At 41.5% G+C, this 72,089-nt stretch overlaps 3 protein-coding genes across 3 annotated transcripts; all 3 read left to right on the plus strand.

Moving 5' to 3' along the window:
- The first annotated feature begins 4,602 nt into the window (after window positions 1-4,602).
- Window positions 4,603-14,576, plus strand: RPL11 (ribosomal protein L11). Its single transcript, XM_063455785.1, has 6 exons — window positions 4,603-4,687; window positions 7,407-7,554; window positions 7,726-7,832; window positions 10,141-10,272; window positions 11,414-11,524; window positions 14,500-14,576. The coding sequence occupies exons 1-6, from the start codon at window positions 4,682-4,684 to the stop codon at window positions 14,527-14,529; spliced, it is 534 nt and encodes a 177-aa protein (XP_063311855.1). The 5' UTR covers window positions 4,603-4,681; the 3' UTR covers window positions 14,530-14,576.
- A 1,468-nt stretch (window positions 14,577-16,044) lies between these two features.
- ELOA (elongin A) lies at window positions 16,045-41,535 on the plus strand. Its single transcript, XM_063455554.1, has 11 exons — window positions 16,045-16,116; window positions 24,064-24,120; window positions 24,570-24,682; window positions 25,237-26,230; window positions 27,561-27,669; window positions 27,776-27,931; window positions 29,907-30,004; window positions 30,832-31,012; window positions 33,462-33,573; window positions 33,940-34,112; window positions 39,230-41,535. The coding sequence occupies exons 1-11, from the start codon at window positions 16,045-16,047 to the stop codon at window positions 39,289-39,291; spliced, it is 2,127 nt and encodes a 708-aa protein (XP_063311624.1). The 3' UTR covers window positions 39,292-41,535.
- Window positions 41,536-41,771: 236 nt separating this feature from the next.
- Window positions 41,772-57,936, plus strand: PITHD1 (PITH domain containing 1). The gene is made up of 6 exons (XM_063444525.1): window positions 41,772-41,994; window positions 47,895-47,938; window positions 48,088-48,165; window positions 52,765-52,869; window positions 54,255-54,363; window positions 57,708-57,936. Exons 1-6 carry the CDS (start codon window positions 41,803-41,805, stop codon window positions 57,807-57,809), a joined length of 630 nt encoding a protein of 209 aa, XP_063300595.1. The 5' UTR covers window positions 41,772-41,802; the 3' UTR covers window positions 57,810-57,936.
- Window positions 57,937-72,089: the final 14,153 nt, after the last annotated feature.

The raw sequence follows: 72,089 nt of genomic DNA on the forward strand, positions 1-72,089 counted from the left end.
GTGGATTACTAGCACGAGACAAAAGTGCCTGTAGTGCCAAAGCCATCTGATCCATCCTATGCTCCATGGCGTCAAACCTGGGATCCGAAGAACCAAGCTGACTGTTTGTACCTGCAGGATCCATTGGCCCTGTCGTAATGTCAGGATCGGGACAGGGATCCAACACGCAGAGTACAAAGAGTGGAAAGGTACGTATACCGGGCCTTAGAATGGCCGGACTAACGTACCGAGAGTAATAGAGAATAGTCAGAGACAAGCCGAGGTCGAGGGAACGAGAAGACAGATAAGCGAGAGACAAGCCGGGTCAAGGGATAACAGAGAAGCAGGGTAGTACAACGAGCCGAGTCAAAACCAATAGAGCAAACTAGAATACCAGAGCACTGAGTGACTAGACAAGCTAGAACCACGACAGGGCAATGAGCTGAAGTGAGAAGTAAGCTTAAATACCCTGGCTCTGGATGGTAATCACGCCTCTGACAAGTACCGATTGGATATCGGACACTTGAGTGACAGGTCGCTCGTGATAGCGTCATGACGTCACGTATTGAGCGTCCTGCTAGAAAAGGACGTGGATTCCTCGCGGCCGGTGTTTAAGTGACTGGATGAACCGCGAGGAACGGAGGAAACAGCTCGCCTGGACGGATAAACCACCAAGTCTCTACCTCCCTTAGAGGTAGAGGCCTCAGGTACCCTGACAGCTTCCACTGAACGTCCATAGGAAAGCATTGAGTAATGCTTTCCTATGGGCGGTTTGAATGCGTGCGCGGCAAGAGCATTCGGAGCTGAGAGGCGGAGGGATCCCCAGCGCCAAGGGAGTCCGGCGCTGGAGAAAGGTAAGTGCAGAAGACACACACACACACACTCTCACAAACAGATGCATACACACCAGCTAACAGACACACACCTTTACTGACAGACACACTCAGTGACAGACATACATACGCACTCACTTACAAAACATACACTCACTGACAAACACACACTCACTAACAGACATCAAACAGACTCACACAGTAACACACTCACTGACACTCACTAGCACCCCATGACACAGACAGACACACACACACACACACCATGAGACAGACATACACACACACAATGACAGACAGACACACACACAGACACACACACACACACACACCATGACAGACAGACACACACACATCATGACAGTCAGAAACATACACACCATGACAGACACACACACCATGACACAGACAGACACACACTCCATGACACAGACAGACACACACCCCATGACAGACAGACACACACACCATGACGGACAGACACACACACACACACACCATGACGGACAGACAGACACACCATGACAGACACACACACATACCCACACCATGACAGACAGACACACACACCATACAGACACACACACCATACAGACACACACACATACCATGAAAGGCAGACACACACCATAACACAGACAGACAGACACACCATGACACAGACAGACAAACTCACACTGACACACATTACTACTACCTGCCAGGGGGTCGTGCAATGCTGCTGGCCGCTGGGGGACTTGGTCTGGCGGCCGCTGGGGGAGCTGCACTGGTTCTGCTCTCCCGCCCTCGTGCGCTGCTGAATGAGGCCGCAGCCACAATATGACATCATATGCTGGCTGCGGTCTCATTAAGCTGCGCGCTGGGGAGCAGAGCCAGTGCAGCTCCCCCAGCGGCCGCCAGACCAAGTCCCCCAGCGGCTGCCAGACCAAGTTCCTCAGCACACCCAGCTGTTTGCCCGGCCCCTGGTGCCGACGGCCCACCGGGAAATTTCCCGGTATCCCGGTGGGCCAGTCCGGCCCTGTGCATCCAATTATGTTAGTGGGGTTGCTTGCTACACCACTTGCTTTGCATTAAGGGAACAGGTATATTGCAGCCAGACCACTTCAATGAGACGAAGTCTTGATGCCTATAGTGTCACAATAGGGCATTTTACCCCTTAAGGACTGAGCCAAATGAACAAGTTGTGAACAGAACAAAACGTAAACAAAACCTGGCATTTGCGCTATATGTCTGTCCAACCGTAATTCACCTCTTTCCTTTTATATATCATTTATATATCATTTTATTCAGGGGAAACAGGGCTTTCATTTAATATCAAATATTTAGCTATGAAACATAATTTGATATGAAAAAAATGGGAGAAAATAAGAAATGTTGTTATTTTTTTAGTTCTACATGACATTTTAACTGTCAATGTCATAATACTGTTTGCTTTTACTGCAATAAAATACACATATTTGTATTCAGCAAAGTCTCACGTGTAAAACAGTGCCCCCTATGTACAGGTTTTATGGTGTTTTGGGAAGTTACAGGGTCAAATATAGCGTGTTACATTTGAAATTGAAATTCGCCAGATTGGTTACGTTGCCTTTGAGACTGTATAGTAGCCCAGGAAATAAATTTACACCCATAATGGCATACCATTTGCAATAGTAGACAACCCAGGGTATGGCAAATGGGATATGTCCAGTCTTTTTTAGTAGCCATTTGGTCACAAACACTGCCCAAAGTTAGCGTTAGTATTTGTTTGTGTGTGAAAAATGCAAAAAACCGCCTATTTTGGCCAGTGTTTGTGACTAAGTGGCTACTAAAAAAGACTGGACATACCCCATTTGCAATACCTTGGGTTGTCTACTATTGCAAATGGTATGCCATCATAGGGTTAATTTTCATTCTTGGGCTACCATAGGGTCACAAAGGCAACGTAAGCAATCTGGCAAATTTTAATGTGAAAAAAATGAAACACAAGCCTTATATTTGACGCTGTAACTTTTGAAAACACCATAAAACCTGTACATGAGGGGTACTGTTGTACTCGGGAGACTTCGCTGAACACAAATATTTGTGTTTCAAGACAGTAAAAAGTATCACAGCAATAATATCGTCCGTGTAAGTGCTGTTTGTGCGTGAAAAAATGCAAAAAACTTCACTTTTACTGGCGATATCATCGTTGTTATACATTTTACTGTTTTGAAACACTAATATTTGTGTTCAGTGAAGTCTCCCGAGTACAACAGTACCCCCCCATGTACAGGTTTTATGGTGTCTTGGAAAGTTATAGGGTTAAATATAGTGCTAGCAAATTAAATTCCCTATACTTTCGGCATGGGTTGTCAGGCAGGTCCCGCTAATTGTAATTAATTAAGATACCTAATTATGTAAAAATATTACATAAATATATGTGTAGAATTAATATATGTATATATATATACGTATGTTTATATATATATATATATAATTTTTTACAAATATTTTTATTTATATATAGGTATATATATAGTGATATATACGTGTATATTTATGTATATAGATATATATATTATTTCGTTCTACGTGTATTTTGATATTAATATATATATATATTAATAGTAAAATACACCTAGACAGTGTATGTGTGTGTTTGTATATGTGTATATATATAATTAGATCATATATATATGATATATATATATGATCTAAGTATATAATTATTATTTTTTACACTGATTAATTTATTTTATTTCCAGCCAGCAGGGAGACTAACTGTCATTACAGTTAGTCCCCCTGCTGGCAATGCCTCAGCCAGCTAACCCGGCCATGTGATTGTGAGGTCCTTGCAAGGACCTCACTCTCACATGGCCAGGGCCCCCAGGACTTCGGATGTGCCGCGGGGGGCACCCTGGGAGTCCCCCCAACCGCGATCACTGGCGTGGGATCGCCGGCGACCGGGTAAGTAAGAAAAGACCGGAGGGCGTACAATTACGCCCGGCGGCGTTTAGAGCCGCTTAAAATAGGGCGTAATTGTACGCCCTCCGGTTTTAAAGGGTTAAATAGAGCCCTCTCTAAAAATGGGTTGAAGTAACCCTTTAACCCCTTAAGGACCAAACTTCTGGAATAAAAGGGAATCTTGACATGTCAGACATGTCATGTGTCCTTAAGGGGTTAAAGGGATACTACAGTGTCAGAAATACATAACTGTATTCCTGGCATCATAGCTCCCTCTGCCATCCACCCGGGTCAATTAAGGGTTAAAAACACTTTATTTACTCACCTTTTCCCAGCGCCGATGTCCCTGGTCGCTGGGTCCTGGCTCCGCACCCTCCAACGGCACGTGACGAGCAGATGCTGCACACATTAGACCTCTCCATAGGAGAGCACTAAATCAATGCTTTCCTATAATGAAAAATCTGACGGTGGAGGTCCTCATGCAGAACGCGAGGACGTCCAACGTCAGATACCGGACCAAAGGTCTGTTTAAATCCAGGAAGCCCTCTAGTGGGTGTCTGATAGACAGCCACTGTGGGCAGACTTAGAGCTGCAATGTAAACATATATATATGTTGAGAATTCGTTTACTTGTAGCAAAATTAAATCAAGTAGGCAAACTGTGAGCTAAAATAGACAAATTATGACTATAGCTATGATTTATTATTATTTTTCAGTTTAGCTATATTTGCCCAAGTGTTGCCATTTCCATTGGCTACAAGTGGCAGCGGACTGGACACATTCCCACGGAGTTCTATTAGCCATGCGCGCCCTGCGTTCCAGCACACTCGGGGTTAAACCGAAGTCGTGCGCGAGATCCCACGTCTTCTCGCGGTGACATCATCTCACCTCTCGCACTATAAAAGGCGATCTCTGAGATCTCGCGATCTCTTCCCTACTCCCAACATGGCGGTGAGTATCTGTGGGAGACAGCGGCTCTGTTCGCTACAATCCACTGCCATCCTCCTTTCTCTGCTAAACACGCTTTGCTCTGCCCTCTGACCCTGCTAGACGCATGTCCTGCGTGTCCGTTGGCCCCGGTATTATGTGTCTCCGAGCTTTCCCCGGGGTGGAAGGCAGCTTGTCTGGACTAGTGCCTCTCAACGGGTGCTCCGCCTGGGTGTCCATAGCTGGGAGTACTGGGAGCGGGCAGCCTGCTCTATACACGTATTGAGTGCTGTAAGGGGGGCTGTCAGTGTGCTCACTGTACGGCGTATACGGGGTCGGTGTACTCAGTGCTCGCACTGTATAGGAGGCGGTCTGTCCGGTTTCCTGTCTCTGTACAGCGCTGTCTGGGTGACCGTTGGGCCCAGTCAGTGCTGGAGCAATGTGTGCTTTAATAACAAGGCCCATTCCTTGGCCTGACGCTAATATATGTTAACCATGTCCGTGTGGGCTATTCACTGTCCCAAGTCTTGTCTCTTTGTATAGAGACCTTGTTTGTTAGCAGTCCCCTATGGCTTTTAGAGTCACTGTAAGAATTGCGTTTTTTTTTTTTTCTTCTTTGTTCATTTAAACTGCATGCTGGTTTTCTGAAAAATATCAGCTGGAGCATATTTTAACCCCTCTCGAAAGCCCATGGTATACTGGCTGATTTTGCTCTTGATAAGCTAATTGTTAATTAACTAGATTTGGTTGAACGTTATAACACTTAGAACAAGGTACTGACTTAACATTCTACTAATACAAAGTTTGCTAGAGGTTGTGCCTGTTAAGCTGACTTTAGTTAAAGGATCACTATAGTGTCAGGGAAAACTAGTTTTCCAGACACTTTATAACCCCTGGGTGCCCTCCTCCCTTGGTGCTGAAGGAGTTAAAATCTCCTCCGTTACTATAATCCAGCGCCGGGCCCCCTTGGCGCTTGTGATCTCGCCTGCCTGCCGGGTGGTGCATAATGCGCATGCACGGCAGCAGCCGTGCGCATTCAAACAGTCCATAGGAAAGCATCTCTCAATGCTTTCCTATGGACGCTCTGAATGCGATTGTCGCGGAAGCACCTCTAGCGGCTGTCAGAAAGACAGCTGCTAAAGGCTGGATTAACCCTGCAATGTAAACATAGCAGTATCTCTGAAGGGTTAAAACCTGGGGGACGTGGCACCCAGACCACTTGATTGCGCCGAAGTGGTCTGGGTGTCTATAGTGTCACTCTTAACTACATTACTAACCAAACTGGTTAGTAACTAACCAAGTCTGTTCACACTTGGAGAGCTAGGCTAAATGTAAAGCATGAATGCCACTGTTATCCATTGTGGTTCCACATTTGCTCCAATAAAGTTTTAGTCCCATTAATCAGCTGGACATATACACTGCAATTCACTCTTATTTACAAATCAAAAAGTACTACTTGGACAACGAAACCATGCCAGTGTGATGGCTCAGTGGGTTAATGCATTATCAGTAGAACCTGTACAACGCTTGTCAGGTTTATTTAGTGGCAGGATTGACTCAGCACTTCATCCTTCCATGGTAGATAAAATGAGTATCATTAAATTGGTTATGGTAACATACCAAGGACGCACTTGGAAAGCAGGGTAATCTGAATGTACTTCTGGTTAAATAGGTTATACTTTAAAGCATTCTTGCAGCAAACCCATGCTCTAACTCATTTGGGTCATGTACTGATAAAGACTTCCATCCCGTCCTGGTTCTAAGATTTGTATGTTGACTGTAAACCAGCACGACTGCAAATTCATCAGCAGTGTCCTCTTTACATAAACAATCTTCTTGTACCTGCTAATGTAAAGAGGGCACTAGTCACTAGAATAACTACAGCTTAATGTAGGGGTTCTAGTGTCTATAGCCTGTCCCTGCAAACATTTTAATGTAAACACTGTCTTTTCAGAGAAAAGGTCGGGTTTACATTGCTGCCTACTAAGGACTTGTAAAATGGGTTGTAAATCTCTGTTGTGAAATCGGGTATGTGTATTTGAGGTTGCTTCTAGATCATTCTTTGGCCACTAGAGATGCATCCTTGGTCGTTGCATCCCTGATCAGGTTCTTCATGCTCTGCATGGTGGTGCTGAACGTTCCCATAGAACTACATTGATTCAATACAGATCTGAGATGCTGATTGGCATGGGGTTTTGCTGTGCATGCGCAAGAGTGTCACAATGTCTTCCTATGGGAAAGTATTAGATTGGCAGAGCTTGATCTCAGCCAAGGGGGGCAGAGCCAGCTGCCATGGGATAGCAGAGCACCTGAAAAAGTGAGTAAAATCGCTTAACTTTTCACAGGTGATGTAAACTGTTATTTTAGAACTATATTGTCAGTGATACATGTTTGTATTCTTTTAATGAATAGCTTAAGTAAATACTGCATACATTAACATTCCAGTCTGACACTGCATGCTGTTATAGGTAACTTGCACCTGAAATGTCACTCTAAGTGCATAATTATGTGCTTTTGATGGTGGCAAAGCTGGGAAGTTCTGATACCAGTTGTCTTCAAAAACACATTGGCTTGCAGTAAACTACAATAATACATAAACTACATAATACAAAAGGTGCCTGTTGTGCTTTTGAACACTTCATTCAGTGACTGCCACATTACATGTGAAGACTTGACATGAAATTGAACATGAATCTCTCTAACATGCAAATTGCTAGTTACATTGTCTTTATATTTTCTATAGGAAAAATCAGAGAAAGAAAACCCAATGCGCGAGCTGAGGATCCGCAAGCTCTGCCTGAACATCTGTGTTGGTGAGAGTGGTGACAGACTGACCCGGGCAGCCAAAGTGCTGGAGCAGCTCACCGGTCAGACTCCTGTTTTCTCCAAAGGTGAGTTGCCATTTTTATGTAACAAGTGTAACAACCGTTTCTGAAGGCTTACAAGACACACAATCGAAATGTGCACCATAGTTGTCAGCTTGTATGGACATGCTCAAAGCTGTACTCTGCTGCTATTGTATGTAGTGATGTGGGTGACAAACATTTAATAACTTTTTACAGCGCGTTACACTGTCAGATCCTTTGGTATCAGGAGGAATGAAAAGATTGCTGTTCATTGCACAGTGCGTGGAGCCAAAGCTGAGGAGATCCTGGAGAAAGGACTAAAGGTATGGACATAAGTTTGCTTTGCACAAGCATGATGTAGGCAAAATGCCCAATATGTAAACATAATGAAATTATTAGAGTACAAATATAGTAATGAATAGGAATTAAAAAAGGCATTATCAAAATGTTTATTCCTATGGAGGGTGAAAAGCCTGTATCCCCAAAGCTTCAGCTAATGGTCTTTCTCAAATACCGTTTGAATGTTTACATTTTTTTTTTAACTGCAATAATTCATCACTACAGAAATGTTTCTTTCCTCCCTCAGTTCATAACCCCAGAGCTCACTGAATATTGTCTTTGAATAAGTGCATTGATGCAGGACTCAAAATATCATCTTGCCCATAGACTTGGCAAGTGAAAGTTTAGCCCTGTCAAACAATTTCCACTGTAATCCATACTATACACTCCAGGAGGAATCCAACTTTTTAAGGCCTGGCTAGTAGCCTAGGACTAATTTGAAGCCCTGTTTAGTAGTTGTGGTCTGTCCATGTTCCTCTACTTCCTGCAAGGCTTCAGTGACTGTAGCACTCTATCTCCTGATTACCCAAACATCAGTAGAGACTTTATAAAGGTTACAAAGCTGGTTTTATGAAGCCTGGTTATATACATGACCCCTAGCATGGGGTCCCTATTCCTGACACTGTATACCTGCCCAGGCATCTGTCTTGGACTCTGCCTTTGCTTAAACCAGTTATTTCCTGGACACACTGCATATGTGTAAACATACTGAAAACCAGTCACAGCCCCCACATGTATCCCCGGATATCCCTGATCTGAGCACCCAAGTTGTCCAAATAGTGTTCAGATCTATGCTGTGTAGCCAGATCACTACAAGGGCAATATTTTGACCGACCACACACGGGCAATGCCAAAAATAGTTCCACAGGAATTTTACTTGTCTGTCAATTGTCAGGAGCTCCTGTGTCTAGGAGAAATATAGCTTATTTGAGCAAAGTGTAAAAGTTAACTTGGGAATGTTGTTCATAGCAGCTATGTCAGTCTTCTGGCACTCTATTTGGCATTGCATCGAATGTAAAGGCACCCCCTCCCAATGGTACTGAAAGGGCTTACTCTGGTCACTTATCCAAGTCCAGTGCCAATGTCCCCGTTGCTTGCTCTAGTTCCGCCTCCACTTCTTCCCGGCTGGTATTGGAGACCTAATACTCATGAAGTGCAATGGTCGTGCTTGCGTATGCTTTCCAAGACGCTAGATGTATGCATGATGTCCAGCATCAAGTGAACAAATGTCACATAACGACCCAGAAGTCCCTCTAGTGTCTAGTAGATAACCCCTTGAGGTGGAGTTAACCCTCAAAGGTAATTATTGCAGTTTTATACTTAAGGAATTACCTCTGTAAGGTTAAGGTCACCTGGGACTATGCGCCCAGACCACTTCAATGAGCTGACATGTTCTGGATGCCTTGTGTTCCCATTAAAAGCAGATGATTCCTATGCATTGGCATATACCCTCTGTATCCTCTCAGCCAACTAATGGTGTCAAAAGTTTGTATGCTAAAGTTATTAACATTTCGTGGACTGAAAGGACCATGGTTCATGTCGGAGGTTGGTGTGAAACCATTTATAAAATGCTTATTGTAGAATTATGCCAAACTACTGGTGCTATATATGGGGGTTTGTAAACTGCCATTATGCCTTACTTGGAAACCTATTCATCTTTAAGCAAAATGTTCTTTCCAAAATTTCACCCTAGTATCAGAAAGTGTAGTTATGGTAAAATGTGACTGGTCTTGCAGTCTTATGGAGTACATTGCGCCATTGATAAAGCTGCCTTTGCATCCTAGAAGTCTTCTAAACATTACTGTTGCCTATTTAAACAGAGCTTTAGGATACTATCCCTGCTTTCTTACTAAATTTATTTTTAAGGAAGTAAGCCTGGACAGTAGCAGAGCACCTTAAGTATTTCAGTGCGCTGAAGTGGTTACTGCATTCCTTGACCCCCTGTCTTGTCTAGACCTAATCATGAAGTTGAAAACAAATTAACTCCCTTCCCTCTACTAAAGGGCTTGGGTGTAACTTGGCAGACCCAAATTGTGTGCTTTAAAGATTCAATGTGAACCCCAGTAGGCGGATACTTGTTCATTACAGTGCCCGTGCTACAGATGCATTTGTATTAGCCATCCTTAATGTGTGGCCACATTATGTGAAGTCCTTCATTCCCTAAAAGTCAACAGAGTACATTGAATGAACACTTAAGAATGTTAAAACAAATCTCACCCCTGACTTAAACTAATAGCTTTATTTCTCTAAATGTTAACTGCAATGAAAATAACACGACATTACCATTATCAGGTCAGAGAATACGAATTGAGGAAGAATAACTTCTCTGACACCGGAAACTTTGGGTTTGGAATCCAGGAACACATTGATCTGGGAATTAAATATGACCCAAGCATTGGAATCTATGGACTGGATTTCTATGTGGTATGTTGCATTGTTTATCAAACCTTTCAGCATTTTTCTAGTCTCAATAAACAGATTGGTGTGCACTGGTAACACTTCTATAGTTTTAAATGGTTACTCTAAGCATTTCTGTTTAACACACAGAATAACTGCTAGTAAGCATGTGAGTAACATGCTTTGCATTCTGGTGACATCAAATGTCTTGATCTGGAAGGCAAATTGTGTTTTTTTTTTTTTTGTCAGATTTGTTTACTGAATGACATGGCACAGGCTAGGTCAGACTTTAACAGCAGGTTTCTCTCCTAAACTGCTCCATTGTTAACAATAGCCTGCTCAAACTAATAGTGCAGTAGCCACTACATTGAGCTATAGGTTTATGGTGCCTATTGGGGAGGGGGGAGAGAAGGGGGGGGGGGGAGGGGGGAGAGAAGGGGGGGGCTAGATCCCCCTTTTAACAAATATTTTTTCTAAAATGGAATTTTAGTATGCCATATTGCTGTATCTGGCACTAATTGGAAACATATCTAGTTTTTTTTATGCAATGATTTGACTGCACAACTAAACTGTGCGGTTATTCATTAAATTCTTAATATACACTTAAAATAACAGATCAGGACATGGCACTTATAAGGGTTTACGTTAAACCTGAAGCCTATTGTATATTTAAGCATTAAATTGTCATAAATGTAATTAAAGTAAACTTGCTTGGTGAATCTGTTTGCAGCTGCAGTCAGACCACTCACACTAGGACAAAGCTACATTAAAGGCATATCATCTGGTCTGAAGACTGATCCTATTGTCCTGCTGACCAGGAGATTATGGAGTATTGACTTAATACTTATGCAATCATAGGATTGCAACTACACTACACAACATAACTATACTATGGCTGCCATCCGATTAAAAACAGCCTAGTGAACTGTGCTTTTTTTTTTTTTTAACTGGTACACTAAATGGGGGGCAACAGATGTTTCTGAAAGTTAGTCCTTGTGGGACTTTTTTGACAAATTCACCCAGGAATTGGTGCTCAGTGATGCACTGTTAGTTTTCTGAAGTTTTCAGTATCTTGTTCAATGTGAGATGTAAATGTTTGTCTGGGATTTTTTTTTTCAACATTAAATATCTGGAAAGGTCATTATTTACATCTTATACCTACTTACAGGTCTTGGGCCGGCCTGGTTTCAGCATTGCTGATAAGAAGCGAAAAACTGGTGTCATTGGCGCAAAGCACAGAATTGGCAAAGAGGAGGCAATGCGTTGGTTTCAGCAAAAGGTAAACATTTTTCCATAGAAAAGTGTGCATTTACAACTTGTGGAGTAAGATTTTTGCAGTACTCTTAAAGAACACTTGGTCCAAAACTAGTGGACTTAGTCCAAATTTAAAAAAAGTTAATGGATATACCCATTAGAAACATGCAGACTTTTTTCTTGTTTGGGGTATAGTGTAAAATGGCTTGCAAAACTGCATATCTCTTGTTTGCAGTATTTGCAAGACCACCAGTCTTTCAGACTAGTCACTATTTCAGCAAGTGCATGGGCACTGCTGATTGTCTGAGCAGTCAGCTGACAAATCTTGTACATATCTTTTCAAGCTAGTTTTGTGAATGGTAAGTCACTGGCTGAGGGTGGCAGCTGACTGCTCTCAGCTAATGAGTGGTTCCCTTGCTCGGCAGCATACCTGAGACTTCAAAAAACCGGATGCTGTTATAGTTGAGATCAGCATTGGAGGCTCACTTTGTGGCTAAACCATACTAAAACGTATAACTGTTGAAAATAAAAGCACCCAGTGGCCTCCTGGCACCATATAAACTTCTTTTTAGATGACGTTATGGTGATCAGTGTTTCTTTAAGATGGCATAGAAAATGTAAGGAAGTTGCACACTATCTATGCTAATGCACTCCATAAAGAATCCTACAATGGAGTGACGAAGATTAAATTAAATGTTCCAGCATTCATTATGAGTCTAGTAAGATGAGCCTAATGTGGAGTCATGAGGGTGCATTGAATGTGAAATCTGGGATACTTGCCAGTGGATGAAGTGGACTGTGCAGTTCTCTCATTTGATCAAAATTTAACATGTTGCTCTTTAGGCACCCTTCAGACATCATTAACAGACTAAAGTTTTGTATTGAAGGGCACTTTTCTAGTACCCGATTTTGCATATTGCATGGACATTGTTGAAAAGGTGGACTTTGCTTGGTGGAATACCAACAAAGTCATGTTGTTCATGTAGAATCCCCTAAGGAATGTGCATAGGTGTAAAGTGATCTTATTGCCAATACTATGTGTAGATTAAGTTATTTTACCTTAAACTTGCTGAATTGGTGCAGATATAAACGTAGGTTTTTTTACTACTTTGACAATATAATTGCCATGTTGCTAATAGTGGTAGGGTAATAGTCAGAAAACCGGGTAAGACATTCCCTGTTGTAGGGGACTACTGCATTATTTGAAATGATGGTTTTACATGTAATTTTACTAGACTTCTTAGAAATTATCTAGGACCACTTACATAACTCTTGTTTGTATGGCACATGCATGTTAATGGAAACAGTATTGTTTCCTGACCTAATAGACTGAATTTGTGTGCCAAATATTCTTCTTTAGAAGAATTACATTAACTGCCACTTCACTTGTGGCATGTATGTGTTTTCAGGATCAGGCACAGAATATAATTCTCTAACTATACAGACCTAAGTGAATATACTGTAAGCTACAGGTTAGCCTTCTAGTCAGATTTGACAGGCGTGAATGCCAAATGTAAATTTGGTTTAATGGCCTCTAACTGGGGGAAAACCAAGCTTTCAGTGATGGTGGGTGTGTTCTGATATTACAATTGTTGCTAGAATCATGGGGTGGCCATGGCTGACCCTGCAAATCCATTGTTGGTTCACTACCTGCTAGAATAAAGAGTGGAGTGCAGCAAATAAGTTGTATGTACTGGAGTTTGTATTCTTGCTAGCTAAAGAATGTATTGAAGCAGTCTCTGTAGTTCTGCCACAGTTTGGCACTTTACTAGCAAACAAATATTAAGGGTTTTTTGATCAGCCAAAATTACTTTTTGGTTTCCTACTAATATAGATCTGTAGTACACTGGCATTTGCTACAATCTGCTTCATTTTACATGTACTAGTCAGTGTTGGAATACTTGGCTTCTTACTACTCATAGTACACAAAGGTGGAAAATCCTGTGCAGACTGCAATAATGGTAGTTTGCTTTTTCAGTACCTTTCCACTCAGAGCAGACCATGAGGAATTGTCACAATGCAATGGCTAACTATTAAGCTAAACCATTTTGAAGATGGTAGTGGCAATGTTTGCTGCGCAGGTAAATGTTTCCACTGCCCTAATATCCCTTAGTGTTCCTTCACAAGAACTCACTGCATCAAAATTTGTAGGAGTGCTAGACTGGAATCCTTCTCCGCAATCCTAATGAGGGCCAGAGGACTAAAGTCCATCAAGGAGATGTGTATTTAAACGGTTACTACTAGGCATCATGGCTACCACTTGCTGTAAAGGTTATGATGCCAGGGCTAAGAGTACCCTGGCACCATTTCCTGGTAACAGGGCAAAAAGACTACTTTGCCCTCTTACCAGAGTCTCCACCAGGTGCCCTCTATGACTGACAAATAAAATGTTACTTTAAAAAAAATCTGGCTTTTGCAGACCTGCAGATACCATTCATTGGGTGAGCATTAGTTGACAGTCGTCAACAAATGCTACTCTGCATAGACATGCACAAAATAAACTGTTAGTCTGGTTAACACCCATTGAAGCTGCCACAGGCAACTGCTGGCAACAGAGGTTTAACTCTAGAACTGTGCAGTTTCCCTATAAAATGGCACTCAAACCATGACCACTTGAAATAACTTGAGTGGTCTTGGTGTTTGAAGTAACCCTTAACCCCTTAAGGACCAAACTTCTGGAATAAAAGGGAATCTTGACATGTCACACATGTCATGTGTCCTTAAGGGGTTAAAGCACCAAAATATTGGTTACAAATTCTACTTTGCAATATATTGTGGAGGGGGTTTACACCGCATGCATACTCTTAAAGTCCTGTCTTTCTGTATGTATGAGCTGACAAATGAGGATACAGAAATGCAGCTGCTGATGACAGTATAAGTTTTATTTAAGTTGTCTTGAAACACCATTCAATCTAAAAAAAATGTATACACTATATAAGCTACAGTTCAATGTTTTTCATTAAAGTGTGTTAATTCTGATTTCTCTTTTCTTTCTCACAGTACGATGGAATCATACTCCCTGGAAAGTGAGCTGCTTCTGTCTTCAAAACTCAATAAAAATTTCTGATAAAACTTTACTGCATCTTGACTTTTATTTGCAACTTAAAATTTGTAAACCTGTATTTGCCAAAGTTACTATGCTGTCTTGACCTTGTCACATGTATCTAGACAAAGCTGCACACGTATGTTCACTACTGGGTATAGCTTTATAGCAAAGATGAGCTATAGGGGTACTAAATTCAGTAGTATGGCTTACTGACCTGTTCAACCAACTCTTAACCTATGAAGATGAATGACTACTGTACTGTATTGGAAAGTTAGGCAACCTTTGGCACTCCTATGTAGTGGACATCTCCTCTGATGCTTTTCCAGCATTATGGGAGATGTAGTTCAACACAGCTGGAGTGCCAAAGGTTGTGTAACTCTGGTATAGGAAATCAAATGCAATGTATTTTGTGTATATGCACTGCATCACTGACTGATTGTGGAGATGAAAAAGTATAGCTGGACAGATCTATTCTGTAATCACTGATACAACTTATTCAACGATGTTGACATCATATTGCTGAAATAAAGCATCTTGATTTAAGATACTCCATACAAGACTCCAAAACAACTACTAAATATAGGTTAGTGAAGAATAATTATAGTGTGCATGACATGGTAACACACCCTGCTCAGATGGTCGGTCCTTGGTGAGACGTAATTGTTTTGGCTGTTCCCTATAGCCTTTTCTTTATTCTTCCCCCTGTGAATACAGTAGTTTCTGAGCTTAACCAATATACCACTACCGTTCTTGGAAGATTGAATGAGATCATGGTGTTATCAACGGGCTGCTGCACACAATTATTATTGCCATTTATATAGTGCCAACAGATTCCGTAGCGCTTTAAAGGGTACCGTATAAATGTGCCTTGCCCTAAAATAACTATAATCAGATAGCACTGCACTGGTGTAGTAACCTGCAAGCTGAAACTGCTCAGTCACCGACATGTATGGTGATATCGGCACCCTGAGCTCTTAATTAAGTAACTTTAACCCCTTAAGGACACGTGACAAATGATTCACTTTTATTCCAGAAGTTTGGTCCTTAAGGGGTTAAATGTGCACCTCTTCTCCTAGAAAGGAGTCTCTTAGTTTCAGCGTCTCAGTCCTTGTTCAGAATCCTTGCCTCAATCTGTTGCTGCTGGACTGTGCCCCAAAAAATGGACTGCTGACTTTCCAGTAATGACAACTGAACTATGCTGTCGTCTGTTACGAGGTGCTCGGGCTCAGCGGAGAGACAAGTTCGCAGCCCTGGATATAACTAGTGGTAGAGGTGTACGCAGGGACTAGTTAACGCGCATGTCAACCGACGTCGTGACGGGAGGGGTCACGTGATGACTTGCCAGCAACAAACATGGCGGCCTCTGGTAAACTCCATACCTCACAGTACACGCAAGAAGCATACACATCCGGTTGCGCGCTCCCGGAAAAAACATGGTGGCCTGCGCTGCAGCAAAAGTGCAATATGAGAGCTTCCGGTTTCAGGTGCCAGTTGTAAAGATGGCGGACTCCGTGCTAGAAGTTGTAGGGAAGCTGCAATCGCGGCTCTCTCTCAATGCAGAGCCCAAAAAGGTAAATATGTACATGATGATATCGCTAAGCGTGCTTTTACACGGTGCGTTATGGGCAGGGGAGGTATGTTTGGGGGGTTACAATGGAAATGATACCCCGAGCCGCAATGTGTTGGGTAGATAGTGAGGGTACGTGGAGCCTGGCAGCATGTCTTACTATGGTATCAAGAGGTTATGTATAGCGGCTGACACCAGGGGAAGTGGATCTGCTATAAGAGTATCTGTGTATTGCAGCAATATGGGACTTCGTGTGTATGGAACTTTAATTCATACACGTTCTGTTCTAGATGTATCGAGGAATACACTGCATTCTAGAATGCAATACTTTCATATGCACCTACCGATCTGTGGCTGCAGTCCAAATACTACTTTAGAAATTCTGCCCCAACTCCCATCAGGTGGAAGTTTTGTCTGATCCCATCGAGTACTATCGTATCGATCACTCTGCTTTTGGGTAAAACTGTCTGTTTTGCAGTTTTGGCCTGTGATATGTAGATCATTGTAATTCAGCTTATCGAACTATACTGGAACAAACTTCTAAAACCTTGTTCCAATGGTGCAATTGTGTCTATTGGCAATCGAGTTTAGCGCTCATCTTGGTTGCTAGAGAGAGAAAATAATCCATTTAAAGTTTATAGTTCACAATAACGATCTGTTAAACCAATCAACAAATATGGGATACAATGTGACACCCAAGTGTTACATGAATTCTTAAGATAGTGTTTTCCAGGTCACCTAATAATGTTGAAGGGACACTCCTGGCATGCTTCCAGTTTGGTGAGATGCTTGCAGTTTATGTTCATTTGGAATGAGTTTCATTTCATTAATATCGGTTTTATGAGGGGGGGAATCACGCAGGTGTATGCTTTCCATATTCAGATAAACCCATGGTGGGTTCCATGAGAACTGTTAGTTTCATTGGAACTAGTTTATATCTTCACCTTGGAAACATGGAATTTTGTGAAAAGGTATTTAAATGCACATGCATTTTTTGCAAGAGAAAAATAATGCAAACCATGTCATTAAGTGACTGTTTTAGCATGTTAAACAGAACCTTATCTATTATAATTGTTCAATGATGTGTGGAAAATTAGCATTTGCCAGAGTTATCTTCCAATCTAGACAAAATAAATTGAGCCTTGTTATTGATATGCTAAAAATGCATTCTTGGTGTTGGAGAAATTGGGCCTGTATATCCCTGTCCCCTTAAAGTGCAAACATTTGCATGTTCCTTAGTATTGAAAGGCAAATGTATGCTTTTATTATGTAGAGATTAAACACAGATTACTGTGCATTTACGTTTGTTTTCTATGCTGTAGTCAAAAATATTGCACAATCTCTTGGTAGATTGAAAGCCATAAAACTTTCCTGTGCTTACATCCATGCTAAGCTCCCTGTAATGTCTGTCTTTTGTATATTTTCATGATGTCTCTGAAGATATCTCTGTTGTGAACCTATTCAGTTTAAAGGGACACTGTAGTCAACTAAACAACTTTAGCTCAATGAAGTGGCCTGGGTGCCAGGTCCATCAAGGGTTAACACTGCAGCTGTAAACTGATCAGTTTCAGAGAAACTGCTATGTTTACAATAGGGTTAATCCAGCCTCTAGTGGCTGTCTCATTGACTGCTGCTAGAGGCGCTTCTCACAGTGAGAAGACGCTGAGAATGCTTTCCTATGGACTGATTGAATGCACGCACGGTACTTGCCGAGCATGAGCATTTAGCGCTGATGTCGGAAGAGGGAGATTTCCCCGGCGCTGGAGAATGTGTGAGGATTTATTTTTTTAAAAGTTACACTGCTATGCTCACACAATATTAAATCAACCTGTCAGAGTATACTGCGACTCAACTTTCTGGCATAGTTTGCAGTTACACAGGCTTATTCACAAACGTCCAAATGGTCCCAAACTGAATGTGGCAAAACCATCCTGCCTCATTTGGAGCCATTTAGACTGCAAAAACCAGACCAGAATAGTACTAAATTCAATCTGGATTTTTGCTAAGCCGCCAACTCTGCCGGACAGCTGAAATGCAGACTGAATTAATTTAACCCGGGCTGGAGGCTTCATCTGAGCCTGGATTTAAAAAAATAAAATAAAAAAATTTAAACTGCCTGTTGGCAGCACTAGCAGTAAGTGATTAACCCCCTTCCTCCCGGCAGGAGTGGGTCCCTGAGGATGAGGGGACCTAAAGACCCTATAGTGCCAGGAAAATTAGTTTTCCTGGCACTATAGTGGTCATTTAATGAAGCTGTTTTAGTGTATAGGTCATGCTTCTCAGGTTTCAGTGCTCAATTCACTGCCATTTAGGAGTTAAATCACTTTGTTTCCTTTTATACAGCCCTTGTCACACCTCCCTTGACTCTGACACAGCCTTCATGGAAAAAAAACTGGTTTCACTTTCAATCAGATGTAATTTACCATAAAAAAATTGTTTCTCTTTCTCTGTAAATTGAATTTTAATCGCATACAGGAGGCTCTTGCAGAGTCTAGCAAGCTATTTACATAGCAGGGGATAAGAAAATCTGAATTAAACAGAACTTGCAATAAAGGAAGGATAAAATTTAGATGGCTCTTTATAGGAAGTGTTTAGGAAGGCTATGCAAGTCACATGCAGGGAGGTGTGACTAGGGTTCATAAACAAAGTGGCAAATAATTGAGCAGTGAAACTGCAGGGATATGATCTATACCAGGGCTGGACAAATTTGCTTTTAATCAAGGAGCCAGCTAAAAAAATTAGGAGCCAGTTTTTTTTCAGCGTCAAAAATACAATTCTTAAGGGGACCCTCTAGTCACCAGAAACACTACGGCTTAGTTTAGTGACTCTGGTGTCTATAACCTGTCCCTGTAGGTTTTTCCTATGTAAGCTCTGCTTTTTCAGAGAAAAGTCAGAGTTTACCTTATTGCCTAGTAACACCACTAGTGGCAGTCATTCCACCAGCCACTAAAGTGTCTCCTATCTCAGTGCTGCACAATATGCAGCACCTACATTCAGCATGGAGGCAGCGCTGAATGTTCCCCATAGAGATGCATTGCTTTAATGCTTCACTATGAGGAGTTGTTGATTGGTAATTGATAATCTCAGTTATGGAGGCTGGCTAGCTGCAGCGAGACTGTCACAGCGTTGGAAAACAGGTGAGTAAAAATACCATTCCCATGTGACCTAAACATACACATTTACTGACAGACTAACAGACACACACACACACACACACAGAGATACAGATAGACAGACACACACACACACACAAATAGAGACAGACAGACACACAGACACCCCGATAGAGACAGACACACACACACAGACAGACACAAGACGATTTTGGCAAGTGTCTTGCTAGCTTTGCCAGGTGCCTTGCTGTGCAGCCTCCGCGCTGGGAGAAAGTAAGTACAGCTCACTTACTCCCAGTACAGCGGCGCACAGAGCGCTACACAGGGATTGAGATAGGAGGGAACGGGCTGAACAATCCCAGGAGCCAGGGCAACATTCAAAGTCGACCTGGCGCCTGGGATTTGTTGAGCCCTGATCTTTACACCAAAACTGCTTTGTTAAGCTAAAGTTGTTTTGGTGACTATAGTGTCCCTTTAAAATGAAAAACATTATTCAACAATAACCTACTCAGAGAATACATTGATATGTTTGTAGTGTTTTTATAAATGTGAGGTATGCTGTGTTTTAGTTTGCAGAGGGGCTTCTATTTCCAGATTAAGCAATGCTTACACATTCTAATTATGGGATATTTAATGATTAAACGCTAATTGTATGATACCTTGACAAATCAGCAGATAACTTAAAAAGAAAATGGCGCTGGATATCTTAATTGATATTATTTACATTTATATAGCGCTAAAATATTCAGCAGCGTTATACGGTTATAGAATGGGATATTTGACAATGATTAATTGACATGCAAAATATTAACACAGACAAGAGATGAAGGCCCTGCTCAAATAAGCTTAGACATTCAAGAAAGTAAAAAACAAAACCTGAAATATTACCAGGTGTGTATTTATCATTGGAAAATACTAAATTATTTTTTAAAATTTCTGTCCAACAAAAAAAAAAAGTTAAAACACAGCTGGCTTTTGACCATCTTTCCAATTGAATAAATATGGCCTAAAATTTTAAAATAACCCTGTATATTGAAGGATAGATGTTTCTTGAGATAAATTACTACCAACCCTATTATCAGTATATTTAAAGGGCAGGGCAGTGGGAGACACAATTCTTAATGAAGGGCCCACCTAATGGTAAAACGTAACTTATTCTTTACACTTAATACTCACTTCAGGCTGTTCCACCCAAAAGCTTAGTTCAGGGATTTTCTATTTTCTTCTTTTTATTTATTATTCTTTTTTTTTCAGAGCGTGTGAAGAATTGTATATAAAATACATTATTAAAGAGCCATAATATTTCTGTAGATTTGTTTGGTAAAGTGAGATTTTACATCCCTAAAGTGAGACCAGGAATTCAAAGTCATTTTTTTTTTTTAATTCTTTATTTTTGAGTGCAGAAGGAGAAAACAGTTACAGAAGCGTGTGCCATGCCCCAATAGCATGTACACCTGGTATAACAATAAACGACATTGTATTAAGGCATGGCATGGTAACAAATTGCACATTTTTTATAAGGTAGTGAATTGCAAGAAATAAGTATACTAGCCGGTCTGCATTTCGCGCATACCACTCATGTTTAAGTGAAGCATTGTGGGAGACCTGTGAGTCCAAGCTATCTGGGCAGTGAGACGCAGTGCGCAACCATATGCGAGATTAGCTTACTAGGGTGAACTGTATTTCTATAATTTTGAGCAGTAGGTGCAGTTAACGTTTGTATGTAGGTCCATGGGTTGTCTCTAATAAGCATGAAGGAAATCAGGTTATGCAAGCTGATGGTATGACAATTAAAGTAGGGTCAGTGAAGGGAGTATGTTAGCTACGCGTCTGATTTCTGCCATTTTGACAGGTATTCATTTCTAGATAAAGCTTAAACATAAAGACAGGTCTGTCTTGGGTATTGTAAAATGTAGCTGGCTAGACAGTGGTTTAACTGTGAGTTAATTATACTTGACATGCTGCTTATATCTAAACAGACTGACCCTCACATGGGTAACTGCCCAATAACGCTGGGATGGATTTCTTAGTAAAGCACGTCTATGCAGCAAACACTGCAGTCTGGGATGTAGGAGTTTCGACTTGCGGGCAAACTGAGGAGTCATTAAAAGAAAAAAGATAAACTTTGGACGATCTGCAAAGGGCAGAGGGTCAGTACCCAGCAGCCAGAGAAACATACTCAGAGTTCAGTGGCCTCCACGCGTCTCACCCCTCACCGGCCACTCCTCCAGGGCGAGGAGCATCCAGCTCCGCAGCTACCGGTCTGCCGCAGGTCCAGAAACCCGCCCCCAGCAGGGCTCACAGTGATGGGGACTCTCCAGGCCCCCCTCTAAACCAAGAGGTAGAGGCTCCTTACAGGCAGCAGGTGAGCAGCTCGTGGGTACCGGCGGCGATCCGATAGCCCTCCAGGGCTTCTAAGCGTTGGGGGAGTATGTCTCCGACAGTGATGGGGACCCCCATGCCCCGTCATCCAAAATGTTGGGTAACAGCATCAGGAGCAATCTGGGGGCTAACTGCTTTGTCTGGTGCACGATCAGGGTTGGGAACTGTAACAGTGCAGCCGCCAGGATAACCCCCACCGGTGGGGGGGGGGGAGCGGGGCCGCTGCCGGAGCTTGTTCAGATATTCATGTATTGATTCCCCTCCGTTGGAGCCAAAAGTTGTCTGCCGTGGTATATCACTTCTCCAGGATCAGGCATTAGGCTTGTAGTTTTCCTCGTAGGCCCCGCTGAGGTCCTCGGTCCAAAAGCTTGCCGAGCCACATAAGTGGCTTCAAAGGGTATCTAACGGGAGCTGGGAATGTCCTCCCCCCAACTCCGGTAAGAAAGTGTGCTGATAAGCGCTTGGTGAGAGGCATTTTGGCATATTTCAGGGCCTCATAACCGGAGCTATGCAAGATGGCCTGCATGCAGCTCGACGGCTCGGCCCCGCCCCCATTCAAAGTAAATTTTAATGCCAAAGTAGCCAAAACAGAAACAGAATAGACTTGGAGAATTTCTCAAATTTAGCCTAAATTTTAAAATTCACGTTGAATACCCAACGATTCTCACTTTAGTAAGTAAAAGAAATTCCGACTGCATTGGCAATTCATTTAAGCCAAATGCAGTCAGGATTCGGTCGTTCCAATTCTGTAACACTCGTTTGGAAAATCATGAATATCCGCCGAAACAATTCACAACAATGTAATCTGAGATTTATCAACGACTGCATGGCAGCCGATAAACGCAATGCATCGGGCAGGATGAATGTTTGCAAAATTATCATTCACATGTTTTTTTGCACGTCAATTGATCATTTGAATAACAGTTTCTTCACTCACAAAGTGTGTGAAAATTTCCAATGCTTTGTACTATGACCAAGAGTGTTCTGAATTTGTTTACTAGGTATCCATCAGCATTCTTGGTCATATTGCAAAGCCTGGTATATTTTACTACGCTTTGTGATAGCTATCATAGCATGGGAAAGCCTATGAAAGGGTTTTGCTTCTAGGAGCGTTCATTCTTCAGCAAGCCTTCCATGGGTGAAGATGGATTATATTTGTTGCAGTGTTTTTTATTTTTCTGGTCTTTATTTTATTTTTATTTTTTTGAGACTTTTTTTTTTTTTTTTTTTGTGGCGTTGGGAATTATGTTTTTTTAATTGCCCTTTTTTGGGGGGGTAGAAGAGAGAAGACTTGATGTTAAATATAATGTGTTTTTTTTTTTTGTTTTTTTTTTTAGCAGTTTTAGGGGTTTTTTTTGGACCGCTCCTCACTATTCGGGTGAACGGGGGATGGATTTTGTCTTAGGAGGTGACCAGGGGGTTGGGGATAGCCAGCGGCATATCCACCCCCTTATTTTATAATTAATTATGGCCAACACTCTGCAGACATGGGTGTTATCTCGGGGAGTGGGCACTAGGTGTCCCCCCTATATTGTTAGCACTGTGGTCCCCAGTGAGGGTACCTGGAGCCTTGCAGCATGTCTTACTATGATATTGGTGGATAGAAATAACTCTCCTCTTCATTTTTTTTTAAATATTAGGGCCCCACCAGCAGGCCTCCTCCCCCCTTGCCTATTTTATGAATCTTGGCAATATGGTCCTTCCCCTGGCTCTCACCCATGTCCCCCAGACTATGCCCCTCCACCCCCTATTATTTCAAATTCGCCATTCCCATGGGATAAGACCTTTTCTAGTGATAGGGCATCTCTGGCTGCCTAGTTGCTCATTTTTTAGTAAATAGATGCCCCAACCGTATTTACCCACATAGAATTATTTGTTTCTGTTTATTTATTTAATTTTTTTTAACTTTAATAATGTGGCGGCTGGCTAGCAAGCGCTGCTGAGAGCTTTTAACTATTTGCCCGCTTGCTGCTAGTGCTGCCAACAGGCAGTTTAAATTATTTTTTATTTTTTTAAATCCAGGCTCAGATGAAGCCTCCAGCCCGGGTTAAATTAATTCAGTCTGCATTTCAGCTGTCCGGCAGAGTTGGCTTAGCAAAAATCCAGATTGAATTTAGTACTATTCTGGTCTGGTTTTTGCAGTCTAAATGGCTCCAAATGAGGCAGGATGGTTTTGCCACATTCAGTTTGGGACCATTTGGACGTTTGTGAATAAGCCTGTGTAACTGCAAACTATGCCAGAAAGTTGAGTCGCAGTATACTCTGACAGGTTGATTTAATATTGTGTGAGCATAGCAGCGTAACTTTTAAAAAATAAATCCTCACACATATTTTGAAGGATCCAGGCAATTTACAAAGAAAAAAAAAAGCTATTAAAAGCACCATGGAATATTTCATGTACCTTTAACTTTAAATAGTTTTTTTGTGTGTTTATTTTTTTCTTTTCTTTTCTACAGCTTCATAAGACCCTGAAGAGACTTGCTGAACTGCCAATTACTGTTGATATCTTGGTGGTAAGATTTGTGCAATTATGCCCTCCCATAGCTGTTTTCTTTACACTAAATATACTACATGGAGATATTTTCCAGCAATACAAGATACTTCTCATTTGAGCTTTTACTGCAGTGTTGGTGCCTGGAGCACTGTAAACACAGAGGGCTGGGCACTCTTACTTATCTCTGTCATGGACCAAATTAGATTTTCGTGTCCCAGACTGTGGTCATTTAAGTTAGACTTAACCAAGTATTCATTCTCCACGTACTGCATGATTCTAACTAATCACATCAGGCCAGGTCCCGTTAGGGCTTTGTGCATCTTGTCTGACGTCATCTATGTTCTTCTGTTCCTGTGAAGAAATTGCTTTCATAATCTACTGCTTTTATTAAAAGACTTGAGGTTTACATTATTAAAAAAAAAAAAAAAAAAGATTTATGTAACCAAGACTCACTATTTCATTATGTAGGAGACCGGGGTTGGCAAGACAGTGAACGGTCTACGGAAGCACGAAATAGTTGGGGATTTTGCAAAGAACTTGGTTGCTCAGTGGAAGAAACTTGTCCCACAAGATGCTCCAAGGTAAGGCTACAAATATTTTAAAGTGTTTACCTTGTTATGGATTTCATTATATAATGCACAATAATACAAATACTGACCAACATAAAAACAGCATCTCACTAAAAGATTGCAATTTACCCCAAAAAATTCAACATATACAGACAGATAATCCATCTAAGAACTTTCATCCACACACTCATCTTTCTGAGATGAAAACTGTGCCAGTTTTACCAGTTTGCTTCCAGGCATGCACTATGTAGAGCGAAGTTGTGCTCTGGGTATTGTGAGTAGGCAGTTTGCCTATTTACACCTCTATAATATACATACATTGTATTGATTTTAGCAGTCTGCACTATTGTCTGTTTGTATTTGCTTACTATTGGGTGCATTAGAATCTTGTGAAAAGATGTAGTATTTATGGTAAGTATTATTTTCAGAGTTTGAATTGCTGCTACTTTTGTGCGTGCCTTTAAGTTACATTTTTGGTTGTTGTTTTTTTCATACTGAGAAGATCTATTCAAATTATGCAATATTTAAAATGTTGTTCTTTTTTAAAAAACTTAAATTCTGTGTAGAGCGGCAGAACCTGAGGAACGAGAGTCCAGCAAATGCAGTGCCAGGAAGCGACCAAGATCTCCGTCTCCATCTCCAAGAGAGGATTATGACGAAGAAGAAATTGAAAATGAAGAAGAACTTCAGTCATATCACCAAAGGGACGAAAGGCATAGGACAATGAGTGGTTCCCATAGCAATTTCAGGAAGGAAGAGGGTAGTTGTCAAAGGTATTCTGAGCAGGAGGAATCAGATGATGGGCAGAGCTACTCCCCAGAACCTTCACATAGTCCTGTAAATTTATACAAAGAGAAAACACATCACAAACCAGGAAAACAACAAAAATCATCACATAGAGATAAGCACCAACAAGAAGCCAAGAATGTAGAACCAGAGAGGAAGAAAGAGAAATCCTCTTCAAAGGAGGCACATCGAGACCATTCATCCTTTGCAGGAAGCAGCAGAGATAAATTGACTCATGAAAGTAGAGAGCAGTCTGGTAAGAAGGAGAAGAGTAAACATAGTGGGTCCAGGAGTCAGGGTGATGATCAAATGGAAGTTAAAAAGCAAAAACACCTAGACAAATCAAAATCTGAGAAACCAAAGTTGTCTGTGGATATACAACCTGTAGAAAAATCTAAGAAATTAATGGAAAGAGATGAAGATTATTCAGGCAGAGAGAAGATAGATAAGAACAAGGTCAAATCTAAAACTGTTGAGCAGGTACCGCAGGAAAAGAAATCCATAAAAATCTCTCTGCCAAGCACAGATCAAGACTTGGAAGATGAATTCGAAAAGCCACAAATGTCTTTTGAATCATATTTGAGTTATGACCAACCTCAGAAAAAGAAGAAGAAACCAGTAGTGAAGCCCTCAGCCACCACACCAAACAAAAACAGCAAGAAGCCAAGTGAGAGCCGAGCAGAGAGCACGAGCAAGGGCGTCTCAAAACCTAAATCCGAGCCAGCTGTAGCCAAGAAGGACAAGACCTCTCAAAAGCCAGTCACAAGCAACAAGGTCAGACATGCAATTATTTTGTGTGGGATTTTTAGATTTTATTTTGTGTGAAGCTTCATTAGTGATAATTTATTTTGTTCTATGGAGGATGTATATCTTGCCTTGCTCTTCAAAAATCTGTGTGGCTGCTAAAGAGGTCTCTCTGTCTCCTGAATGCCCCACACATTTTCCAGTCTGTGGCCTAGAATAGATATTTATTATTAATATAAATGAATACATTCTCTGTGTGCAATAGAATAAACCTGCAAGTACAAACACCAACAATTATTGCATGCATTTCTTTTGCAATAAGTTAGAGAGATGAAGCACATATATCGCTTTCTTTCTTGGACTCTATGCATTAACGAGGATTTTGTCTCTTATAGGCAAATGGTATCTGATACTTAAAGGACCACTGTAGTGCCAGGAAAACAAACTCGTTTTCCTGGCACTATGTAGTCCTTAGATCCCCCCCCCCACTCTCATGGCTCCCCTTCCGCTGCTCTGAAGGGGTTAAAACCCTTTCAGCTAATTACCTTTCTCCAGTGCCGGGCTCCTTTGGCGCTGGGGGATCTCTCCTCCTCCTGCCGACGTCAGCGGCTAATGCGCATGTGCCGCAAGAGCCCGCGCGCATTCAAACCGCCAATAGGAAAGCATTACTCAATGCTTCCCTATGGACGTCAGCGTCTTCTCACTGTGATTTTCACAGTGAGATTTGAGGAAGGCTGGATTAACCCTCAGTGTAAACATAGCAGTTTCTCTGAAACTGCTTTGTTTTCAGCTGCAGGGTTAAAACTAGAGGGACCTGGCACCCAGACCACTTCATTGAGCTGAAGTGGTCTTTTAACCCCTTAAGGACCAAACTTCTGGAATAAAAGGGAATCATGACATGTCAGACATGTCATGTGTCCTTAAGGGGTTAAGGACTTGTTGCCCAAAAATACTTTCAATTCAATAGACGTGGATGTATAAGATAACACAAGTTATGTTAATTTGATGTAAACAACACTGATAAAATGTTTCAGAGGATTTCATTGCCTCTGATTTTGAATAATTGAAATCACAAGGCTCCCCCTACACATTTTATTTATGAGAACATTTGGATGTGCCACACTACTAAATGTGGAAATTCACAATTATGTTAAAAGTTAAACATCAATAGCAGAGTTTCTTTAAATATATTTAGGACTATATTCAGTTGTTGGTTGTTTTAGATGCATGATACCATATAACTTGTTAAAGTTTTAAGTTTATGATAACAGTTTTAGCATTTATTTTGAGTGACTTGGACTAGATTCAGCCCGAGTTCTATTACCATGAATAGTAATGTACTTCTTCTCATTCTGTGTAGATTGACCAAGTTCCTGTATTACCTGATATAGCATTGCCTCTCATACAGCCAAATTATCGTCCTCTTCCTTCTATTGAACCTGTAGTATATGCACCCACTAAGCGGAAAGGTGAGTATTGAAAAGAAAATGTGTGTTTAGATACATTTGTGTGTATTTGGGATACATATGTGGATACAACTGTACCAACGCTTTTATTTTTCATTCTATTCTACAGCGATTTCTGTCCTGGATGATGATGAGTCCTCTGGATTCACTGGGAAGAGATTAAACTCCAAAATGCAAGTGTACTCTGGATCGAAAACTGCCTACCTGCCTAAAATGATGTCACTCTACCAGCAGTGCATCCGTGTCCTAGCCAACAATATAGACTGTAAGTAGTGATAATTACTGGAATTTCATTAGAACTAGATTTGTGATGGGCACAACTAATATCAGGGCATGGGCGCTTTGCACTTAAGGTGGCATTGTCAATTTGTGTTTTTCATAATAGTAGACTCTTTATGGTGAAACAAAAACCCCTCAAATTGACTGTATTGAATTTTCGTTAAAAGTCCTATGCATTTAAAAGAGGTTAAAAAAAACAAACTACAGAATAGTCATTTTTTACCAGGACATGCCACCCTGGGCTTCTTTGCAAAACTTGCGTTTTGTTGTATGTGAATAAATTGCTTTAAATCTGACCTATCAATTGAATATTTTTTACGCAAATCCTTTAAAAACTATCCACATATAAATATTTTATTTATATGTATCCATCTAATCTAACCAAACTGTTGTAAATGTATGTGTAATGACCACTTGATGTTCTAGTATTTTGTCATTGGGATGTGTAACGGAATGCAGTATATTAGTCCACGATATCCGTTGGTATTCTCAGGAAATCCACAGTCAGAGCAGAAAGCACGGCAATATTCCCCATCCTCCCAATAACCGGACGAAACACAGTTTGGGAGTCAACTAACTTGCTTTATTCACAGACTTCCATATTTATGCAGTTCCCCTTGCAAGGGGTTTCCTTACAGCTGTTACAGGGGATTTCTCCCATCAGGCATTGTAATTATCCCAACAGGCATTGCTACACGAGAGGGATACTCCCACTAAAATGGACGATTAAGTGGATTATCCCCTCGTGGAGCAAAACCGACAATTTATACAGAAATCCATATTTTATACATTTTTGCTCGCTTTTAGACGAACGACCGTTCGGTAGATAGCTGGGGTCGGCGGGCACATTTAGTGAGAATACCGCTCTGATCCCAGCTAAACTAACCGAACGCCGCACAAAATACATTAAAACATTGAGTTCGGTTTAAAAGTACCGAACATCTATGGGGAACAGAATGTGCCGAACGCGGAACTCCCGAACGCTCTGGAAGTCCAGCGGTGTTCGGATCATTGAGTAGCCGTTTTCAGTTCCAGGCTCTCGACGACCGAACACCGCTGCAGAGACAAAGGATCCAAGATGGCCGACCGCCGCATGGTCGGTAGCCGAACGGCGGCCACCTAGGAGAGCCCTTAATTACCGATTGCAACATTGTTGCAATCGGTTAATTGGTGCCACACGACTTGTGAATGTGTGGTCTACCTGGGGAGCCCGCATTCGTACGGCGAACGGCTGGGATAGCCGTGTTTCGTCTAACGAATACTTTGTATGCTGGCAGCGTATGGCTGCCAGCATGCGAACGGCCATAACACAGCACTTATACAGGTAAGGACATACAGTATACATTCAGCCTATGGACAACCTGCAATACATATAGTCCAGAAGTGGCTAGGTTTGCCACAGGATGGCAACCTAATTTTCAGTTGATTTAACATATTTAAAACATAGTTATTGATTTATTTATTTTTAAACTACGGCTGTAAGCATACAGTGTCAGCAATCAGTGGGATAACCTTTAGTAAAGCCATGGACTTGCTATTCCCAGACCAAAAAAGCTGAACTGGTAAAATTCTCAAATTCTGTTATAGGTCCAGCTTTGGCATTTTTCTCCAAAAAGGAAGTCCTCATTAGCTTTTATATACCCATTCAACATCAATGAATAATAATTAAACTGATTTCAAAAATATCAGCAGATTTAGAATAAGATGGGCAAGTATCCCTTTAAATCCAAAGGAATGGGGGTGTTGAAATGTGTTAACAGGTTCTGTGCATCCTCATTGGTTGAGGAGATATTTGTAAGTGAATTTGTCTTATATTGAAGTAGAGAAGATCATGGTTCAGTTAGGAGGGGAAGTTAATCTTACTGTCCACTCATGGCCCATATATTTTTTACTTCCTTATCCTTTTGTGGCGAGTCTTAGTGTGTCAAATGTTGCATTCCTAAACTAGGCTCTCTTTTCAGCTATATATGAAGTTGGGGGTGTCCCTTATTCAGTGCTGGAGCCAGTCCTAGAGAAATGCACCCCAGAACAGCTGTATCGTATTGAAGAGCATAATCATGTGAGTGTGTAATAATTTTGTTTTTTTTCTGTAATCTGTCATATTGGTATTTTTTCAAAAACAGTGCCAGTCTTTTTCTCTTGAGTGTGGATGTCAGGAGTTGCCATTTGTATGGATATTCCGTCTACAAGCAAGATTATTTTTTTAAATAGTTTTTCTCTCCGATTGTGTCAATGAGTATTTATTTAGAGATAGCAGAAACTCACCCACATAGTATGATTGTGGAACTGATGCACATCGTTATGATGTAGAATCCTGTGTGCTCTATCCAAGATCTTCCATGGGTGGGGAGGCTGGACAGCAAATACAGACTCCCTACACACAATCTACCCCCTGACAATCATAGTCAGCACCCTGCACACTCACCCTACACACAGTCACCATGTCATACTGTCCCACTCATGCCACACACAGTCACTTTGTCATATTTAACCCCCCACATTCACCATGCCACATTCATCATCATACATAGGCACCCCACCAAAACATGGTAACCCACAAACACAAACTCAGTCGCTCCTCATTCACACACACAAGTCACTGTCTTGCTATAAACACAATGCAAACATCAAGACCACAAGCAGTGCTGTCATAAACACAACATACTGCAAGCAGCTCCCACACACACATACTCTCCCAGACACACTCCAGACAGTTATACAAGCACACAGATATACACTCACTTATGCATAAGGATACTTGCTACAAGACACACTCCTAGACACAGACACTGTTACATGTATACAGATACTTGGGTTTAATTATTTTGAACTATAATTATTAACTGTCATATCTAAATTATTAGTAAAGACTGTGTTTTTGTGCAGGTGCTGACTGAAGATACGGATCGCCTCTGGATGAATCACTGTCAGAGAGACTTCAAGAAAGATAATCCAGAGGAGTTTGAGTCTTGGAGAGAGTTGTATCTTCGTCTTCATGAAGCTCGGGAGGAACGGTTGCGATTGTTGACCCAGAACATCCGTTCTGCTCATGCCAATAAGCCTAGAGGTAAGAGAAAATAGCGAAGGGTCATACAGCTGGGCAACTCATCACCTGTAACAATTTGAATTAATCAGAGGATTGTAAACTTTTTTCTGTGCGTTTTTTTTGTTTGTTTTTATTCTTTATTTTTGAGTGCAGAGTAAATTACAGGCGTAAGCAGTGACTTGTTCAGTACAATTGGCATAGGTAGTCAAGAAATGCTGCACTTTTTTTTGTTTGTTAAGCTGTATGAAGTTGAGCGCGGCTGCCATTTTAGCCGTGCTTGCGTTGGCTCGAATGTGTAGCAGGTTAGCAGTGTGTTGCCAGCTGGGTCGGATGGAGCGTGGCAGGGGAGACCGGGATGAGCCCCACCAGTCCAGAGGGAGGGTGGGGGGTTGGAAGCCTGTCGCCAGACTCACTCTGCCAGGTAAAGGACTCGGAGAGCGGCCGTCTCTCTGGAGCCCACGCTTGTGTAGGCCACAAGCCTCAGTGTCAGCGTTTCGGTAGGTGAGGTGACAGTTTGGTGTCGCTGGTTGCGCCGTTGTTCCCTTTACTAGGACAGCTTCGGCACCGGTTCAGATGAGCAAGCGGCCCGGCTTTATCGTCGAATTTCTGACCCGGTTTGTGGAGCTCAGGCAATGCACGTCTTGTCAGCTCTGCATCCAGGCCCCGCCCCCGTGCTTTAAAAATTTTTTAACATCTTCATGGCAGATTACTTAACAGTTCAATTATGTTATTAAAGGATTTGCCCGACCCCTTGTCAAGAAGTAATTAAGGCGGGCTCTTCGCTAGGTTACAATACCTTGTATTAATCACCAACACATACTTCTTGGCAGTCAGTAATTGCTTGTATTGTTTGGATCTAAATTGTCTCCTGATTTAAACCATAACTTGACCTTCAAAAGAAGAAAGGGTATTTGAGGAGTAATTTAGTGCTATGTAATTTCTTCAAAAAATTGCTGATCTCCATTCTCTCTAGAGAAACAGTGTCAATTATTTTTACACTCCCAAAATACTACCTGCTGCCATTTTAATGATAATGTATAATGAAATATCTGCTGCCTGAGACTATAATTCCCACTAATCTGAGACAGCAATGGCACATGTATGCCCCAGTGCTGCTTTTACAGTAAAGTCCTTCCCTTAACCACTACAATACATTACACAACCCTTACATTAACTTTACACCATACCCTACACATGAACCTCTACTGTACCATAACAAACTATGCTATCACTAAACTTTAACTCCTGTACTACATTAACAGTGCACATGAACATCTACACTAACGGTAAACATTAACCTGTATAGTACCCTGAAAAACTACAAAAATACAAAAATCTACTTTTGTAAAATACCACCTCATAACATCAGGAGTCCTCCATAATGCATTGTGGGTGAGATCAGACCAATGACTTTGCATAGGACATTTTTTTTTCTTTCAATATACAGCATTTTCTCTCTTTTTTTTTAGTTTTTCTTATGATTTTTGTATTTTTGGTTTGTTGGAGTATATGCTTGGTTTTGACAAGTTTGCAGGACTACAAGAGAGTATTCCATAAACTTTGCTTGATAGATTCTTCATTTCTTTGTGCCCTCTGATAATTATAACATTTATCCTAGTGCATAGAAAAACAGACAGGCAGTATTTTATATTGTATATGTATGTGTTAATGCACTTTATATTATGTGTACAGGTTTACGGTTATTATGGTGGTTTGGCACTTAGCACTTTATAATCTTCAATGCACTTTCTCTTTGGACAGGATATTGAGCTGTCTTGTCTGTATATTAGTTATTTTTTGATTAATAGGTTTACTTTGGACTCTACCTATAGTGGCTATGTTATACTAATAAACTTTATACTTTGCGCATTATCTCAAACTTTGAGTGTTGTATCATTTGGTATTTGATATAGTGTAGTTTGGGGTCTTTGGAGGTGACCCGGATATCTGCACCTATGTTGTGATTGAGTGCAAGCACACTTTGGATCTTTTTCGTTTTTCAAAATAGTCCAGTCTAAGGATTGAAAGATTGATGTTTGTACTCCTTCAGCACCCCAAATATGACGGAGTGTTAGGAAAGATAATTTATTTGATACAGACTGGGTTTTGCTTTGGATTTATAAATACACTTTGTGTTTGGATGCGAAGGGGCTTAAAGTGGCTTTGTCACCAACATGTTTTATGTTTCTGGAGGCTTCTGCGATCTTGTGGGATTTTCCCTAAACATCAGCATTGTACTGTTGCCCATACACTAGAGTACAGCACTGACGTAGGTGCCTGGTGGATTAGCACAATTAGTAAAAGAAAGAACATGGTGCTCGTGGATGTTTGCAAAGATGGTAGCCGCTTCAGATATTGAATGTACACATTATCATAGATTTTCTAATGCAACACAAAGTAAAATATGCACAGGTACAGTGTTCTATTGACACATACCTACTTCTAGTTTATCTTGTTTTCTCATTGGCAGGTCGACAAGCTAAAATGGCATTTGTGGATTCAGCTGTAAAACCACCACGAGACGTACGCCGAAGGCAGGAAAAATTTGGGACAGGAGCTGCTGCTGTGCCAGAGAAGATGAGGTATGGGGGAGGTCATTGTACTTCAGATTAGGGAGTTTTGTGTCTTTTTGAAACAGGACAGAACTTCAAGGCAAAATAATTGGAGATATTAAATTTTCTTTGTTTTATTAGATTAGCCTACAGCTATGGCAGGGTTGCATTCCTATGGAACCACAAATGACACCCCTGCTTTATATTGGGTTTGATGTGTGGGGTTCACATTGCCTTTTTTAATAAACTGTTCAATGTAGGTCCGTGTGTGGGTGCTTTAATATTAATGGTAATTAAATCTTGAGAACATCTACATTAAAGGACAACTTTACAGTGGGACACCCAGTTATATCAATGTGTGGCTGTAAAGTTTTGTTTTTTGTCCCTCTTTTGTAGGTTTAAGCCTTTCACACCCGTCACTAGTAGCAGCAGTGGAGGGAACAGCAGTAGTAGCAATCAGGTATCTGCAGAGGATTCTCGATCATTTGAAGGACCAAGCACCAGTAGCACATCATCAACGCCTAGCAGTGTTCAGCATGGACACAACCCTCGGAAACCACAAGTCAAGAGTAGGTTTAACTTATTTTCATATTGCTGTTTGTTGGATTACAAAGAAATCTGGAATTTAAATGGATGTTTTATACACTAAAGTTACCTGTGTTCTTTGGTTGAATTGTGCTATTCAGTAAATTGTCTAGAACTGCCCAGAACTCTTGCTTAAAATATTAGGAGGACCAGGATTGTCTGAGGAATATCAACCCCTTTCCTTATTCCTTTTATGAAAAGAGCCATCAGAGAGGTAAGTATTGTGGGAAAATTTATTTGACCACAGGAAATGGAGCAGACTTAAGCTCCTCATTTAGTCAAAGAAGGTAAAGCGTGCTATAAATACATAAGACAAAATAGTCCCTACTTTGTCTTATGTTTTAAAGAAAACTAGATCAGATAGAAAGAAAAGAAGAACAGATCCTGTCATCAGTGTTACCATGTGTCAGCCTATGTGTAACTGCAGGCATGATCCCCCTGCAGATCGCGGTGGGGGGCATGCATTGCCACCAAGGCACTCCCCCTGTGGCCAATTACCACGATCTGCAGGAGGTGATCACAGTGACAGCCAGTCACTGTGATCACTGTTCCTATGTGTCAGCCAATGATCTGAAATCACTGGCTGACACTGTCTCTGCCCCTCTCTTCCCCTCTTAACCCCTTTAGGTTAAAAATACAATATACTTAGATCATTTATATATATTATATGATCTAAGTGTGTGTGTGTGTGTGTGTATGTGTGTATGTGTATATATATATATATATATATATATATATATACACACACATACACACAAATACACTAAGTATATTTTTATATTAATAGAAATATATATAATTATATATATTAATGTCAAAATACACGTAGAATGATATTGATTAAATATATATATAATATAGAAGAAAAAAATATGTAAATACGTTAAAAAATAAATAATTAAAAATATATGTGTGTAATTTCGTTCTAACTGTATTTTGACATTAATATATATTGATATCAAAATACACGTAGAGCGAAATAATTTATATATATATATATATATGTATATACATAAGAATAAACGTATATATCACTACATGTATACCTATGAATAAAAATCATGTAAAAAAAAAATAAATATATATATATATATATACACACATAAATACATATGTATATATACACACACGTGTGTGTATATATAATAATTTTACATATATTTATGTAATAATTTTACATAATTAGGTCATTTTTATTAATTACAATTAGCGGGACCTGCCTGACAACCCATGCCGAAAGTATAGGGAATTTATTTTGCTAGCACTATGTTTAGCCCTGTAACTTTCTAAGACACCATAAAACCTGTACATGGGGGGTACTGTTTTACTCGGGAGACTTCGCTGAACACAAATATTAGTGTTTCAAAACAGTGAAATGTATTACAACAACGATATCGTCCGTGAAAGTGATGTTTTTTGCTTTTTTCACACACAAACGGCACTTACACTGACGATATTATTGCTGTAATACTTTTTACTGTTTTGAAACACAAATATATGTGTTCAGCAAAGTCTCCCGAGTATAACAGTACCCCCCATGTACAGGTTTTATGGTGTTTTCAAAAGTTACAGAGTCAAATATAAGGCTTGCGTTTCAGTTTTTTCATATTGAAATTCGCCAGATTGGTTACTTTGCCTTTGAGACCGTATGGTAGCCCAGGAATGAAAATTACCCCCATGATGGCATGCCATTTGCAATAGTAGACAACCCAAGGTATTGCAAATGGGATATGTCCAATCTTTTTTAGTAGCTACTTAGTCACAAACACTGGCCAAAATTGGTGTTCAAATTAGTTTTTTGCATTTTTCACACACAAACAAATATTAACGTTAACTTTGGCTAGTGTTTGTGACCAAGTGGCTACTAAAAAAGATTGGACATACCCCATTTGCAGTACCTTGGGTTGTCTACTATTGCAAATGGTATGCCATCATGGGGGTAATTCTCATTCCTGGGCTACCATACGGCCTCAAAGGCAACGTAACCAATCTGGCGAATTGCAATGTAAAAAAACTGAAAAATGTATATGTGACCCTGTAACTTGCCAAAACACCATAAAACCTGTACAAATGGGGGGTACTGTTTTACACGTGAAACGTGAATAGAAATATGTGTATTTTATTGCAGTAAAAGCAAATAGTATTATATGACATTCACATTAGAATGTCACGTAGAACTAAAAGATTTTTTTTTTTAAATCTTATTTTCTCCCATTTTTTAATATGTAATTCATTTTAAATTGTTTCATGCCTAAATATTTGATGGTAAATGAAAGCCATGGTTTCCCCTGAATAAAATGATATATAATAAGTGTGGGTGCATTTAATATGAAAGAGGTGAATTATGGTTGGACCGACATATAGCGCAAATGCCAGGTTTTGTTTACGTTTTGTTTTGATCACAACTTGTACATTTGGCTCGGTCCTTGAGGGGTTAAAGGGACACTCCAGGCCCCCAGACCACTTCTGCCCATTGGACTGGTCTGGGTGCCAACTCCCACTACTCTTAACTATGCAAGTGTAATTATTGCAGTTTTTTTTATAATCTGCAATAATTACCTTGCAGGGTTAACTCCACCTCTAGTGGCTGTCTACTAGACAGCCACTAGAAGGAACTTCCTGATTTATAGCAAAGATTTTCTTTGCTATAGCGTCGCTGGACATCCTCACGCTGTGTGAGGACCTCCAGCGTCGCTCAATTCCCCACAGGAAAGCATTGAAAATCTTTTTTCAATGCTTTACTATGGGGAGCGCTAATGCACATGCGCATTAGTTCTCCCCCGCCGCTGGGCGGGATCAGTCTCGCTCACCGGCCGACAGAGTCAGTTGGAGGAGCGGCGCGGAGTAGGAGGCAGCGACGAGGGACATCGTCGCTGCCTCAGGTAAGTAACTGAAGGGTTTTTTTTCAACCCTTCAGCAACCGGGGATTGGGGGGTGGGAGGGAGAGGGAACCTGCAGTGCCAGGAAAACTGATTGTTTTCCTGGCACTGGAGTTTCCCTTTAAGGTAAATGCACAAAATATACATGCCAGTCAGAATTTACTTTTTCAAGAATATATGTGTGAGTAGTGGATGCTGTGAGAGTATTTGATTAGTGAATGCAGTGTATGTTTGTGTAGTGGATGCAGTGTGTGTGTTTGTGTAGTATGTATGTAGTGGATGCAGTGTGTGTGTTTGTGTAATGTGTGTATATAGTGGATGTAGTGTGTGTATATAATGAATGCAAAGTATGTGTATAGTGAATGCAGTGTGTGTGTGTGTATAATGATTGCAGACTGTGTGTGTTTGTGTAGGTATGTAATGTGTTGAAAATGGGGGGGCAAATTATTTTTTTTTTTTTTTTTTTTAATTACATTTTTTTACATTTAGTTTTAGTCCCTGCTCCCTGCTTCTTACCTGGCCCTTGAGGGGGGATATGGCATTCCCTGGGGGGCCAGAACACTTTTACTTCCCTTCCCAGGCTCCCCTGTCTAACTCTCGCGGTCAGCGTGCCGCGCGGAGCATTGTCATGCTAACCCGTGGCAACACTCTGACGGCCACGGGACTCGCAAGAGTTAGACAGGGGAGCTGAAGGGAGCTGCTAGGAAGGTAAGTGTGTGCTGGGCCCCCCAGGACCCTGATGGTGGCCCTGGTTGGCAATATCTGTATCTTTATTGGCCAATACCGATATTGCTGAAAATACAGAATATTGGCTGATCCCTACTGCACTTTATAATAAAGCTGCCTGCTGAAGAAACCACCAGGTGTGTCCTGATCTACGTTGTTCCACTTCATCTCATTGTGCAGTGTCCCTGTTCCCTTAAACCAGCAATGTAAAACAATACTGATTTAGAGAAACCACAATGTTTACTGTGGCGGTCTGCCAAAGAATCACCGCCACGGAACCCTTTTACCAATACAAGAACCCAAAATAATCCCCAAGCTAAAATAGCACCGATTTTCCATAACCCCCCACAGATGAGCCAAGGCTTAATGCTGGGAGAAGACTGGTTTAATGGCAGTACAGGCATCAAATTTATACAGTCAATAAACTCCTAAGATAATTCAGAGAGCTAATTCAGTCAGGAACTGTACTAAACTCTATTATCTCCAGGCACAGAAAAATGTACAATTTTACAAAACTCCAAAAGTACCCCAAACATACATGGAAACCCCAGAAAAGTCACATCTCTGGATAGCATGGATCTAGGGTCGAACAATATATCCAAAAATCATCCAGATCTGTTTGGTTTTGTATCGCCATCGCAGGGAAGTTCTGACCGATCTGCCACGAGGTAGAAGCCCAAAATAGTTCCAGGGAATTGGTGGCAAGAGACGGTCTCCGTTCGTGGGGTATAGTACGAAAACCACATAAGTTAGTTGAAAGCTGGTTCGTGTGGAATTCTCCTTGTGTTCGGTAGTCTGTAATTCCCTAACGCCGTTCGTGTATGTGAAATAGAACTGGAACGGGCAGCAGGTCCATGATGACCGGTGTTCGCAGGAGTGCCTGGCTGAAAAGAGTTCCAGGCACTTGACGACCAAGTCCTGCTGCCAGTGTTCGGAAGTCAAGAACCACGTGCGATCGCATGCACAAAATGGTGGCCACCTAGTGGAGCATTCTATTAACAAGTTCCTTTGTGGTTTTCGTACAGATACTTAACATTCCATGGTTTAATGGGTCTCTGGGGTGGTCTCAGTTTGGGAACCGAACAGAATAAACTAAATAAAACTGGGGGACATGAATCCAGACAAACAGTTGAACGTGATGGAGTGCTCCTTCACATTTACGTTGCAGAGCTAAGACTGCACTAGTAAGGCACTTCCTGCAGTTTCACAGAGTAAATGAGGTCCTCCAGTGTCAAGCAAATTCCCTATGAGGAAAGCCTATTGCACATGTGGCGCATTAGGTCTCTCTTCTCTCCCTTCCCCCAAATCAGCTAGGAATTATTGTATTCCTATGCTAATGTGTTCCTCTAAAGCCTTTTATTTAAAAGAAAATCTGATCAGTTATATAACTGTGGGTGGAGAATATAACTTTTTTTTTTTTTAATCTGTTGCATTCTGTATCTCTGTTGCATATCTTTGCATTCTTTTTTCATTAAATTATCCTTCACTATTTTCAGAAGTTGCTCCGATGATGGCCAAGACTATACAAGCTTTCAAGAACAGGTTTTCTAGAAGATAAAGCAAAAAGAAACCAACAACAAAAAAAAGAACTGTGTTGCTTTTGTGAATTTAAGTGGGGAGCAAGAAAATACCCTCTATGAATTTGCATCAGAGGTTCTACCAGCTCCAAACAGACCCATCTTCCTCTGGACCCAAACTCTCATTTGATGCCATTTGCAAAACATGCAACGTCTTGTTTATTTAAACGGTTTTAATATATTCTCCTCCTCCTATTTATGGTCCCGCTGGATTCTATTTTATTTCTTTGACCTGATGTTGGTAGACTTGTACTTACTACTTCCTCTTACTGTGATATTTTAACTGTACCCAGTTCTGGTCCAGTTCTGGCAACATTGGACCAGGTCTTTACTGTAGACTAAAATTATGTAACTAAAACACAGTATTTGTGAGCCACCTGCCTACAAGGTGGAATGTTATACTTTAAACTAGTCATATGAATGTCCATTGGAATTAGTTAATATTCTAGAAAAAACAATGGGATTATTTGTAAAACATTAGATGTCTAAACCACTTCTTAATTTTATTTTACAGCATTGGGTGCAGTATACCTCCATTTTTCCCGGAAATTACTCTCCCATTTTAGGACAAACCTAGTGTTACACGCAGTTCCTGTATTTTTTATCTTTTTTTTTATGCTTTGTTTTTTGTTTTGTTTTGTTTCTAACAAGGTCTGGTGTTTTTGTAGCAGTCTGTCATTGATCTGATATTTTGGTGTTGCAGTGTCATGTAATGTTGATTGTGGCATTTTAATTTTGCGCAGATGTACTTTGGTCTTTTACCAACAATCAATATGTGTTTACACACACCCTGCGAAATGTTGGATCAAGTAGGATGGAAGATAAATTCTACATCTAAAAGTATCAGTTTTAGGTACTCTTGGAATCCTCTAAACTAGTATTGCCATATTTATTTATTTTCATTTTCTTTCTTATTGAAAATGAATGAGAAGTATTGCACCAGTTGCCTAGAGGTGAAGTACATGCTGACCCTGCTTGCAATACCTCTACATTCGTTTTTAAGAATGTTTTATGAGGCAGTATAAACTATTATTACACTCACTAAAACCCATTGTGATAATGGTGGCCGGCATTTGTTCCACTCTTGCAAAGATATGTCCTGATTTTAATTCTGTACACTGGCCAAGCACTACTGCCTGACGTCCTATCACATCCCAACACAGTGGTTCTTAACCTTTTTGGTATATAAATTGTATTGGCCTAGAAACCCCTTCTTTGTTTTTAATAAAATAGATACTGAAATAAATTCTAAAAAAAAACGTATTCGACCTTTTCTAGTTTTAAATGGTTTAAAATGGTCGCCCATTTTCTAGGGATGGCCATGCTGCTATTGTAAACAGTTTATGGTCTAACATATATATGATCATGTTTTAAATAAAATGGGGCCTATGAATTATTGCATAGAACTCTTATTAGGGTTGCTGCATTGCTATATTTACATAGGATGCTTATCAGTACTGCAGACTGTAGGCAGGGTTTAAAGTATTTCCAACAATGGGAGTTATAGGGGAACCTGTCAAAAAGGGTATCTTTAAGTGCAGAGCATACATGTCATGCTGGCCTTCCCTCTCAGGTTTGCCCATGCGCATCACACTGGTGAAACACTCTGTATAGAAAACAAACTGAGGACAGGGCAGGAGCCAAAAAGGGACGGTCTCATTGAATCTAAGGCTCTTAGGGGGATAAATTCATATATGCCTAGTGTGATGTTAGTAATTACTGCTATCCTGTCCCAAACACAACTGGATTAACAATATCTCACAATCTACCAGCGTCCTTAAAGAAACACTGGCAGGATCCATTCTTTTTCCACCTGCTTACTGCTATTTAAGGAACATGTGTTTCAGAACCCGCACTTGCTGGCCGAAATTAATGCTACTTTGCCCTATTGGTCATTCATTGTGACATGGCTTTGGTTGGGTAAGTGCCTATGCCTGACCAATGGTTACCTAAATGACAGCATTCAGGTGACAAAAGAACCTGACAAGTGTTTCTATAAACAAGGATTAAGAACCACTGATGTGACATGACCTGAGCCATGCCTGGGAATTTTCCTTCTGGAAACCTAGCCTGTCAATGCAGTTGTAAGCCTAAAATCAGCAGCAGGTCCCTGGGTTTCATGCGGAATTATTTTACTTTTTTTTTTGTAAATAATATTTTTGTGGTTTCAAGGAGATTGAATATTTTAATTAGACTGATATATGCAAATTGATTTATTTGGATCTTAATAAAAATGTGAACAGTGGAGATATAGTCTGTATCATTTAACATACTAAAGGGGACATCATTGGAAGATTAAAAGAAAGCACGGCATTGCTAAAGGGTTATCGAATACAATTGGCAGATATCAACGGAGTTGAAGCTTAGAATGAGACACGCGTTTTGTGCACTAACAAGCACGTATGTGGCTGCTGGGAGTAGTAAGATGGCGGCGGCATGTCACGTTGTGAGAGTACCAAGATGGCGGAGGCAGTGTTGACGGAAGTGCGGACATGGCGCACGGGCACAGTCATGGTGGCGGCTGTTCTTGCGGTGCTGAACGGAGCGATGCCCCTGAGAGAGGCCTGGAATACGGGCTCTTCCGAAAAATCGACCTCGATAAACTGGAATGTTTAAATGAGAAGAGTGAGGGCAGCGGGAAGAGCGTATTCCGAGCGTGGGAGGATCGCGGAGACCGGAGCCGGGTGAATAGCTATTAACATGCAGTTACCAAAACTGTCTGACAGCCCCTCATGTGTCCATCAGCAACACCCTCACTAATTTGTGGGTAGCGTCTGTCTGTCAATCAGGCCTGTGTTTCGGTCACTGTGACAGGTCTGGCCACACGTGTTCTCATGGGGGGAGATGTCAGTACCCTGCAGTAATGGGGGTCTGTGTACATGATGTAAAAAGATTCACAAAGTACTCAGACTTTATAATTCGGTCATCTAATGTAACATACAGGGTACAGAAAGTCCAAAGGGACAATGTACATGTGGCTATTGAAAGATACATTATTTTTCATATAGAGGAACCTATCCATTTACACTTTTAAAACAAATTAATATAATAGGGTTTTCACATTTTACTCAAGTAGTGAGAAATATGATTTACGTCCTGGTGTAAAATTGTAGTGTTGCATCTACAGGGAGGGATTTGGGTATAGCTGACTGATAAACCTTTTAAAGGGATACTATAGTGCCAGGAATACAAATCTGGCTTCCTAGCACTATACTTCCCTCTGCCCCCCTCCCCTGGCACTGTAAGGGTTAATAAACCTTTACTGTATTTACCTGATTCCAGCGCCAATCTCCCCCGGCACTGGGTAGGCAGGCGCTCAGTCTTCTCCAACATCAATAGGAAAGCATTCTACATCTATAGGGTTTTTACTGTGAAGATGACCAGCGTCAGACAAGCAGGAAGTCTTAGTCCTGCAGTGTAATTATTGCAGTTTCTCAGAGACATTGCACCCAAGCTACTTCAATGAGCTGAATTGAACTGGGTGCCTATATTGGACAGCGCTACGGAATTTGTTGGCGCTATATAAATAATATAATAATAATATAGTGTCCCCTTAAGTTTGGTAAGCCTTGCCCTTTCAACTAGATATTTATTTTCATCTCAGTGAAGTGGTCTGGGTACAGTGTACAGTGGTCTTATCATTTTAACCTTTACACTAGAGGCACTTCCACTTCACTGACAGAATAGAACTTGGCCACGTGACCGGCCACTCATAGAAAGCATTTAATTTGATGCTTTCCTATGACAAGCAAAGGATGCGCTCGCTGCATCAAGTCATCCTAGGGGAGGAGGCAATGCTTTCTCTATTACATTCCGGGAGTCAATCACTGCTGAGGGAGCCTGGCGCTGGAAAAAAGTACTTAAAACCTTTATTAGAGACAAGGGTACTATAGCTACTTTAATGGAAAAATCACAGCGCACACATTAGCCAGCCCGGAACTGGGTCTGGTCCTTGGAGTAACCCATTAATGAAACACTAAAACTATAGGAATACATTCCTGTATTTCTAATGCTATAGTGTCCTTGTCCCTAATAAAGTTGTCTCTGACTCCTTTTACTGTGTAAAAGACTGTAAAATAAGGTTTTTACTTTCCTTTTCCAGCGCTGAGACTCTCTCGGCAGTGCCAATCGATCTTTATCCTGCGACATTTAAAGAAGATGTGACTTCCTCGTCACTGGTCCAGTCCAGTGCTCCTCATGTAGGAGCTTTGGAGACCTGATGCGCATGCTTTCCTATGAGCGGCATTTGATGATGTTCGATGTCCTCCTGGCTTTTGAAGATCATGTGACAGAGTCAAACTTTGTTGTTAGTACAGCTGAAGTAACTCTAGTAGCTGTCAGTATGACAGCTACTGAAGGAATGTTTAACCCTTGAAGGTAAACATTTCTGTTTCTGGGTTAAAACTGTAGAACCACTGCACCTAGGCCATTAAAGAGAGATTAAGTAGTCTGCATGACTTTAGTGGCCCTTTAAGCAGGCTGATATGTTTTAGGGTCTTGGAGTTGTTTTTTTTTAATCTCTTCTCATGTCAATTCCCTTACGTGAAGCATGTCACACTCGTGGTCCGCAATCAATTTCTTTGCGGCCTAGCCCATCAGGGGGAAGCAAAAATCATTTGTCAGACTGATAAGTGATTTTTGCACTTGCCGCTCGCCGGAAGCGTGCGGCTCCATTAAGAAACTGCATTCACAGTACACTGGGAGAGGGAGCGCCGGGAGTCTCGTGACTACCCGGCGCTAAGTCTGACGCCGTGCACCACTGGAAAGTGAGAGGCTCCCCTCCCCTGCTATTTCAGTTGTGAAACAGCAGGGAGGGGGACCTTCTATCTATAGGGCAGAGCAGTATCTTAGGTGCCAGCTCTGTGAGGGGAAACTGCCTACCAGAGAAGGAGGAGGGAGGTATGAATGGAAGGGAGACCTGATTGGGGAAGTTCGGAATGGAAGATATGAATTGAAGGTTGGAGGAGAGAGACTTGGATGGAATGGAGGGAGATATATGGATGGGGGAGAGATATGGAAGGGAGACATGGATGGAAAGTGGGAGAGAGAGATTGAAGAAAGGGGGGAAGAAGCAAGCGGAGTTGAGTGTCCACCAACACCATGGTTCGGCTACCTACCTGGCTGAGACTGTAGTTTGCAGAGGGAGTGAGCAGAGCGGACATTTCATACAGTGGCATTACTACTGAGATAGTAAGTAACTTGAAGTGAAGCTTTTGAGTGAATTATATATGTACCCAGGATTACATGTTTGCATGTGAATGGTACAAGTAATTTTAGTTTGTGTTGATCCAGATCGAACTCTTTGAGTTTAACATGCTTGCCTTATGCCATCCCCAACAGAATGGTATGAAATACTGCCAAAGTCACTGAATTAGTTACAGTCTTGCAAAAATGAAATCATGTGACCACCTTATGTGCTAATAGATCCCTTTGAATAATAGAATATTTAAAATACATTAATGTGCTACATTTTAGAGTCTCTAGTCTAGATCTTCTACAAAGACCCCTTGTGATCTTTGGTGACTCGAGCACGTGGAGAATGAATACCCCTTGAAATTGAATAATGTTGATAGAGCTTGATGGTTAATGAACCTTAGTTCAAATCATCTCACATTTTGAGAAGGAATAAGTCCTACATAAGATATTTAATGAAGTAGTAAAGCAATTAAAAGGTAACTCTAACACCATAACCATTTCTGCTTTTAGAAGTGGTCGTGATGGTGGTAATCTGTATGTGCAGTGTTTCTTCTTGAAACACTGCACACATAGATGTCTTCACTTTTGTGCTGGGGGCTAGTTACATTCCGTCACTTAGGCAGCCCACAACTAAGTTTACTATCAATATATAGTGTATTAAAACCAGGGGTTTTCCACGGCATGTAAAAATTGAGTAGCATGAATGACAACAGTGTTCCCCACCTGGAAATTGCAGTCGACCCTGAGAGGTTGCAGCAGGTCGTTTACAGAAACCAAAGTAAAAGAAGAATGCCAAACCCCAAGTGGGGAGAATCATCATTTCAAACCACCATATAACTTTCCAAAATTGTATTCCTTTATTAAAACCTGACGCTGTTACAGAGGGGCCAAAGATAAATGTGGTGTCAATGCCACATCATTTTTCCATTACTCACCACTGTAATAACTGTTGCAAATTTGTTGGAAAATCTTGTATGTGTTCACATGTACTTTTTTAAGATCTTGAAAAAGTATGTGTAAATACATACAAAACATGTTGATCGAAAACTGTGCAAAAGAGACCTTTTATGATTTAATGTGAGTTAATATGCTATTGCCTGTCTGCTCTTCTGAGGAATGCTTTTAGCTTTTGAAAATAAAGGATTTAAATACTTGTATTTATTTTGGACACTTTATTGCTGAAGAGTTACAAAGGGAATAGCACAAGATATAAGACCTGTTTTGTGCCGTCAGAGGAAGTGTCCTGTCAGCACAACAGATGTAACATCCTCTGTCAGGTAACTGCGACTTCTTTTTAAAATGAACCAATAAAAACTTTACAAGTCGTATGGGTGACTAAAGTACCTCTTCAAACAAAGTGCTCCTGATGCCTGATTGGCAGCTCTGGTGGGATATATCAGAGCAGCAGGAAAGCAAAAATAGCAGTAAGTGGGACACTAACAGGGGTTTTCACTAAAGTGTGAATTGTGAGTATTTGAGGTCAAATAGCTGACTTGAGTATATATTTTCCAGTTTGAGTATTATAATACTCACTTTGATTTTTGACAGTTCATATTTTAGTGAATAAAATAGCAGGGAAGGTAATCTGTGGTATGAAATACTAGGCTCTATTAGATGAATATTAGAAAGTTCTGATGGGGTTATCCAGTAGCAGAATTTATCAAGGATCACTTTCAGTCATTTAGCATTCATGTTACTTCTTTCAGCTTTAGCTATAATATCTCTGGGGAGATTGAAGCTGAACGAAGCAAGGTGAATTGTTAGCGTAGAGGTTTGCCTTCATGGGGCAGGTGAGCTTATACTCAAATAGCAATTGGAGTGATACTAAAAACCTCCAGTTATTTAAATGTGTATAGGGATTTGGGATAGTGCATAAGTAACTCTTTTCTTTGTTTTTTATTGTATATATTGGGGCCAGGGATGTATCTATTGTGAGGCAAGCAAGGCATTTGCCTTGGGCGGCAAAAAACGCTGCCCCTAAATGCCCAGGCTATTGCCTCATTTTATGGGGGCCCAAGAGCTGTTTGGCTGGCCAGCCACCATTGGGCCGCCCAGGGGCAGGCTGCCGGTTGTTTCTTGGGCGGGCAGCAAGGAAGCACTTTCTTCTGAGCTATCCCTGCTCAGCTCCCTTGCGCGACCCGCAGTAATGCAGAGAGCCGGAATATGACGTCAGTCCGGCTTCCGGCATCACTCTGCGGCGCGCGAGGGAGCTCAGCAGAAAGATCGCATTCCTTCTCTGACAACTTAGAGCGCCCGCCCATCTGCACATCCGGCCGCCTTCCTGCCCAGCAGCACCACTGGACCCCAGGTGAAAAATCCACCCAGCTACCCCAAAAGTAGGGAGGCTGGGTTTTTGTCAGTGAGTGTGTGTGTGTGTGTGTGTGTGTGTATCTGAGTGATTGTGCGTGTCTGTCAGTGAGTGGGCGCGTCTGTCAGTGTGTGTCTGAATGATTGTATATGTGTAAGATTGTGTCAAATCAGTGAGTGTATGTCAGTGTATCTGAGAGTGTGTGCTGGTTCGTGAGTGTGTGTCTGTCAGTCAAAATGTGTGTAAGTTAACAGGAAGGGGCGGGTAAATTTAAATAGGGGGTGCCCGAGATCTGTCATGCCTAGGGCAGCACTATTTCAAAATACACCACTGATTGGGGCTGTGTACTATAGACATTGCTGCCGACCAGGAATTGTGGGAGTTTGAGCGTAAAACTTATTTTTTAATATATGTATTTAGTATTCATCCAGTCTAGGAAATCTGTCAAGAATCTGTTGATATGCAATGTTGGCTTTTTTAGTTCAAGTGCAAATGCAAAGATAGTTATGTGTTATTCACATAATAGTGATATGTTGTGCCAGGTCATCTGATGTCACCCATTGGTAAAATCCAAATCAGCAAGGTATATGTATTAATTAAAACAAAGGCAGTATTTTCATGACATTCACTTAGACGGCCACTATAGAGGTGCTTCTTAGTCCAGTGCTGGACAGAGATGGTTTAATGCATCTCCATGAGGAGCAGCTGACTGATCAGTATGGAGCTTTACTGCACATGCGGAATTGCCTCCCAGTTTTTTCCCTTTAAAGCATTGGATTAACTGAGATCATCAAGATTATCTCCGCTATGGAGGTGGGACCAGCCGCAGCAAGACTGGCACGGCGTGGTAAAGTTGAGTAAAAACAAGTTTCTTCTGCTATCGCGGGGGCCAGTCACCTAAACAAACACACACTCTCTCACACATTCACAAACTTTTATGTTTTGATTTATATTAATTTGCGTCCACACAACCTCCCTTCCTTTAAGAGAGCTGAAATGGATCCTTTGTAGTAATAATAGTTTGACAATATAATAATTTTAGCTGCAAAAAATATTTATTATACCTTTTTTCTTCTATAGTTTGTGGAGAGTGATGATGATGAGGAGCTGCTGTTTAACATCCCGTAAGTGTTCTCTTTAAATTCCTGTCCTTAAACTATTTTTTTCTTCAGTGGTAATTCATTGCATAAGTTATTATGAACATTCATACTTACCCTTGTTTTAGCATTAGTGCCAAATGTCACCATGGACTTTTCATTTCTCTATCCCTTAGGTTCACTGGAAATGTTAAGTTGAAAGGTATCATCTTAATAGGAGAAGACAGTACTGCTCACCCTGCAGAGATGAGATTGTAAGTCACAATTATTTCTACAGGAAACTAGAAGTAAAAGTATTTGATTCCAGGAAATTAAGACGTAAAAGTCCAAAAAATGGCTGTCCCAAGACATTGGTTCAGGTCACCACCCTTTAATGACAATTTTGATTGCAATGCCTTATATCAGGGGTAGGCAACCTTTTAGCAGCACTGTGCCGATATAGGATTGTGATGTCCCATAGCGTGCCGATCCTCAGGCCCGTCGCTACCAGGCAAGCTAACCAAGCAATTGTTTGGGGCCACGAGCTGGCCTGGGCCCACAAGCAGGGCCGGTGCTTCCTATAAGGCTGCAGCCGCCTGAGTGCTCTATAGAGAGAGCCTCAGGCGGCTGCAGCACTGCCTCTCTCGTCACCTCCGCTTCCCTGTAGCGTGGCCGAGGTCCTCTTCCTCCTGTCAGTCCGGCCGGGTACCACGCGGTACAGAAGATTCAGTTTCCTGTTCCCGGCCAGACTGACAGGAAGTGCACCCTGAGCTAGGCCTAGCTACAGGGAAGGGGAGGTGAGAAGAACATAGGGAGGGAGGGGGGGGGGGGTGAGTAAAAAGAACATAGGCGGGGGAGTAAGAAGGATACAGGGGAGGGGAGTAAGAAGGACATGGGGAGGGGAGTAAGAAGGACATGGGGAGGGGAGTAAGAAGGACATGGGGAGGGGAGTAAGAAGGACATGGGGAGGGGAGTAAGAAGGACACGGGGAGGGGAATAAGAAATACACAGGGAGGGTGGGAGGGGAGTAAGAAGGACACAGGGAGGGTGGGAGGGGAGTAAGAAGGACATAGGGAGGGGAGTAAGAAGGACATAGGGAGGGGAGTAAGAAGGACATAGGGAGGGGAGTAAGAAGGACATGGGGAGGGGAGTAAGAAGAACATGGGGAGGGGGGAGAGTAGTAAGAAGAACATAGGGGGGAGAGTAGTAAGAAGAACATAGGGGGGAGAGTAGTAAGAAGAACATAGGGGGGAGAGTAGTAAGAAGAACATAGGGGGGAGAGTAGTAAGAAGAACATAGGGGGGGCAGTAAGAAGAACATAGGGAGGGGGAAGGAGGAGAAAGAACACGGGGGGAGGGGTAAGAAGAATACAGGGGGGTGAGGAGATGAGAACACAGGGAGGGGGGAGGTGAGGAGAAGGGGAGATTAGGAGAACACAGGGAGGAGGGAGGTGAGGAGAAGGGGAGATTAGGAGAACACAGGGAGGGGGGTGAGGAGAAGGGGACATAAGGAGAACACAGGGAGGGGGTGAGGAGAAAGGGAGATGAGGAGAACACAGGGAGGGGGGTGGAGAAGGGGAGATGAGGAGAACACAGGGAGGGGGGGTGGAGAAGGGGAGATGAGGAGAACACAGGGGGGGGGTGGAGAAGGGGAGATGAGGAGAACACAGGGAGGGGGGTGAGGAGAAGGGGAGATGAGGAGAACACAGGGAGGGGGGGTGAGGAGAAGGGGAGATGAGGAGAACACAGGGAATTTTCAATTGTAGAAAATGTTCAAATTTTATGCACATTATATGCAACAGCAGTATTTGCACTGTAAACCTTTTTTATTTATATAAAGTGTGGGTGAACTTAAACTGTATGGCTATGCTGTGGTTCCTGTAGGCTTTGCGTGCGGGGGCGCCTCCATGTCCATTTTGCTTGGGACCCCCAAATTCCTTCAAACGGCCCTGCCGATCCTATTTTTTTTAAATTGAGGTGTGTCTGCTGCCGTTTTCTGCTTGTTATTTATACTGTAATTGCTTTGTATCATTGTATTTGTGCGTATATGAGCTATTATATTGTACATGTTCATTAGTAGTTTATGGTATCGTGTATGATACATATGAATGTGGGCTGTGTATGAGGATTTTGCATGTGAGAGGCTGCATGTGGGATTGTGTGCATGTATGTAGATTGTTAGTGGTGTTGCGTTTGTGGGGATTGTGTGTCTGTTTGTGTGTGGGCTGTTCGTATTATTTGTATGAGGGGAGGCTTATTCTGCAGGTCTGTGTATATCTAGCAGCGTGGGTGGCTTCCCTGGGTTCCAGTGGGGACCAGGCTGGCCAGGTACAGGTCAAGGACAGGAGCTGCAACATCAGCTGTGGGCTGCTCTACTACAGTGTGGATTTCCATTCACAAGTGCTGGGAGGAAGTGATCTGAGATCACTTCCTCTAAGTGCTGCAATGCATAAATTGAGGATTGTCCTTCACCACCTCTTTGTATTAGCAGATATCTGAAGTTTCAATGAGACTCCTGATAGGTCAGACCCTGTTTGGCTCTAGCAGCCTTGAGTGCCGTGCAAAGACACCTCGAGTGCCGTGCATGGCACTAGTGCCGTAGGTTGCCTACCCCTGCCTTATATTATTTAAAGGAAAACTTTATGGTAGTTGCTCTTCTAGACAGCAACAGTTTTTTATTAGTCTTTATTACAATTTTAACATACATTTGTAATACGAAAGATATACAAACATAGTCCATTACATCATTTTAATAACTGCTGTGATAAATTGCACTAAGACTATCATTTTCCCCAAGCCCAAGTTGTTTCCCCTTGATTCGGTACTTTTAACTATCGAACACCGACCACCCCCTGGCTTATTATCTTCAAAGAAAACCACAAACTCAAGTGCTCTCTCTGGGTGTACACCATTTGTTAAACCGAACGCACGTGCTACAGTGAATGGTGGCCATTTTGTCTCCCAAACGCAGGCAGTGGTACTTGGTCGTCGAGTACGTGGAACTGTGCGACGGATACCTGAATTTGCGAACCCCGGGATCCTTGTACCATCGCCTGCTTCTTTCACAGACTAGCCAGGAGAGCACTGTTAAGGGAATAGATACTCCCGAACAAGGGGAACATTCGCTCCCCATGAACCAGGAGGATCCTTAGTGTGAATTCATGTAGGAGCTCCCGAAGATTGACCAGCTGCTACCTCGTATGAAACAATTTTGGTCAGGAGCCACGTGTGCTGTCGGTCAAAATTTTACCCCGATGGTGATTCGGCTACAATACAGGAATCTGAGCGCTATTTGGACAACTTGGGTGCTCACACCAGGGCTATCTGGGGCTATAAGACTTGTGGGCTTCCTATTATTATAGTATGTGTTTTTGGGATGTTTTATGTTTATTCACTGTACCTCTAGTGCCTGGGAGATAATACGTTTAAACAATGCTTATCTCTCAGACACAGAGACACCTGGGCGGGCTTACCTATGTTTTTACTGGAGGCCCATGCTGAGGCTCTGTGTATATAAGCAGGCCAATTGGCCATAATTAAGCTTCCAGTTGTACCCTTCATCTAGTCTCGACTAATGTTTGGGTATGCCATAGAAAGAGCGGCTTTAATCACACGAGCCTTATAGTGTTAATAGGTCCCCCCACCTTCATGGAACCCCTCCCGCCGGGCTCTCTCCTCCCTCTTCCGACAAATGCGAGAGACGCGCACGCATTTAATCAGCCAGAGCCTCGCGCGCAGCCAGCCAGTCTCATAGGAAAGCATTAACAATGCTTTCCTATGGACGCTGGAGTCTTCTCACTGTGAAAATCACAGTGAGAAGCGCGGAAGCACCTCCAGCGGCTGTCAATAAGACAGCCACTAGAGGCTGGATTAACCCTAATGTAAACATTATGTTTATAGCTGCAGGGTTAACCCTAGATGGACCTGGCACCCAGACCACTTCATTGAGCTGAAGTGGTCTGGGTGCCTATAGTGGTCCTTTAATTGATGAAGGACTAATAGATTGCAAACCTTTTTCCATTTTAAGTTGGTATACAATTTAGTTCTTTAAATGGGTCTAAGTGATTGGATTAGAGTCTCTCCAATGTCTAGATATCAACATCTTTGTAACTACATCAAAGTTTCTGATTCAGAGACATTGTACCAGTATAATAATGTGGTTTCAGGTCTCTTAGCTAGATTTAATTTATTAAAAACTAATGACCATACAGTTTTTATTAATTCATAGTCCCACCAAATGTGAATGTGAGATCCTTCTTTAGAACCACATTTCCAGCATCTGTTAGAGTAGTAAGGATACATATTGGCATGTTTAGAAAGGACCAAATACCACCTATGAAGTAGTTTAAATTAAAGGGACACTATAGTCACCAGAACAACTACAGCTTATTGTATTTGTTCTTGTGAGTATAATCATTATATGCAGGCATTTCAGAGAAAAGGTAACGTTTACATTGCCCCCTAGGAACATCTTCAGTGGCCACTCCTCAGATGGCTTCTAGGGGTTCTTCCTGGGGCAGTGCTGCACAATGTGCAGCACTGCCGTTCAGCGTCTCCACCCTTTGCATGGAGATGCTGAATTTTCCTCATAGAGATGCATTGCTTCAATTCTCAGTGCAACTAAGCTAACCAAACCAAGAAGTAACATGACCTGTTGTCTGCTTGAAAGCTAGGGGGTGTAACCAATATAATTTATAAAAGTGTCAATTTCTATTGAAATCTGCACTTTTTGCAATATGTAACACAGAGGGCACACTCTTCACACAGAAAGCTTTATAGCAAGATGAAGTGCTTTAGGAGTATCGGGTGTTCCTCTAATGTGGGGCTGTATAAGCCTCTATGATTGTAATTACTTACTTCTAACATTTTTTTCAGATTTAAAAACATTCCTCACATGAGCTTTGATGATGCTGGACGAGAAGCAGATCAAGTATTTAGTTTGAATATTGATGTGACTGGTGACTTGGAGTATCAAACAAAGTATGAATTTGTCATTTATATATATGTTCTACCTTCATACATCTACTTATCATAGTAAAGCAGTTTGTATGATAATGACCAGTATTTCACAGAAGAGTACACACTTGATTTGTAATCTATATATTTTTTGAGATATTTGAGTAGTATAATTTATAATTCTAGCTAAATTAGCTGGATGCCAGCCTTAAAAAATAAAATGACCATTACCTATTAGGTTGGAGGATAGTAATTTAGGGTGCTAGAGAAAAGTGTTACAGAGAGATGCTTTCAAAAATGTGATCATTTATTTGTATTCTTTGAAAATATATTTGTTCATTGATAGATAATGTGCCCAACCACAATTCATGGTGCATACTGTGTAGTCTTACACAAAAAAACATTTTGTACAAATTTACCTCTAAATATTTACAGACATGTTGTTCTTCACTAGACCGGCAAATCCAGTCATCAGATGTTAGGAGTAAAATGGTGGCAAGAGGCTGAACTACATAACTTGCTAACCTATGCTGCATAGGTGTTTGAGATATGATCTTCCTGGTCTCAGAGGTGGTCTTCTTTTGTGTTGCATGTCTTTTCATTTTCAACGTTAGTCTGAACTTTTAAAAGCGAGTATCTTTTTAAAAAAAAAATAAAATAGAGAGTACCCTGTTTCCTGTCTTCCTTCCTAGACTGACACACAAGGTTTAGGCAACCTTTGGCACCCCTGATGTTGTGGACTTCAACTCCCCTGATGCTTTGCAGCATTATGGCTCTAAGATTATTATGGGAAATGTAGTCCACAACATCTAGAGTGCCAACGGTTGCCTAAACCTGGCTTATACCTACAACAATTTGTAAACTTTACTGCACAAGGTTGCCCCCTGGATTAGTGACATCAGAGGTAGAATTTTCCTTTCTCCTTTGTTGTTCAACTTGGACAGACATATCTCCTGTCACTATCTGTTTCAAACCTGTGAACAAGTCTTTGAGGCGGCAAGTTTCAGTGGCATGACTATCGCCTTTTCAGATATTCCACTCATCCTATGTTATGAGCATAACTGTGGCTGGAGGTCAAAACTACATATCTGATTAAACTTTTGTTGGACAGTGAATTGTGGTAAAGGAATGAAAAACTAGACGAAATTAAGAGCCCTTTTTCCTGGCCAGAGAGGCAACTGTCAGTCTCAGCACTTACCTTTGCAAGTGCAGCTTTTTTTGAACTCTGAAGGGTAATTCCAGCAAATGTTTCCCATTAATGCTTAGTACATATAATATATTAGAAATGCGGGTCATTTCCAGCAAGGAGTCTCCCTTTAATTGCAAAGTAAGCATGTTTAACATGATTGTTTCCCCATGTTATACACTCCTCCAACTGCTTGTAATGGGGATCTTTGTTCCTCTTTTAGAATATCTCGCTTTTCAAGTGTGTCCCATCTATCCATTCATATCTCCAAGAACTTTGGTGCTGAGAATACAAAGATTTTCTATATTGGCCTTAGGGGAGAATGGACAGAGGTAAGATGCCATCTATAGCTGTACAATTTATATTTGTAGTACTAGACAGTGTACAACTTGCATTTTTTCCAGTATAATTTTATTGAGTATTAGTTTTACTTATGATCTTTGTTAATGTATTCAGATTTATATATCTCACAACAATTTAAATGACCAAAGAGTGACACTCTCAGGGCTATTCATCAAAGTGAGAATTCAAATTGAATTTCAATTTTAGGGCTAGAATAGTCAAACTGAAAGGCCTTAAATTTGAAATTCACTTGGAATTATCACTTTAGTAAATATTGTGCTTGACTTCCTGACTTCCTTTTAAAATTGTAATTGAATGTAATTTTTAAATAATTGAAAACGTATTTCAAATATATAACTGCCAAGGCTGTAGTGGTTATGGTGCCTGAGTGCCTTGTTGCCCACACTGAGTAATTTGTAAACCATTTGAGAATAGTGTTACAACTGGGTCCGGTCAGGAGCCCACAGTAGCATACTTGCTAGTAGGGAAATCCAGTTTGCACCACTGAGCTAAGCATGGTCATGCAAGGACACTCTTATTGGCTTTCACCAATTAGCACACCACTCTATCAGGCTATGTTTAGCTGATGAGGAGACATCTGGCTTCTCCTCTGCCAGGGTTAACGCAGGTAAATTGTCAAACTCTTAAACAGTGTGACAGTTTACTCTTGGAGGGGGCACTCCTGGCACCATAACAACCATTACTGCAGGCCAACTAGACTAAGAATCGTAGGGGACTGAATGGGAAATTACAAAGGTTGAAAAGAAATTGCTGAACTGCAAAAGTTATCAAACTGTAATTTTTACAGGTTTCCTTATTTGAAATAAATAGTAAAAAATAGTTTAAAAACCTAACTCAAAGGCTGCAACCCCAAACAATGTAATAATACATAATATAGGGGGCGCTAAAGTATTCAAACGTATATTTTAAATCATTTTTATTAAAACCACTTCAAACAGCATGTATATATTATGTATATAACTTGGAAGTGTCAATAATCATAATACAGTGGGATCAAAATCAGCAGATCATAAAATGAAGCACTCCTAATAAAAGGACTACTAGGGGTTGAGAAAACCAAAGTCCTATTGCACATGGGTATACCACACTGGTACCTGGTACAGAACCCCTTCTTAGACCAATAAAGTTATGGGCTAAAATGTAAAAATTCTCTTGTCAGTTTTCCACTTAGTGAATAATCCTACTAGTATAAGGCTCTAGTTTTACAGTTCTGCTAAAAGGTTTGCATACCCTGGAAGAAATTGTGACTTTTTGGCATTGACTTTGGAAATATGACTAATCATGCAAAAAAATAGTGATCATATGAAGCCATTTATTATCACATAGTTGTTTGGCATCTTTTGAAACCATAATGATAACAGAAATCACCCAAATGGCTCTTATCAAAAGTTTACATACCCTTGAATGTTTGACCTTGTTACAGACACACAATGTGACACACACACAGGTTAAAATGGCAATTAAAGGTTAATTTCCCACAACTGTGGCTTTTTAAATTGCAATTAGTGTCTGTGTATAAATGAGTTTGTTAGCTCTCATGTGGATGCACTGAGCAGGCTAGATACTGAGCCAGGGGGAGAAGAAAAGAACTGTCAAAAGACCTGCGTAACAGGGTAATGGGACTTTATAAAGATGGAGAAAAAAAAGGATATAAAAAGATATCAAAAGCCTTGAAAATACCAATCAGTACTGTTCAATAATTTATTAAGAAGTGGAAAATTCAGGGATCTCTTGATACCAAGCCAAGGTCAAGTAGACCAAGAAAGATTTCAGCCACAACTGCCAGAAGAATTGTTCAGAATACAAAGAAAATCCTACAGGAGAAATACAGGCTGCTCTGGAAAAAGACAGTGTGGTTGTTTCAAGGAGCACAATCCGACGATACTTGAACAAAAATGAGCTGCATGATTGCGTTGCCAGAAGGAAGCCTTTACTGCACCAATGCCACAAAAAAGCCTGGTTACAATATTCCCGACAACACTTTGACACGCCTCACAGTAATTTGGAGTGGCAAAACCAAAATAGAGCTTGATGGTCACAACCATAAGCACTATGGTTGGAGAGGGGTCAACAAGGCCTAGAGTTAAAAGAAACCCCGCACTCCCCCCCCCCCCCCCCCCCTCCACTGTGAAGCATGGTGGCGGCTCACTGATGTTTTGGGGATGTGTAAGCTCTAAAGGCACAGGGAATCTTGTGAAAATTGATGGCAAGATGGCGACATGTTATCAGAAAATACTGGCAGACAAATGAAGGCTGCGCATAGGACAGTCTTGGACTTTCCAGCATAACAATGACCCTAAGCCCAAAGCCAAGCTGACCCTACAGCAGAAACAGGTGAAGATTCTGGAGTTACATCTCAAACATGCGTCTCATGCAAAACGACCAAAGACTTTGCATGACCTGGAGGCATTTTGCCAAGACAAATGGGCAGCTATACCACCTGCAAGAATTAGGGGCCTTATAGAAAACTAATACAAAAGACTACATGCCGTAACTGATGCTAAAGGGGGGCAGACTTTTTAATAGGGGTCATTTCATTTTTTTTCTTTGTTTCCATGTTTTGTTTTATAAAAGGAGAAGTCCTGCGCTCACTCCCATCACTCCTGGGCGGCAGCAATGACCACAGTAGACATCAGCCCCAATATATAGTTAAAAACCAAAGAGAAAAAAGTTACCTGCGCTCTCTCCTTAATCCCTATGCATTTTTAAACAAATGGAGGTTTTTTTAGTTACCTACAATGGCCATGAGAGGATGAGCCCACCTGCCAACATCAAGGCAGACCACCCTAGATGGGTCCTACTCTGACCCTTCACCTTGTTTCCTTGAGCTTCTGGCAAAGATATCTCTAATGAGACAGAGAGGGGTAGTTTTTGTGTTGGCAGGTGGGCATTCCCTCCAATGGCCATTGGAGTAACTAAATGACCTCCATTTGTCTAAATATACATAGGGATTAAGGAGAGAGCGCAGGTAACTTTCTTTTTTTTTCCTTATATTTTGTTTTATGCTTATGCCATTCTGTTATAACCTACAGTTGAATATAAATTCCATAAGAAATAAAAGAAATGTGTTTTTGCCTGCTCACTCATGTTTTCTTTAAAAATGGTACCTATATTCCCAATTCTCCAAGGGTATGCAAACTTTTGAGCCAACTGTATATTCAAATACACCAAACATGTTGGGCATATCAAGAAATGGGGAAAAAGAAATGTGTTTCCAAATAATGACTTTAATGATTTGGGGATTGGTAAGGAAAATGTTCTCATATATATTTATGTGAGACCGTTCATTTTATACTGATTTTGTTTGTTTCAGACTTATCGCCATGAAGTGACTATATGTAACTATGAAGCTTCTGCAAATCCAGCAGATCATAAAATATCACAGATCACACCACAGACGCACTTTATTTCATAGAGGAATAAGTAACCTTCAAACCTATGGTTATAGCGCAACAACCATGTCTTCCTCTGATGAGACTGACTGTCTTCTTCTGCGCTTCATAGAATTGATCATTGTTAAATAAATATTGTTTCAATTTAAATTATTTGTGTGGTGTTTTATTAGGGTAAGGTTAAGGGTTAATGCTAGGTTTTAGTCAATACCGTTTTAGGGTTATGGAAAGTGTAGAGTTAATGGTAAGATTAGGGTAGGTATACGGTTAGAGTTTGTGTAATCTTTTGGTAAGGGGTATGGTTGGTATAGCGTTAGTGGGGGGGTTGGTATAGGGTTAGTGGTAACTACCGAAAATCTATTTCAATCCTACAAATAATGAATGATTATTCAAATTGATGAATTATGCCCTACTGTCAATTAATCTTTAGGTCCCCCTCCAACAAAAGACACTGAAAAAGTAATAAAATAAATTTCTACTTACCTTAATCCAGCACCGGGCAAAGCTCTTGTCGCTGCTCAGCACTTCCTCATCTGAAGTCATGGGAGCCGCGCAATCCAAAGGTCCAATCAGAGGCTTCTTGTAGAGATTAAATTGGAATATTTAACTGGTTCGGAATCCTTAAACGTAAAAATATCTGATAGGGAGGAGGGAGGGCGACAGACTTAAAATATGCATAGAATTGTCATTAGGCAGCTAGGAACTATCCAAATGCCGGCCTTGCTGTGAGCCTTCTTGGGCTGTTGAGAAGATCAAAGATCTCCCTCATTGGCTCACATGCACTTCAATCTGGCAGAGGAAAGTAGAGAGGTAAGGAGGACTCAGAATCTAGACTGCAGCTCTACCGGTAATGTATCTCTCAGGGCGTTAATACGGCTACCACAGCAACGTTCAGACAGTGCCCAATCTTGCAAGAGGAGTGAAGCCTAAAGTTCACTTAGTACTACCAGATCACCAGGATTTACAATGACCCTGTCTGGCCGAAGGGAGGGGGAATATAATGTTCTTTTTTTAGTTTTTTAACGTTACAGGCCGGGGTTGTCCCCTCTTTCTACTTTTGTACACTTAAGAGGCTGAACCACTGGCTATTGATATTCGTGCCAACCATATGATAAAAAGATAAAGTTTTAAGATTAGAAAACAGATATGTCAATATGTTGACGATACTTTAGTAACCCTCTCTGATCCCTCAGCATATTGATGCCTTTAACCCCTTAACACCGCAGCCAAATGTACAAGTTGTGAACGAAACAAAATGTAAACAAAACCTGGCATTTGCGCTATATGTCTGTCCAACCGTAATTCACCTCTTTCATATTAAATACACCCACCCTTATTATATATCATTTTAATCAGGGGAAACAAGGCTTTCATTTAATATCAAATATTTAGCTATGAAACATAATTTAATATGAAAAAAATGGGAGAAGATAAGAAATTCAGTTATTTTTTTAGTTCTACATGACATTTTAACTGTCAATGTCATAATACTGTTTGCTTTTACTGCAATAAAATACACATATTTGTATTCAGCAAAGTCTCACGTGTAAAACAGTACCCCTATGTACAGGTTTTATGGTGTTTTGGGAAGTTACAGGGTCAAATATAGCGTGTTACATTTGAAATTGAAATTCGCCAGATTGGTTACATTGCCTTTGAGACTGTATAGTAGCCCAGGAAATAAATTTACACCCATAATGGCATACCATTTGCAATAGTACACGACCCAAGGTATTGCAAATGGGGTATGTCCAGTCTTTTTTAGTAGCCATTTGGTCACAAACACTGGCCAAAGTTAGCGTTAGTATTTGTTTGTGTGTGAAAAATGCAAAAGACGCCAATTTTGGCCAGTGTTTGTGACTAAGTGGCTACTAAAAAAGACTGGACATACCCCATTTGCAATACCTTGGGTTGTCTACTATTGCAAATAGTATGCCATCATAGGGGTAATTTTCATTCTTGGGCTACCATAGGGTCATAAAGGCAACGTAAGCAATCTGGCGAATTTTAATGTGAAAAAAATGAAACACAAGCCTTATATTTGACGCTGTAATTTTTGAAAACACCATAAAACCTGTACATGAGGGGTACTGTTGTACTCGGGAGACTTCGCTGAACACAAATATTTGTGTTTCAAAACAGTAAAAAGTATTGCAGCAATAATATTGTCCGTGTAAGTGCTGTTTGTGCGTGAAAAATGCAAAAAACTTTTACTGGCGATATCATCGTTGTAATACATTTTACTGTTTTGAAACACTAATATTTGTGTTCAGCGAAGTCTTCCGAGTAAAACAATACCCCCCATGTACAGGTTTTATGGTGTCTTGGAAAGTTATAGGGTTAAATATAGTGCTAGCAAATTAAATTCCCTATACTTTCGGCATGGGTTGTCAGGCAGGTCCCGCTAATTGTAATTAATTAGGATACCTAATTATGTAAAAATATTACATAAATATATGTGTAGAATTAATATATGTGTATATATATACATATGTGTATATATACGTGTGTATATATATATAATTTTTTTTAAATATTTTTATTTATATATAGGTATATATATAGTGATATATACGTATATATTTATGTATATAGATATATATATTATTTCGTTCTATATATATATTAATATCACAATACAGTTAGAACGAAATAACACACATCTATATATTTTTTAATATTTTATTTTTAATAATTTTTTTATTTTATTTTTTTACGTATTTACATATAATTTTTTTATATTATATATAAATATATATATAACAATAATTATATATATTTAATCAGTATCAGTCTACGTGTAATTTGATATTAATATATATATAATTATATATATATTAATATTAAAATACACCTAGACGGTGTATGTGTGTGTGTGTGTATATGTGTATATATATATATATATATATATATATATATACACTTAGATCATATATATATATAATATATATATATGATCTAACTATATATTTTTTTTTTTTTTTTTTACACTTATTTTAATTAATTTTAATTTGATTTTCAGCCAGCAGGGGGACTAACTGTCATTACAGTTAGTCCCCCTGCTGGCATTGCTGCAGCCAGCTATACCGGCCATGTGATTGTGAGGTCCTCGCAAGGACCTCACTCTCACATGGCCCAGGGGGGGGCTGAAGAGAGCAGACGTGCCGCGGGGGGCTCCCTGGGAGTCCCCCCAACCGCGATCGCCGGCGTGGGATCGCCGGCGACCGGGTAAGTTACTAAAAACCGGAGGGCGTACTATTACGTCCTGCGGCGTTTAGAGCCGCATTTAAAAGGACGTAATAGCACGCCCTCCGGACTTAAGGGGTTAAAGGACTACTATAGGCACCCAGACCACTTCAGCTTAATGAAGTGGTCTGGGTGCCAGGTCCAGCTAGGTTTAACCCTTTTTGCAGTAAACATAGCAGTTTCAGAGAAACTGCTATGTTTACCTATGGGTTAATCCAGCCTCTAGTGGCTGTCTCACTGACAGCCGCTAGAGGCGCTTCCGCGCTTCTCACTGTGATTTTCACAGTGTTAAGACTCCAGCTTCCATAGGAAAGCATTGTTAATACTTTCCTATGAGACTGGCTGGCTGGCTGTGCGTGAGGCTCTGGCCGCGCATGCATATTCAGCCGATGACGGAAGAAGAGGGAGGAGAGTCCCAGCGCCGAGGGAGCCTGGCGTTGGAAGGGATTCCTTCCCCCTCAGTGCCACGGAGTGGGACCCTGAGGGGGGGGGGGGCACCCTCAGGGCATTATATTGCCAGGAAAACGATTGTTTTCCTGGCACTATAGTGATCCTTTAATACGTAAATTCCCTTTTGTTTCAACTACAAATTAACAGTGGAGAAGACGGAAACAGTGCCTGTTTACCTGAACAAACAAGAAATTAAAGGATTAGATAATAATAATCAATCCTTTCCAACATTAATAAGCTATTCGGGGTTAATCAAATATGGACAGCTAAGATAGTTTTGCTACATTTTAACTTATCCCCTCCATTAAATAAAAAATAGCTTTTTATAAATGCAGTTTTGGCTTTTAAAGCATCCATAGCCAGAAATTGGAAAACCGCTTGAGTTGAATCATCGCAATATATAAAAGAGTCCATAAATATAAGGGTATAATTGGAAGAGGAGTCGACTCAACATTCTGTATTAACCCAAGAAAATAACATTTTTGGGATAAATGGATTGAGACTCTGGATGCTTTACCATGAGCCTTTGGTTTTCATACCCACTGCCAGTTTTAAATGCACCTATACTGGTAAATAAATTTCGGAGATCTGTCTGCGGTCTCCTAGACCGGCTGCCCTTGTGGTCTCCCGAACATGTGTGTCTTTGTATACTTGTCTGTGGTTTGCTCCATGCCATTTAGAACGCGCATATCAATATTTCAAGGTTTAAAACTAATTACACTAATTGCAATTTGTATTGTATGTATGTATGTATGTATTTATATTAAATTTCAAGCAAATTCACACACAACATTAGCTTTATACATTGCACTCCTCACACACAATATATACCTCCCAACACTTTCAAACATTGCCTTCCCCCCCCAACACAAACACTTTTCCCCCTTACACTCAATGCACCCCTGACAAACACAATCCGGATCCCCTATGCACACACTACATACTCTAAACACACACCTTCTACAGCCCCTACATACACTACATCACCTAAGCACACATACACTACAACCCCTAAACACAGTATCCCCCCCTATGTACACACACTCTCATACATGCACAATACACTTTCCTGCCCCTTTTGTCTCTGGTATCCCACTTATGAAGGCATGACAGACAAGTGAAGCAAATGCGGTAAAAGCATGTTGTTAAATTTGCTTGTGCTGTGCAGAACCCCTTTCTCATGTGAGAGCTCTTTAGTGGGGCAGTGCGCATTGGCTGCCATGGAAGAGCATTAAACCAACACTTTCAGAGGGGACATGTTTGTCATCGGTGATGACAAAACACCTCCCTCTGTGGTCCAAACAACACCTGAAAAAAAACGGTACGTGGAGGCACTGTTATATTCGTGAGATAATGTTAATTAAAAATGTTGAGGCTTTTTTGCAGCAACACGTATTGGAATGATAAAATTTCTAGTGAAAACAGAATTCATGTGTGTGGAAAAAATACAAAGGTAAATAAAACCACTAAATGGGGCCAGCATTTATGATAAAGTGGCTAGACCACACATCTCAAAATACGCCATTTGGAATTCTTAGGGATGCCTAATTTTGAAAATGGTATGCCAAAATGGTGGAAATATTATTACCCAAGCTGCCATACTTTCTCAAAGGCAACATATGCCTAGAAAATCACGTTGTCAAATTTCCAAGTAAGTAAAACTAGAAAAGCTACAATTTCTGGGGAAATTGTGTGAAGTGTTCTTGCCTCCACCAGTAGTCTACAACTGGAGTGGGCGGAGTAACTGTTATTATTTATTTATATAGCACATTTAATTGCAACGTTGTTGCCCAAAGTGCTTCACAGTTACATTAAAACATACATTTATAAAAACATTAGCAGGTGTACAAAAGGCCTTGTCTATGACATCACTTGCTGCTCCAGCCTGGCACAGGTCAGAGTAATTTGGCGGTTACCATCTTTAAATGGTCGTAGTTTAAAAACAATGCATCCTACATCGAAGAGCTTTATATTGTGAGAATCACAAGACCCAGAGCTACATGTATAGTATGTCTCTGAAGTATTAAAAATGAAGGCACAGTTGCAGTTTAGAAATTGCCCTTCAAGTTTGGCCTGGCTAGAGTGGAGTTTCAATGAATGTCAATGGACGGCGTGAGTTGCAAACAAATGGTCATATTGTGAAAACTATCAGGACTATGGCTTAACCGTGGACATTATTAGTGGCAGCAGGGATAACTGAACGTTTTGATATAAGATTTGTGTAGGTGGGCTTGAAAATGAGGGAGTGGTGGCAGTTTAGAAATCATGTCCTGATTTTTCAGCTTTTGGCAGCTCCCACTATAGTTTTGAACATTTTGCCATTCATTCTTATGGGACCAATTTCACCACAAGAACGACAATATTCCGTGAACCAATCCAATCGGGAACAATCCGCACGTTTTGGTATATTTCTGTCTATGTAGTGTAAAAACTGTGGGAGGAGTTAGGGTGGTAAATTTGGCTATAATAAGAATAAGAATAATATATATGTGAGATAACATTAAGTGGTCTTGCTATGCAAGAACACTTAAATATTGAGGCCTTATTACATTAACGCACATTCTAAAATGTTCTGTGAAAATGGAATTAGTGTGTTAAAAACCACAAACAAAGACAGAGACAAACGACGGGAGGGAATACCCAGAAGACTACGTACGCTAACACGCACTAAGGCCCACAAGTTCACTTACTGCTAGTGATCCCTGAAAATGAACTCAAACCTGCAAAGTAGTATCTCCTGACGAGGGAGGAAGCCTCTCGAATAAGGAATCGGACCTATCACAAAATGAAGAGTCCCCCCCCTACCCTATCGAATACCCCCCCCCCCACCGAAGCCTTCACCATACACATAAAATTGGCAAGTCAATGACTTACCCACAGAAGGCCCCAAAATATGGAGTCCCCTCACCACATCCCACCGACCAACCCAAACTGACGCTAGCTCACTCTACGAACCCCAAATTCCCTCATCTTCTTCCTCTCTTACCCGTAGTTACATCCTAACCCGGTTAGATGTTCTTAGTTACATAAAAATTTGACAGAACAAATTCATAACAGACGACCTTAAATTGACATCACCGAATAACAGCCACATGCTATGGACACCTCTGTAAAGTGATGTATTGTTATAATTATTGAAATACGGCTTTTGCATAAGCCCATGCATGACCTCAATTAACCACGCCTGTATTTAATGAATCTGTCAATTGAAAAATAAAGAATTCCAAAAAAAAAAAAAAAAACACAAACAAAAGTATAGCCACTAAATGGGGCCTGCATTTGTCATAAAGTGGCTCCAACAAACATCTCAAAATATGTAATTTGATATTCTCCGGGTTGCCTACTTTCGAAAATGGTATGTCATAATGGTGGAAATGTTATTACCCCGGCTGCCATGCTGATGACATAGGCCCAGAAAATCACTTTGTCAATTTTACAGTTATGAAGACTGAAATGGTCATGCCCTACATTTGTTTACCTCAGTTATGCCAGGTTGTTATAAATAAAGAGGAAACACAATTCATGATTACCATACAGAAAAATAAAATCAATTATATATTCATTGCAACAAACAATATGATCTTAATGTGAATAAATAACACGTTCAAAACTTTAAACAGTATTATTTTTTTTTTATTAATTCTTTATTTTTGTAGTGCATTGCAAATAGCAAAAAAAGACAAAGACATTGCAAGTAATATCTTTAGAGTAGTAACAAGGGCGCGGAGCCTAACCGCGAAACAGGAGAGCCGCCATTTCTGGTAGCTCCTGACCTGGCACTGAAATCCAGCATAATCCCTCTTCTTACCAGACCCATCTGGCTCCAAAAACTGCGGGAACGGACTGGGGACCATCTGCAGCATCCGTTGATGCCTTTCCTATACTCCCCAAAGCAGAGGAAGCTGAAACGCAGGTCTGGGGCCTACTACTCACAGGCGCCCGCGTACCTCGAGGGGCTCCTCTGCAACCAGAGCCTGTACAGTGCTGCTGACACACCTGACTGCCGCATCCCAGCACACACACACCTACCACCAGCAATGGGACGCAGATCCCAGAAGCCACAGTCTGGCAACAACGCGGAGCAGCGGGACATCGACACTTTCATGAGGCAAGTACCGACCAAAATGGCAACCACAGACAGCCCTGAAGGCCCAAACCTTCCAACAACCCCAAATATGCCAAGCCTGACCTCCAACCCGACACTAGCAACACAAGGGGAAGCACAGACTAACTCCACAGACATCCCTGGGGGGACAGTCCCTGCCACAAAGCAGGACCTCCATAACATGCAGAATACACTGCTAGAAATACAGAGGCTCCTCACTGCAGACATGGCTACCCTAAAATCAAGCATAAGACAGATCAGTGAGAGGACGACCGCTGCTGAAGGGGACATGGGAAAAACTAACTAAAACTAACTAGCGGTGAACTAACGGAAATGCAAAGCACAATGCACCAACTCCAAAATGCACAGCACAACATGGCGCTACAAATAACCGCGCAGGAAGACAGGCACTGCCGCAACAACGTTAAAATCAGAGGGGTACCCCCCACGATAACAACGGAGGAATTACCCCACTACATGAGGATACTCATTGCCACTCTATTACCTGCGGCTCTAGCCAAAAAGTTCACCATGGCTGGACTGTACCGCCTACCTACCATCACCAAGACCTCAACCCCAATCACGGGCGATGTAATTATTCGGTGCTTGTCACCCCAAGACAAAAGCTACATCATGGCAGCAGTGAAGGGTAAGACTCCATTGTTGTTTGAGGACTGGCATCTAACATTCTACCAGGACCTTACCAAGGCCACGCTACAATGGCGTAAATCATTGGCAACCGTCACTAGCCACCTACGCTCAGCAGGAGTAACATACAGATGGGGGACGCCGAGATCCCTTCTTGTATCCCATAACGGAACTGTTCACAAGCTCTCAGCAGAATCTGAAGCAGAGACGCTCCTCCAGGCTCTGGGTCTTACAGACGCCACACCGGCCACCTCTACTACACGTCTCACCCAAGCCTGGGAACCAGAAGCAGCAGTACCATTTGTGCCAAGAAGCACACCAAGACCCACACCAGCCACCTGACTGATAAGGGAGAAGACACCACTCCACGTTTGGAAGCAATCTGCAACAGTTCATCTATGTTCTGTATTTGTAATTTTCGCTTTAGTTCTCTCTGTTGCCAAAATACTAACATGTTACCCTTTTGGTACTCATACCTTACATGGCCAGGACCTACTGGGAGCAGTTCAAGCCCTGTCTCGAATGTACATACACATTAGGCACACCCACCAGAGGTGTACAACCAACCTCCCCCCCCCCCCCCCCCCCCCCCGATGCCCCCTTGGTTAGGGGCACTTGCCTCTTTGGGGAACCAAATAGTCCTCCTGACACCACCTACTCCACCACTTTGGCTACCCAAACGACTGCCTCACACCCAACCCTCATGAGCTACGAAGCTACAAACCAACACTCTACAACCACCCTCACGTCACTCACTCGTTACTAACAAGCATCCAGAATGATAAAACCCTGCATCCACCCACTCTAGCTAGCCCATACATACTGCCTCAAATCAACCTGATAGATAGAGGATCACCATCACATTACCTAAATACGCTAGTATGCACCGACTCCAAAACCGGGGCTACAACCCTACTACATATAGAAGGGAAAAAAAGTGCGTAATGTCCTCAATGATGTAACAGTCTCTTGCAAACCTCGTTCACTGTATGATAAATGTTACAATGTAATATCATGATTGTGCCTGTCCTTGTTGTTGTGACAAGGCAGGCTTCTGTATAATTTGCTGCGCACCAAAAATAAAGAATTATAAAAAAAATAAATAAAAAAAAAAGAGTAGTAACAAGCAGTTACGGAACATGTCTGAGATACTGCACCATTTTGTATTTAACAAGAGTGTATGTAGGTCACATACATAACATGGCAGAGGAGTAAGATCCCCAGAAGACCCTGTGTAAAATCATGGTATAAAAGATGTCAAACATAGGGGACATAGCTGGCAAAACAGCATTAGCTGAGCCTCTCTGACCGTCCAGGAAGCCCATATGTACCCAGTATTATTAATATAAATGTTTTTGTAAGTAAAGCTCAATAATTAGCACATTTAGAAACAAAGGATTATACCAAAGATATACATTATTTAAAAGGAACACTGTCACGATTCGGGGAACCCAACACGCTAACACACACACACACACACACACACACACACCCACACACAGAAAGTGTGCAGTACCGGTCCTTAGAGTGGCCGGGCTAAGCACACACAGAATAGTCAGGAGACAAGCTGAGTAAGGGGAACCAGAAGACAGAATAACGAGAAACAAGCCGAGGTCAAAGGGTAGGAGAAAGTCACAAAGTCAGATTATCAAGCCAGAGAGTACGTAACCAGAAACACAAGTTCAGTATCAATACTATAAAGCAAAGACCACAACAGGGCACTGAAAGACGGAAAAGGTAAGTATTTATAACCTTATCTTAATTCTGATTGGATAACTTCCAATCAGAATTAACAATCACACGTGGGGGATATCTATACCCCCCACTGTGATTATTGCGCTGTAGCTTTAACGCCGGGTCACGTGAGTGACCCCGGCGTTCTGATAACAGTGCCGGCTCCCAGCGTGCAGCGTTAGACATGCTGCCGCTGGGAGGAGGAGAGGAGGATGCGAGCGGCGTGTCAAGAGGAGAGGACGCCGCTCGATGACCGGTAAGGGGAGAGGGTGAGTGCTGCGAGAGGATTGCAGCCTCCCCTCACCGCTGCCCGCGGAGCCCTGACATAACCCCCCCCTCGAGGACCGCCCAGAGGGCGGGAAGCCGAAGGCTTCAAAGGAAACCGCTTATGAAAGGAGCGGATCAAAGAGGGCGCGTCCAAATCAGAGACAGAAACCCACGACCGCTCCTCAGGGCCGTAACCCTTCCAAACAACTAGATACTGCAACCGACCTCGAGAGAAACGAGAATCAAGGAGAGCAGCCACCTCGTACACGTCACTAGAGACTGTGCGGATGGCATCGGAACGCCTGAGAGACCCAGAGAACCGATTACAGAGCAAGGGCTTCAAAAGGGAGGTGTGAAAGGTGTTAGGTATATGCATGGAAGGAGGCAAGGCCAGGGAGTAGGACACAGGATTCACCCTACGCAATACCTTATAGGGACCAAGGAACTTGGGTGCGAACTTCATCGAGGGAACCCTAAGGTGGAGATTCCTAGAGGACAACCAAACCCTATCACCCAGAGCATAAGAAGGAGCCGCACACCTACGACGATCAGCAAATCTCTTTTGAGCAGCAGCCGCACGACAAAGAGCAGCATGGACCTGATCCCCCATCTTCCGTAAGGAGGCGAGGTGCTCGTCCAAAGCGGGCATTCCCTTGTCGGAGAACACACCGGGAAGGACAGAGGGTTGGAACCCATAAGCCACCATAAAAGGACTTACGCCAGTAGAAGAATGAGACACAGTGTTCCTGGCAAATTCAGCCCAGGGAAGGAGATGGGACCAGTTGTCCTGGTGTGCATTCGTGAAACAGCGTAAATACAACTCCACAGACTGATTTGCCCGTTCGGCAGCTCCATTAGATTGCGGATGATAGGAGGAAGTAAACGATAACGAGACCCCCATCTCAGCACAAAAGCCCCTCCAAAACCGAGAGACAAACTGAGGACCCCTGTCAGATACGATATCTTGTGGTATACAATGCAAGCGGAACACTTCTTTGGCAAACACCTGAGCCAACTGAAGCGCAGAAGGTAGCTTCTTAAGCGGAATGAAGTGCGCCATTTTGGAGAACCTATCAGTTACAGACAAAATTACTGTCTGTCCATCAGATGAAGGAAGATCCACAATAAAGTCCATGGATAAGTGTGTCCATGGTTTCTTGGGTACAGATAGGGGCATAAGGAGTCCCAGGGGTTTAACATTAGGGGACTTACACTGTGTGCAGACACGGCAAGCCTGCACATAATCTGCCACATCTTTTTTAAGTGAGGGCCACCAAAACTGTTGGAGGAGACCGTTGTAAGTCTTGGTAACCCCTGGATGACCAGCAGTTTTGGCCGTGTGAAATAAAGCCAATAACTTCTTTCTGTCTTTCACTTTTACGTATAGCTTACCAACAGGAGTCTCAGAGGGTGCTTGGGATTGGTATGTCTTGATACCATCAAGAAAAAGAGACGAAATAACCAAACGGGTAGCAGCTATTATATTAGATGTAGGTACAATGGGCTCAAGAGTAGAGGCAATTGAATCTACAGGTTCGTACTGGCGGGAGATAGCATCAGCCTTGACATTGCGATATCCAGGCCTGTAAGTGATGATGTACTGAAAACGTGAGAGAAATAAAGACCATCTAGCCTGACGAGAGGATAGCCTTTTAGCGTCTGTGATATAGGATAGATTTTTATGATCGGTTATAACCAGAATTTTGTGTCTAGCTCCTTCTAACAAGTACCTCCATTCTTTAAAAGCCATCACTATAGCTAATAATTCCCTGTTCCCGACGTCGTAGTTCTTTTCAGACTCAGACAAGCGTTTAGAAAAGTAACAACAGGGAAGGAGGGGTTCGTCATACGATTGTCTTTGTGACAACACTGCTCCTATACCTGATTCAGAAGCGTCTACTTCCAGTACAAAGGGAAGGGAAGGATCAGGATGGTGTAACACAGGGGCAGTGGCAAATGCCTTTTTAAGTGTCTCGAAGGCCACAATAGCATTAGGATTCCAAACCCTGGGGTGTAAACCTTTTTTAGTCAGTTTAGTGATAGGGGAAATAATGGATGAGAAGTTTTTAACAAACTTTCTGTAATAATTGGCAAACCCTATAAATCGCTGTATTGCCTTAAGTCCTTGTGGAAGGGGCCAGGACAGTATAGCTTCCAATTTAGAAGGATCCATGCTGAATCCTTGTTCAGAAATTACATAACCCAGGAATTGTACAGAAGTTTGGTCGAATAAGCATTTTTCTAATTTACAATAAAGACCGTTCTGCAACAACCTCTTGAGCACCATTCTAACATGAGTATGGTGTGTCTTCAAATCTGGAGAATATACAAGTATGTCATCAAGGTAGACTACGGCACAGACATGCAGTAGATCTCTAAGGACATCGTTTATGAGATCCTGAAATACGGCAGGAGCATTACACAATCCAAAAGGCATGACAAGATACTCGTAATACCCACTACGTGTATTGAACGCCGTTTTACATTCATCATTCTCCTTTATACGAACAAGGTTATAAGCCCCCCTGAGGTCTAGTTTAGTAAAATATCTAGAACCTTTAACACAATCAAACAACTCAGTGATGAGAGGGATCGGATAGGCATTTTTAACCGTTATATTGTTTAGAGCCCTGTAGTCTATACACGGCCTCAAATCGCCCTCCTTTTTTGCCACAAAAAAGAAACCAGCACCAGCAGGAGAGGAGGACATTCTAATAAAACCTTTACTTAAGGCTTCCCGTATGTACTCCTCCATGACCTGGTTTTCTTTCTCAGAAAGAGGGTAGACCTTACCCCTAGGAGGTATAGTACCCGGTAACAGGTTTATGGCACAGTCATAGTCACGATGTGGAGGTAGCTTATCTGCCTCCCTTTTTTCGAAAACCAATGCAAGGTCTGCATACACAGAAGGGACAGAAACAGAAAGTGGTTTAGCCGTGGGCACGTTGAGTAAACAAACAGGACGTACATGAGCCATACAGTCTCGTTGACAGGATTCCCCCCAGGAGAGTATATCTAGACAACCCCAATCAAGTACTGGGTTGTGTTTGACTAACCAGGGAAAACCCAGAACGATGGAAGCAGTAGGGGAGTCAATTATTTGGAAGGTTAACCTTTCCTTGTGTAAAGCACCCACAGACATAACTATATATTGGGTTTCATGGGTCACCAGAGGTTTCTCAAGTGGTCTACCATCTATGGCCTCAACGGATCAAAGTCAGGGCTGCGGTTTTGGCAAAGTTCTCATCCATAAGGTTGTCTGCCGCACCTGAATCGATCAAGGCTTTAGTTGTTAGAGTGGTTTCATTGACCAAAAGAGAAACCGTAATAAACGGTCTGGAGATGGACACATGAGGGGACAAAGTCATAACAACCGAGGCCGACCCCTCTCTAGGCCTTAGGTGCTGTATTTTCCCTGTAATTTAGGGCAGGTATTACAGTGGTGCCCCCTCTTTCCACAATAAAGACATAACCCCTCCCTTCTACGATACGTTCTTTCAGCCTCAGTTAACCCCGTAGCACCCAATTGCATGGGTTCGGGGGATGGTTGCCTAGGAGCGGGTAATGCTAGTAATGCAGTGCTGGGTAGAGCATGTAACACCTGTGTATCCATCCGTCTTTGACTACGCCTCTCTCTAATACGGTTATCAATAAGGATTACATAGTCTATAACATCATCCAGAAGAACAGGCAGTTCCCTGGATGCTATTTCATCCAGTATGTAAGCGGCCAAACCCTCCTGAAAGGCTGTTACGAGGGTGTCGTTATTCCAAACCACTTCAGCTGCTAGAGTGCGGAATTCGATAGTATAATCCGCTACAGATCTGTTACCCTGTCGAACCCTAAGCAGAGC

Source organism: Pelobates fuscus, chromosome 1, assembly GCF_036172605.1.
Source record: "Pelobates fuscus isolate aPelFus1 chromosome 1, aPelFus1.pri, whole genome shotgun sequence".
Taxonomy (NCBI): domain Eukaryota; kingdom Metazoa; phylum Chordata; class Amphibia; order Anura; family Pelobatidae; genus Pelobates; species Pelobates fuscus.

What these genes read in the sequence shown, in the direction of transcription:
- RPL11 (XM_063455785.1), top strand. An exon ending in ATGGACTGGATTTCTATGTG is followed by an intron (nt 10,273 to 11,413) that starts GTATGTTGCATT and finishes ACCTACTTACAG; the next exon opens with GTCTTGGGCCGGCCTGGTTT. An exon ending in TGCGTTGGTTTCAGCAAAAG is followed by an intron (nt 11,525 to 14,499) that starts GTAAACATTTTT and finishes TCTTTCTCACAG; the next exon opens with TACGATGGAATCATACTCCC.
- ELOA (XM_063455554.1), top strand. Translation starts at nt 16,045, where the DNA reads ATGGCGGACTCCGTGCTAGAAGTTGTAGGGAAGCTGCAATCGCGGCTC. An exon ending in AGCCAGTCACAAGCAACAAG is followed by an intron (nt 26,231 to 27,560) that starts GTCAGACATGCA and finishes CATTCTGTGTAG; the next exon opens with ATTGACCAAGTTCCTGTATT. An exon ending in GTATTGAAGAGCATAATCAT is followed by an intron (nt 30,005 to 30,831) that starts GTGAGTGTGTAA and finishes GTTTTTGTGCAG; the next exon opens with GTGCTGACTGAAGATACGGA.
- PITHD1 (XM_063444525.1), top strand. Translation starts at nt 41,803, where the DNA reads ATGGCGCACGGGCACAGTCATGGTGGCGGCTGTTCTTGCGGTGCTGAA. An exon ending in ATCGCGGAGACCGGAGCCGG is followed by an intron (nt 41,995 to 47,894) that starts GTGAATAGCTAT and finishes TTTCTTCTATAG; the next exon opens with TTTGTGGAGAGTGATGATGA. An exon ending in GAGCTGCTGTTTAACATCCC is followed by an intron (nt 47,939 to 48,087) that starts GTAAGTGTTCTC and finishes TCTATCCCTTAG; the next exon opens with GTTCACTGGAAATGTTAAGT.